Consider the following 72089-nt stretch of genomic DNA (forward strand, 5'->3'; position numbering starts at 1 on the left):
TTCATTCTTAATTTAGTCTCTAATCTTTCAAGGTCATTGGTGGGGACAGGGGCGTAGGAGTGAAGAATGTGATAAAGGACACCTCCACGTTGGCTTGCCATTGTTTGGCAATGACTCTGTAGAGAGACAGTTTTTGAATCATCAGGGAAGAATTAGCTTGCTGGGCTTGTTGTCAGTAAGTACCATGAACTTGGTGGCTACAGCAACAACAGTTACTTCATAGCCATGGGTGGCAAAATACCAAGCATGTGGGCCCGTGTGTCAATCAGATGGCTCCTTTTTGAGGGCCGTGACAGTCCTTTGCCATCCCCTCCACTAGCTTTCAGTGCTTATGAGGCCATCTTTGGCGTTGTTGGGCTGCCAGATGCACCACCCTTGTCTTAGGTTACTATTCCTGTGATGAAACATCATAACCACAAGAATTTGGAGAGGAAAAAAATTTATTTGGCTTACACTTCCACACTGTAGTCTATCAATGAAGGAAGTCAGGGCAGGAACTTGGATGTAAGAACGGATGCAGAGGTCATTGAAGGATGCTGCTTACTGGCTTGCTCCTCGTGGCTTTTTCAGCCTGCTTTAAAAAAATAAAATAAAAGTTAGGACCGCCAGCCCAGAGATGGCACCACCAATAATGGGCTTGGCCCACCCATATCAATCACTAATTTAAAAAATGCCCTACAGGCTAGTATACAGTGCTAGCTTATGGAGTTATTTTCTCGATGGAGGTAGCTTCCTCCCAGATGACTATAGCTTGTGTTGGGTTGATATAGAACCATGCAGCCATCTTTCACATGGTGTTCTTATTGTGCAGATGTGAATTTTTCCTTTCTAAGGTCACTAGACTAAAGCCCATCAGCTGCGAGGAAAGGTTCCTGTACAATTAACAATATTGGCAGTTATGGTTGAATACATGCAGACCCTTTATCTGAGATGCTTTAAATATGAATATTAAGGTAGCAAGAACCCAGCTTACGACTTCAGTGCGTGAGGCCTTCTTCCATTCAAGCTGAATGTTCTAGTCTCACAAGAATAGCCTGTGCAATGTTATGACACTTTCATTAACCTAAGCTTGAGACCCCGCTAAGGTTTATCTGGAATCATCCATAATCTCAGTTACCGAAAAGGATGGGACAGGCTTAACAACCTTTGAGATGTAGCTTGAAAGTTTTCAAAATCATGTCTGCCTACCACTAAGACACTTAAGCAGGACTCTACTGAGAAGCAGCCATCCACATTTGGGTGTGTCTCTTCCTTTTCCTGAGTGCCTTGTTCTTTCCCTTTGATGATTTAACATAAAAACCATGTTTTTTTTTTTTTTGGTGGTTTTCATTTCTTTTGTTTGAATCATATAGACATGTAATTTCTATTTTTAGTTATTTTATTTTTGTGCATATACATTTATATTATTACACAGATATACAATAGATTACTTATGGCATGAAGAACCGTGACACAATCAAGAATTATATAAATGTTACATTCTTAGTGTTCTGGCTATTTGTATTTGACAGCCTTGAAGAAGATATCTTTCCTATCTTTGTGCATCTAAATTTCTGAATGTAAATCAATCTCCATCACATATTGTCATTATCAACTTAGAACACCTACCTAGATCTAAAAACATCTTAACCCCTAAACAATTAAGCTTCATTGTAAAACTAAGCTACCTCATCTTCACCTCCATCAGAGACTTGAGAAGGAGTAAACTTGATTATTTGAGTATGCCGGGAGAGTACGTTAGCAGCTTTCCAAATGAAAAGTTGAAAGAGACAGTTTTCTACCTGAATTGTCACTCAAAACTGTCTATAACATTGGAGCATCTTCTTCAGCCTTCTGGCCCAATATATCTGTCAGACATATTTGTGAGGCAGGAACTATTTAGGACTTGCTTACCCTGTCTTGGCAGAGTTTCGCTGTCAACTCTGGCTACATCCAAGTTTTACCCCCCACCCCCTGTCTTTAGGCAGAATTGTGTTTGTGGTAGAAACGAGGACCTTTTGCCTAGTGGCTTGTTTGCCACATTTGAAGCATAAGGAGATTCTTTGATGCTCATCATCTTCTTTGAGGTAGGCTGGGTTTTGCCAGGAGTTAGCCTGTCTCATTGTTGATGAATCTTTAAAGTAATATAAAAATTTTAAATGCCATATTCTGCATGTCTCTGAGGTTTTTGAAGACCTTGTCTTTCTATAGAGTCATATCTATCGGCTGTACCTAAGATGTATATTCTTGTGACAAAAGTAGACTAGTAATTGATATGACCATGATTTAGTCTACTAACATTTAATTTGTATAACTTGTTTCTCTTAAACAGCTTGATAGCACTTTCAAAGCATTGAAAGTGATATATATATGAAGAGTAGTCTTACATTTTAATTCTATACCACTGTATCTGGAACTTATTTTGCATCTATATACAAAATCCTATATTAGTGAATTAAAAATATCTTGTGAGTGACAGTTGAAGCATTAAGTTGAAGAGTAGATTCACTAGTCTACTTTTTGTTCTATCTTCCATGTCCATTTCTATATCCCCCCCCTTTTCTTTTCAACCACTTTCTCCAAACAGGATGCCAATGTCCAGTATGCTGTGAGGAATGCATCTTGTCAGGTCTGAGCCAATGTCAGTGTCTGGTTCTTTTGTTCTGAAAGCATATAATTTCTCACAAGCATTATACAGTCCTAAAATTATGAGAGTATAAAAGGTGTGATGCATGGAACAATTAAGGCTGGATTTCTGCTTTTTGTATGAGCAGGAAAAGAAGACATCTGTAAATCTTCATTCATGCCATATGAAGAATGGCATCTAATAGTAATTCATAGGGCATTCTTTAAGTAAACAGGAATCATTGTACAAGCTTAGACATTCAACATTTCATCCATTCTCAGAGCTAGTCCCATATGGTAGAATTAGCAATATAAGTTACCTGCTTGTTCTGTAATTTAAATTCTTCACATCCCAATTGTAGCCCCCTCCCTCATTCCCTCCTGATCCTTGCTCCTTCCCAGCATGTGATGTCACCTGAGTTTTTGATTCTAGCCATTAGGATAGGTGTAAGATGGAATCTCAGAGTTGTTTTGAGTTGCATTTCCCTGATAATTAGGGATGTTGAGTATTTCTTTAAGTGTTTCTTGGCCATTTGATATTCCTCTATAGAGAATTCTCTGTTTAGTTCTGTGCCCCATTTTTAAATTGGATTATTTTGTTTGGTGGTGTTTAATTTCTTCAGTTCTTTATATATTTTAGATATTAGTTCTTTGTCTGATGCCGAGTTGGTGAAGATCTTTTCCCAGTCTGTAGGCTGTCATTTTGTTCTGTTGACAGTGTCCTTTGCCTTACAGAAGCTTTTCAGTTTCATAAGGTCCCATTTATTGATGGTTGATCTTAGGACCTGAGCTGTTAGTGCTCTGTTCAGGAAGTTGTATCCTGTGCCAATGAGTCCCAGGTTTCTCCCTACCTTTTCTTCTAACAGATTTGGTGTCTCTGTTTTTATGTTGAGGTCTTTAATCCTTTTGGACTTCAGGGTAATAGATATGGATCTATTTTAATTTTTCTACATGTAGCCATTCAGTTAGACCAGCACCATTTGTTGAAGATACTATCATTTTTCCATTATATGGATTTTGCTTCTTTGTCAAAAATCAAGTGTCCATAGGTATGTGGATTTATTTCTGGGTCTTTGATTCAATTCCATTGATCAACCAGCCTATTTTTATGGCAGTATCATGCTGTTTTTTTAAAAATTACTATTGCTCTATAGTATAGCTTGAGATTCGGCATGGAGATTCCTCCAGAAGATCTTTTATTGTACAGGACCATTTTGAGCTATTCTGGGTTTTCTGTTTTTCCATATGAAGTTGAAAACTGATCTTTCAGGATCGGTAAAGAATTGTGTGGGTATTTTGATGAGAATTGCATTGAATCTGTAGGTTGCTTTTGGTAAGATGTCCATTTTTACCATGTTGATTCTCCTGATCCATGAGCATGGAATATCTTTCCATCTTCTGAAATCTTCAAATTCTTTCTTCAGAGATTTGAAGTTTTTTTTTTAAAATAAAAATCTTTCACTTTCTTGTTTAGAATTATACCAAGATACTTTATATTATTTGTGGCTATTGTGAAGGGTGTTGTTTCCCTAACTTCTTTCTCAGCCTCTTTGTCACTTGTATACAGGATGGCTATTGATTTTTTAAAATTGATTTTGTATCTAGCCACTTTGCTGAAGATGTTTCTCAGCTGTAGGAGTTCCTTGATAGAATTTTTGGGGTCACTTATGTAAACTATCATATCATCTGCAAATAGTGATAGTTTAACTCCTTCTTTTTTGATTTATCTCCTTTACTTGTCTTATTGCTCTAGCTAGGACTTCAAGTATTATATTGAAGAGATACAAGGAGAGAGTAGACAGCCATGTCTTGTCCATGATTTCAGTGGAATTGATTTAAGTTTCTCTCCGTTTAGCTTGATGTTGGCTATTGATTTGTTGTATGTTGCCTTTATTATGTTTAGGTATGTACCTTGTATCCCTGCTCGCTCCAGGACTTTTAACATGAATGGGTGTTGGATTTTGTCCAATGCTTTTTCAGCATCTAAGGAGATGATCATGTGGTTTTTTCCTTTCATTTTGTTGATATGATGAGTTCCATTGATGGATTTCCATATATTAAACCACCCTTGCATGTCTGGGAAGAAGCCTACTTGGTCATGGTGAATGTTAGTTTTGATGTGTTCTTGAATTTGGTTTGCGAGTATTTTATTGAGGATTTTTGAATCAATGTTCATAAGAGAAATTGGTCTGAAATTCTCTTTCTTTGTTGAGTCCTTCTGTGGTTTAGGTATCAAGTTGACTGTGGCTTCATAGGATGAATTTGGTAATGTCCCTTCTGTTTCTATTTTACCGAATAGTTTGAAGAGAATTGGTGTTAGCTTTCTCTGAAGGTTTGGTAGAATTCAGTGCTGAATCCATCTAGTCCTGGGCATTTTTGTGTTGGGAGACTTTTGATGACTGCCTCTATTTCCTCAGGTGTGATAGGACTATCCAATTTGTTTACTTGATCTTGATTAAATTTTTGTAGTTGGTAGCTATCAAGAAAAATTTCCATTTGTTTTAGGTTTTTGAATTTTGTGGCATATAGGGTTTTGAAGTAAGACTTGGTGATTCTTTGGATTTCCTAAGTGTCTGTTGTTATCTCACCCTTTTCATTTCTTATTTTTTTATTTGAATACCCTCCCTCTGCCTTTTAGTTAGTTTGGCTAAAAGTTTGTCAATCTTGTTGATTTTCTTAAAGAACCAGCTCTTGGTTTCATTGATTCTTTGAATTGTTTTCTTTGTTTCCAATTTATTGATTTTAACCCTGAGTTTGATGATTTTCAGCCATCTATTTCTCTTGGGTGTATCTGCTTTCTTTTGTTCTAGAAATTTCAGGTGTGCTGTTAAGTTGCTAGTATGGGATCTCTCCAGTTTCTTTATAAAGGCACTTAGTGCTATGAACTTTCCTCTTATCACTGCTTTCATTGTATCTCATAGGTTTGGGTATGTTATGCCTTCTGTTTCATTGAATTCTAGCAAGTTTTTAATTTTTCTTTTTATTTAGTCCTTTACCCAGATGTCATTGAGTAGGGAGTTGTTCAGTTTCCATGAGTTTGTAGGCTTTTGGTTGTTTCTTTGGTTGTTGAGCTCCATCTTAATCCATGGTGGTCTGAAAAGATGCAAGAGATTATTTTGATTTTCTTGTATTTGTTGAGGTTTGCTTTGTGGCCAAGTATGTGGTCAATTTTGGAGAAGGTTCTATGAGGTGCTAAAAAGAAGGTGTAATCTTTTGTGTTTGTGTGAAATGTTCTGAAGATATCAATTAAGTCCATTTGTTTCATGATGTCTATTAGTTTCCTTGTCTCTCCATTTAGTTTCTGTCTTGATGACCTGTCTATTGGTGAGAGTGGGGTATTGAAGTTTCCCACTATTAATGTGTAGTGTTCAATGTGTGGCTTAAGTTTTAGTAATGTTTCTTTTTCAAATATGAGTGCTCCTGCATTTGGGATATAGATACTCAGAATTTAGAAATCATCTTGGTGTGTTTTTCCTTTGATGAGGATGTAGTGACCTTCTCCATCTCTTTTGATTAGTTTTGGTTGAAAGTCTATTTTGTCAGATACTAGAATGTCTACTCCAGCTTGTTTCTTAGGTCTGTTTACTTGGAATACAGTTTTCCAACCTTTTACTCTGAGGTAATGTTTATCGTTATTGTCGAGGTGTGTTTCTTGTGTGCAGCAGAATGATGGAGCCTGTTTTCATCCATTATGTCAGCCTGTGTCTTTTTACTGGGAAGTTGAGGCCATTGATGTTAAGAGATATTAATCACCAGTGTTTGTTAGTTCCTTTTGTTTTGATGTTGGTGGTGGTAGACTGTGTGTGTTTCTGTGTTTTGGATTTGTGGATGTGGAATTATTTACCTTCTTTTGTCTTCCTGGGTGCAGTTAGCCTTCTTGGATTGGTGTTTTCCTTCTAGTACCTTCTGTAAGGCTAGATTTGTGGTTATGTACTGATTAAACTTGGATTTGTCATGGAATATCTTATTTTCTCCAATCTATGGTGATTGAAAGTTTTGTTGGGTATAGTGTCTGGGTCCAGGCCAGCTTTCATAGTTTCTGCTGAGAAGTCAGGTGTAATTCTGATGAGTTTCCCTTTATATGCGACTTGACCTTTTTCTCTTGCAGCTTTTAATATTATTTCTTTGTTCTGTACATTTAATGTTTTGATTATTATATGGCAGGAGGATTTTCTTTTCTAGTCGAATCTATTTGGAGTTCTGTAGGCTTCTTGTATGCTAATGGGCATTTCTTTCTTTAGGTTGGGGAAGTTTTCTTCTATGATTTTGTTGAAAAATTTTTCTGGGCCCTGGAGCTTGGAGTCTTCATCTTCTTCTACTCCTATTATTCTTAGATTTGGCCTTTTTATAATGTCCCAGATTTCTTGGGTGTTTTGTGTCAGGAACGTTTTAGTTTTAACATTTTCTTTAACTGATGTATTGATAACTTCAACCGTATCGTCCACACTTGAGATTCTCACTTCCATTTCTTGTATTCAGTTGGTGTGGCTTGTGTCCATAGCTCCTGTTCTCTTCCCTATGTTTTCCAACTCTAAGATTGCCTCAGCTTGTGCTTTCTTTGTTGCTTCTAATTCCCTCTTTAGGTCTTGAATAATCTTATTTTCTTTCTTTCTCCCTTTGATTAAATTTTTCTGTAATTCTTTATAGGATTTATTCAATTCCTTCATCTCTTTGATCTCTTTGGATGTATTTTCCTGTAGTTTTTTTTTCTAGGACTTATTCAGTTCCTGCATCTGATTGAGTATATTTTCCTGTGTTTCTTTGAGTGATTTATTTTCCTATTTCAAAGCTTCTATCACTTTCATCACCTCAGATTTAAAGTCTTCTTTTTGCATTTTGTGGGTGTTCATATCTCCAGGGCTTGCTGTGTTAGGATTATTAGTTTCTTGTGTTGTTATATGGTTTTCAGTTTTGTTGCTTGTCTTCTTGCACTGTCCTCTAGTCATCTGGTTGTCTCTGGTATTATCAGGCATGGGGTTCCTCCAATGAGGTCGCTATCTGTGTCCCAGGTTGGCCAGGAAGATTGAGAGCAAGTAAAGAGAACTCCAAGCCAAAGGTTGTTTGCTGGGGCTCCCCAGAGGCCTCCTTAGGATGTTGGACAGTGGGTATTAGAGCCTGTACCCAGCTCAGCTCAGCTCAGCTCAGCTGGGTTTCCTGACTGTATTCCAGTTGGGTTGGGCAGGGGAGGATTGAGCTGATATACTTCTAAGCCCAAAGTTGCTGAGGAACCCTATAGTCCTTTTCAAGATGGCAGAGCTCTGTCTATCTGCTATGTTACAGATGGTTCTCTGTGCCCTGTTTGAGTAAGGCCAACAGAGAGAGATTAGAGCTACAAGCTTCTCAGGAAACAGCAGAGAATGTGGGCTGCAGCCTGCACAAATCTCTGGTCTGTGAACCAGGTGAATCTGGCCAATAGGCTGTAGGTGGCGGGGTGAGATCAGGGCCCAGACATTGCTAGCAGGATTGCAGTTATTGAATACTGTGGCCCAAGCTGGTTTCTGTTCAGTGGGCTTGCCTTGTGTCTTAGCTATATCTCAGTGGCATACTTCAGGTGGGTCTGCGTATACAGACTGAGACTTGAGGTTGCTCGTATGATGGCGGTTAATGCGGACTGTGGCTGGAGCCTGGATTCAGCTCTGCCAGCCACAAGGTTTGTTCCCAGCTAGTAGGCAGTTGGGAGTATTGCAAGAGATCAGGTCTCCAAGCTGCTCATAAGTTCCACAGGCCCTCTTGGGATGGCAGGGGTGTATTTGTCTGTTCTGAGACCTAGCTAGTCTAGGCTAGCAAGCAGCTGGGAGTCTGAGATAGCTCAGGGCTCAGAGGTATTTGGGTGCCCCGTCCTCTTTCCTAGGAGGCAGCTAATGTGGAGCTAATGTGGATTGTGTCCTGTGCCAGGACTAAGCTCTGCCTGTTCGCTCCCTATCCTGGATCCAGAAACAGAGGGCGGGAGCTGGATGGGGGGGGGCGGTGGAGGAGGACTGGGGTTGGGGGCCTGGGGACCTGGGGGGTGGGAGTGAGAGTCTGGAGCTGCAACTATATCCCACGGTTTTCCTGTCCGGGGCCCCACAAACAGTAGCTTGTGCTGCAGGGATTTCCCACAGTTCTTCCCAAGATGGCTGCTAATGTGGGCTGTCCCCAGGGATTTTTCCGTGGGTTAGCTGAGTGGCCAGGGGTCGGACCCACCCGTGCCCCACACAATTTGGATCCCTCTCACCTGAGAATCAGAAGTGTTTTGTAGTTCTCAGTTTGGTCTTTAGGTTACTGTGCAGTCCTGTATTTCCTGCTAATCAGTGTGCAATCGGTGCCGCCATCTTGGATAATCATAAAATCATGTTTTAAAAAGTCCCTTAATAATCCAACCCTGTGGGGCTGAAGAGATGGCTCAGCGGTTAAGAGCACTGGCTGTTCTTCCAGAGGAGCTGAATTCAATTCCCAGCACCCACGTGGCAGCTCACATCTGTCTGTAGCTCCAATTCTAGGGGATCTGGCATCGTCAGACATACATGCAGGCAAAACACAAAACTAAAATAAAAAAAAATAATCCAACTCTGTTTCATACTAAATGATCCTGAACTTCCTGTCTGAAGCAAAGTAGAAAATCTTTGCTTTACTGAGTCTTAGAATAGAGTTCCTTAGACTGCTGCAGGAAACAGCATGGGTCTCAGTCCTCGGGCTACAGCTTATTGCTCCTGACAATATGGGTGCCTTCAGACATGTAGACCCAGATACCAAAGAAAAATGAGTTTATGGGCAATCAAGCAGAAGTACAATAGGAGGAAAAGGATATAATCTAACGATAGCCAACAGGGTGCAACGGTGGTGTTTGACAATGCCTGTTTGTTTAGATTCCCCTCGGTCTGTCTGAGTGGCATTTAAGGAAGGGAAATGGTCACAAGAAGACAGTCAAAGGAAGAAGCAAGAGCTGGGATAAGCCTCTGAGATTTTATGGTTTGCTTCAAGGATAGACAGATGTAGTTCCTGCCTCCAGTTCTTGCCCTGTATTCCCATGATGATGAATTGTGATGTGGAGGTGTGAGCCAGATAAGCACTTTCTTTCTCAAGTTGATTTTGGCCAGTGTTTATCACAGCAAAAGAAAGAAAATAACTAGAACAGTATCAGTATGACATTCTCAAAGGTAGAATAGCAACATTATTACAAATGGATTATTTCATATTTTGTTACCCTTAAATTAAATAGGTAAACAAACAAACAAACAAACAACTGCGTACTAAATATTGAATTCCCACAAAACTCCAGAACAAATGCTTGGAATACTCCACTTAGTGCTTTTAGATTTCAAAAGAATGTTTGAAACAAAAATCCTTCCACTGTGCAGTGTGTGCCCAGCTATTCACTGTCTATGTTGGCAAGGCTGTCAACTAAAAACCCTGAATTTATGTTTGTTGTTTGGATTCTCTATATATTCTGATTTGCAAAAAAGGACATTCAGAATTTTTGCCCCTGTTCCAAGTGAGTGTCTTGGGACTTAGCAGCTGTGTAAACACACACAGTCCAAGGAACTGACACCAGGGATTAATGACAAATACTGAACACACATTTCTAATCTTATTAAAGAAAGGCATGTGAGCCCACAGAGAGGGTTAGGATGACAGGATACCTGCTGGGAACACTGGGACTCTACTTGACAAAACGAGGAGCATGAGCTCCACTGCATAAGCACATGTCTTCAGGTCAGTATGTGGTTGGGAAAAAGCCCACATTACCAGTCCACAGGAAGGAAAGAAAAATTATGGCTCCAATGTTGCCTTATGTAGAAATGGACAATTCATAGCCCATTTAGCCAGTCCCACTGCCAGATGTCTTTCAGTATTGCCAAGAAATACTGAAGAGCTACAGTAGCCAAGGGCATTCATTTGAATACATTCAATCCAGCTGCTGTCCTGGGAAAACTTTCTCACCACACATTTTACACTCTTTGGAACAGCTTGTGAAGATGTTTGGACAGAGGAGTATACTGTGAGACACACTACAGCTTTCATGATGATATGTTTTCTATACGTTGTTCTGTTTTGTTAATTTTTTTGTTTGTATATATATTTTTTTTGTTTTTTGGGGGGAGGGAGGTTGCAAGGGTGGAGGGCAGATACGAGGAAACTGAACGATGAGTGGGACTGGTGTACATAGTGTAAAGCTCACAAAAAAAATCAATAAAAAGTAACAAGTAAACAAATCACCACCACCCCACTCCCCCTACCCCCCACCAACACCAACAACACCAACAAAACACTTTTGCTTAAGCCCCCACTTTACCCTTAGAAGCTTATTGCTTTTAGCTGTCATCTCTCAGTGTAAATGTCTTGATGCAGAGCTGTATCCTACCCTCCTTTCTGTGCAATCTGTAAAAACCTTGCAACAATCTTGTTGCACTATTGGTGCTTCTTCTGAGAAATGACCACCCTCTACATGCTCCATTTAACAGGAGGACCTGTCATATAATAATACTCTTTGCCGATCATCCATCCGCAAATTGCCAAGAACTGAACAAAATGATAATGAGCCACATTGGCATGATGGGAAGAAGTGATAAACCTGTTTTGGAGAAAGACAGTTATATAGGAAATTCAGAATTTCATGGTGCTGGAATTTTACTTAGCATTGCCTGTCTGTAAGATAGGCAGAAATGATGGTAAATTAGGCTTGGGAGATAGCTCAGTGCTTAAGAGCAGTTACCATTGTGTACAGGACCCAGGCTTGGTTCCTAGCACTGACATAGCCTCTGAAAGAACAGTCAGTATTCTTGACTGCTCAATCATTTAGTGTGTGTCTTCTACCTGCGCCCCTATCCCTCAGCCCTACCCCCATGATGGGATATGCCTATTAATCCTGAAATTTGCTGGAAAAAACCCTTTCCAGCATTTGTGGCTAAATTTAAAGCAAGCTTTTTTAAATACGAAATACTGACCAGGAATTTCCCAGCTAAGAATGGCCTTAAGCCACATGCTACAGGGGTTTATAAGGATAAACCTATAGGCCACTGTATCTTCCATGAGGTGTTGCTGTTTTCCAAGAACTACAATTCCTAGCATTCCAGGAAGTTACCTGATCCCCTTTCAGGTGGGGGCTTACAGGCTAATTTTGGGCATTACAAAGCCAATTCCTAAATTCGCTTTGATCACAACCATGGCATCAATCTCAGTGCTAGTGAGCCTGACAGGGAAGAATTCACACTATGGCATGGGCAGTGTGCAAGCAATCAATGTTTTATTAGCAAGTGAGGAGAGAAAGCAGAAAGTATGCCTTCCAGAGTAGACAGAGGACCCACATGCCTACCTCTATCACCTGGTCATACAAGGCTTGGTCTATCATTTTTTCTGTCTCTTCCCAACCCAATGTAGATCCACGAGCAGGCCAGAACCTGCTGACAACAGTGATTTTTGTTGTCTTCCTTCTTTTCTTCTGAATTTTTTCCCCACATCAAGCTGCAAACTCTGTTTTGTTTTCCCCAGTGTTCCTGGCCTTGTGCAACACTGGTTGGAGGGTTCTCAAATCTTCTTACTGTTGGATTTCACTCTTCATTTATGCCATCTCCATTCTTACAGTATTAAGCATTATGATACAGTTAACTGGCCATTGTCCAATTATTTCATAGATATTTCAGTCCACCACAGGGGAGATGATGTCTCCTCTTCTCTACAATTTCTTACACATGAGAAGGGCATTTTATTTTGGCCATGTGGTTGGTTTTTGGAGGACTTGCATGGATAGTACACAGCTACTTAGTGTCTAGACGCTAGCACTGGTTCAGACAAACATTTATGTGTCCAAAGCTGTCCAGGTAGAGGCTATCTTCTCCCACTCTTCACATGTCACAGCAGCAAGAGTCCCTAAACCTATGTTTCAAATCACTAAACATGAGAAAACAACAACAACAACAGCAAAAACAAAACAGGTCCTCGAACACAACTGATACCAGAACCTAAGCAAGGTCAGGCCTGGTTAGCACTTGAATGGGAGAAAACAGATGGTTTAGGAAGACTGGAACTCATTGCATCAAGTTCCCACAGTAGTGTACTTAAGTGGAAGTCTATTTATATCAAGGTTTGTTTTGTTTTTGTAGTTTACAACAACTATACAACAATTGCATTGAAGTGTGCCTTTGTGTTTGTCTGCAGGGAGATTATCTCACTCAAGCCTTTTGAAGTTACTAAACAGCCCAAGAGGATAGAGCCATTTTACAAAGTTAAAAAAGCCTTCTTTTTCATACCTGAAGATGCCAACTGGACTGATGATACTCTAAGGAGACACTGTGCCCTTCCTTTACCTATTAGGCTATCGAAGCAATGGTCCCCAACATGATGGGATTTCTCCAGGAACATTGTGCTGGGAGAGGGAAAAGCCTGAAGCCTAGAGCTGGCTACAGGGGGAACCTGGTTCTCAGGAAGCAGTTTCACACGTTTGTTAGATCATTCTGTGGGATAGACTGGAGCCAAGACAGAGATGGGTCAATAATGAGCCAGACCACAGCTCAGCCAGAACTACTGATTGACACTACCTCTCTCTATGTAGACCTAAACCTCACGTGTACAAGCTGACTTAGGGGGAGGAGGAGTCACTAATCTCTTGTTCCTCTTTGCAATTGTGGCCACACAGACATAAACTTTTCTCTGATTTTTCACTATTATTTTTCTCTTTGATTGGCCTATTGAGAACAAATGCCTGGGCTCTAGCTTATTAGAACTTCCAAAGCCTGACTTCTAACCCCAACAACTCTGATTACAGTTTTGACTACTTCATGATCCAGGAGCAAATTCGAGATCAAAGGAGGTGAGAACTACAAATCTATTCTGCTTTCAGGCTCTCCATTATATTATATTAATCTCTAGTTGTACTTGGTGGCACAACTGCTGCAAAATACTCAGGCATAAGTTACTAACACACATTAAGATAGATGTAATATAGATAGAAAATGATATAAATGTGTATTTATATAAAAATGGAGAGTACAGAAAGCCAATATTCCCTGTTAATGGATAGCTTGTGTTGTATACAGAAATACAGCATGAAGGATATTTTTTATTCAAGTAACTATTGTAATTATAACATATTTGTGAGCATTACTTTTTTTCAGCTCCAAGAGTAGTATAAAATCTCATAATAGAAATGAAAAAAAAATACATATGGCTAACTGTGCATTTCTTGTTGAATCATAAGGAAGTCAATGATAGAATGTGAGATTTTAAAATAGGTCATAAATATTTCAGATGAAGCCAAGATGAAATTGAAATCTTTTTAACTGCTTCTTTTACTGGACCCCTTTCCTGGTTCTTTTAGTGAAAACTGATATTTTTTGGGCAAAGTATTGAATCATTTTACTCCCTGTATATCTAAAAGCATTTTACTGTTTTGGTTTTGCCCCAAGTTTCATTATAAGCAAAAAGTTTAACATACAACTGCTTTGTTGAGTTGCCGTTGTTGTCAATTTTAGTTTTTTCAGTCTTAAGTTTTTTTCAGGCTAAAAATTAGACACTAAAGAAAGTGAAGTATATTCACATATGCAGTCTAGCTGGTGTTGGTATTAAAACACTGGGAAGGGTGGACTGGAGAGATGACCTGGGTCAATACTTAGAGAGTACTTGCTGCTCTCACAGAAGAAAGGGTGCCATTTCCAGCACTTAGACGTAATCTTTCATAGTTGCCTTTAACTCCTGCTCCATAGGTTCCAATGCTCTCCCACACCCTCTGTAGGTACTGTATACACACACACACACATACACACACATACACACACACTATATACATATATATATATATATATATATATATATATATATATATATATATATATACACTCTTATATAAAAGCAAACTAAAAAGAAACAAACAAAACCATATGGAAGGACATCACTTTAAGTCTAAAGTTCTATAATCCAGTCTTGACTTTACCAAGGGCTGGGACTGTGATTCTCACCAAGGCTCATAGCTTTCTGATTCCCTAGGTGCTTATCTATGAAATGAGAAGATAGTGAGAAAAGATTTTGTGTAATTCAAATGCTGGTTTCTGGACATCCTCTCCCCAATTGTCTCCTGATATGCCAACAAGGCAGCTTACAGCCAATTGGTGAGCAGGGGAGAGAATGGGACTGGACTTTCAGCCATGTATTGTTGGGGAGTTAGAAGAGGAAGTAGGGGACTGAGGAAGGGCAGATGCCCAGGGTGGACCAGGAAAGTGAGAGAGAGAGAGAGAGAGAGAGAGAGAGAGAGAGAGAGAGAGAGAGAGAGAGATATGGAGTGCTCAGCAAGAAAAACCACAAAGTATAAGTATCTCTGGGATGCATGCCTGGAGGAAACCAAATTAGCTTAGAGGGTTAAAAATAGAGTGATAACTGAATAGCTATTGTGTTGTGAAGCTTATTATTAAACAAATATAATAGAGTATCAATTATTTGTGTGATATCCAGGTTAAGAGAAACTGAGAAAGAAAAACAATATAAAAATAACCTTAACAATGAAGTCTAACACTCTTTTCAGATTTAAAAGCCTTTGAAGTAAAACTAGATAAAGTGCTGTTGATAATAACTAAACATCATTTTGCAAAGATATGGTATGGATTAAGGCAAATCACTTGCAGTGACACACTTGCCCCCTCTGCACTTCTGAGATATAGAGTTAGGATCTATACAGTTTCCCTTCAGCTTCTGTGGTGACACAAGTGGTTAAATGCACCAGGCAAAGAAAAACCCATAAAGCAAAACATGATCCTGCAGTGGGCATTTCCCACAAATCACAATCTATCAACCTTCCTCTGTGGAGTGGTGGGTTTTCTCCCAACAGTCATTCCCCACTGCCTCCTTTCAGCCTGTTCTAAATTCCCAAAGTCCTCACTGATTCAGGAGAAAACAGACATTCTCTTCCAACAGCTCAGATCCATGATGCAATTCTCAGGTGAAAAATTCACAGAAATTACCCAGTAAATCTGGGCTTGACAAACATTTTTTACTTTTCTTTGATCATGCATTAGACATTCTCTACAACATTTGGTTTTTCAAGATGGTAGTGAAGAGGTCACTTTGAACTCAGGTAGCTTGGATGATGATAGTGAAGAGGTATAGAAGATTGTTGATTCAGAACTTGGCTGTTCTGGCCAGATATCACATCCAAATATTTTTCTAGGTATGTGTGATCTGGTTGGAATACAGATATGCTTTTAATGCAGGAGACAGAGGCAAACAGATCTGAGTTCAAGGCTAGCCTGGTATAGAGCAAGTATCAAGTAAAGAAAAGCTTAGGTTAAGGCATGGTGGTACACACCTTTAATTCTAAACAAAGGTAAAGTTAGTTTGTAGAAGGAAGCACCATGTTTGAAAGTGATGTCTAGTTGAGTGGCAGAAAAGGTGATGAATCAGAGAAGATTTGACAGAATAGGACATGCCCAACTCTCAGGAGAAGAGAGAGGAAAGGGAAGCAACTTAAGAGGCAGTTTTACAGAGAGGGGAGGCGATTTTACCAGGAAAGTAATAGAGAGATGGGTTGCAGAGAGAGAACTCAGGTGAAGATGGAATGACCCTGAAAATGATAAGAAACCAGAAGATTAGAGTATATTGCTGAGTTAGTTTGAGGCCAAGCAGAGTAATTCTGGGCCAAGAGGGAAGCCAGATTAAATTAGTCAGTTGTGAGAAGAGTTTGAGCCAGAACAGTTGAGTTGAACCAGCCGCCTAGAGTTCAGAAAGAACAAGTGAGGGTGAGTTCATTAAGCAGTAAGTCTCAGAGGCTGAAAAGATTCTAGGCCTATGTTAGATTATACAGAAGCTAGAAACTTCAAGGACTAGCCTTGGTTAGCAGAAGGAGGCAGTAAGCTTCCCAGAGGACAACTGAGCCAGGAGAATTCATTACCTTTACAAAGAGGTCACTTTGAATTCATGTAGGTTGGATTTGTTGCCTTTATGTGATGTGATGGTTTGCATGAGAAATGTCCTCCATTGGCTCAGGAATTTGAACACTTGGTAACTGGTTGGTAGCACTTTTTGGGCAAGTGGTGCAGGCTTGTTGGAGAAAGGATGTCACTGGGGATGAGCGCTGAGAGTTCATGGCCTAGTCCCACTTCCAGTTTGCTCTCAGACTCATGTTTGTGCTTAAGGATATGATGTTTCAGTTTCTATGCCTGCTGATTGTCGCTATGTGTCTCTACCATGGTGGACTCTGATTATTTTGGAATTATAAGTCAAAATAATCCCTTTTCCCATAAGTTGCTTTGATTATAGTGTTTCTTTATAGCAACACAAAGGGGATTGATACACATGGATGAGGATGATATGAAGCCAGTGCTTATAGAGTATGGGCATAAATAAGTATGTTTGGGAAAATTCCATTCTCCTTAAATCTCTCTCTCTCTCTCTGTCTCTTTCTCTCATCTATCTATCTATCTATCTGTCATATGAGTGTTTTCCTGAATGTATAGATGTGTGCCAAACATATGTCTGCATGTATGTATATGTACAGGGTGTGAAATACCCCAGGAGGACAGAAGAGGGCATATAAGTACTTGGAACTGGAGTTAGGTAGTTGTAAGCTACCATGTATGTTTTGGGAACCCATCCAGATCTTCTGTAAGAGCAGCAAGCCAACCTGGGCTCTTTTTAGCCACAATCTCCTGCCTTCCCTACGCACATTTCAGTAGTTGCCAAAGTACTGTTAAGTTACAAGGTACAAAGTTTGTTGTAACCCCTCCATTGAGACCTACTTTTACTTTGACTCTCTCTTGAAGTGATCTTTTATAGGCTCACTCTCATTTTTCTGAATTCCCATATGTAATAAACATGTCAGGGCTTGTTTCAAAGCCCAGTGTAGAAAGCAGCTGACAGTCCAAAAAGCTGACGTGTGACCAGATGTGTGAGTGATAGATAAAGCCTTAGTAGCAAATTCTGACCTAGGAGCAGCCACGACTGCAAGTTGGTGATAAGAGTGACGCAGAAAGCTAGATGTGTGAATTAGAGAGGATAAAGTTAAGTATAAAAACCCTGAGAAGAAGCAGCCAGTTCTCTCGCTGTCACCATGACTACCTGAAATGCTGCCAGCCCAGGACGGAGCAGACAGACATGCTGTCAGATAACAACCCGAGAACTGATTCAAGTCGCAGCGGCGAACCTGTTCGGCAGAACTTCGCGATATCAGGTCGTATACCCTAATGGCATAAGCTCCCAGAACATTGATATTATAAGATGCTAAATGCTACTCCTATTAGAATTAAGATAGTTTTAAGAGTATAATGGAATGGTATTGGTGGTTTGGCCTTGGAGCCTTAGCTGCTGCCCTTTGCTATAGTTGCCTTTGTATTGCTAATAAACCTCTCTTGCTAATGGGCTGCTAATGGTATTGGTGGCTTGGCCTTGGAGCCTTAGCTGCTGCCCTTTGCTGTAGTTGCCTTTGTATTGCTAATAAACCTCTCTTGTTAATCTTACCACTTGCTCTTGGCCTGCCTCCTTTGTTCCGGATTCTGAGTGTAAACTCTCTGCTAGCGACAGATAACTTAAATGGCAATAATTATATGAACTCTAACTAACAAGGTTAACACAAACCTCACAAGATTATAGAAATCCATGAGCATGTTTAACACATAGAGCACTGGCAGAGGTCTATAGAGCTTTTCTGAAGAAGAGATGTCCAAGCAGAGACTGAAGGATGACTATGATATTGGTGAGATTTTAAAGTAAGAAGGAAAATGAAATGAGAATACAGTGCAAGAGCTGGGTGGGATGTAGGGAACAGTAAGCTGAAACAAGAGGGGTTCAGAAAGAGAATGAGGAGAGAGTGTTAAAAGGCTATCATAATTGAGGCCAAAATGTCTGGTTTAGACTAAGATGGTGGCAGAAGAAATAAAGACAGGTAGTTGTCCATGTCTAGGGAAGTCAAGCCAGATGCTTCTGACTTCAACACTTGGTTAGAGCTTTCACTGAGCTGGTGGTCATTTGGAGAAACTGGGCTGTTGGCTCTGTTTCTTAACAATTACACTTTATTATACAACTCAGCTACCTTACACCAGAGGGAAAAAAGGTTAAAGGGAAAAAAGAGTGAACCTTCCAATATCCGTTCCACGGGACGGGTCCCTAGATGTCTCTGGTCTGTGCACTGGTCTGGGCTATTCACTGATCTTTTCCCAATCCATGTGCGCTCAAGCCAGGTCTGCACTTGCTGCTCCTCTCTCCTCTCCGCCTGTCTGTCTCTCACATGCAAAGGGCGGTCTCCACCTCCCATTGAGGGTCATTAGAAACACAATAGTCCAAGTGGAGTCCCTCAGTCCCCTTCCTGAATTCCAGGTCCAGGATGGCTCCACCCAGTCTATCTCAAGGTTAATCTCAGGGAGTATCTGTGGTGTGTCCAAGGGCAAAGCCCGCCAAGACTGCTTTCACTTGTGACAAAGCTTACAATCCTTCCCACATTGGGCTGTACTGGGGTGGGATAAGGGACATGCTTTAGGCTGACTAAGAGTGAGGTAATGTGGACCTGGGGAGATGGTCCTGCAGGTGAGATCATATGCTATGCTGCTCTTGCAGAGAGCCTGACTTCAGTTTCAAATCCAGTTTCCTAGCATCTGTGTCAAGCAGCTCATATTAGCCTATAACTCCAGATCCAGTAAGATCTGATGCATCTGGCTTCCACGGGTACATGCGCTCACGTGCACATACCCAAACACAGACAGAGACACATGGTTGGAAATAATGAAAGTAAATATTTTCCAAAAATACTCTCAAGAATCCAACATTAAGTGCACAACTGACCTTGGCCTCCATAAAAATTTCTGGACTTTGTAAAATTGATGTTGTTGACTTAACAGCTGTGAATGTCATTGAGGTAGATGAGGTTCCTAAAGTAAGCATATAGAAAAAAATTAAATTTTTCCAAATGAAGAGGAGAGTAGAAGAAGGCAGATAGAATGAAGAGAATGGGGAAGAAAGGTTTGACCAAGCCGCAAGAGGCTCCATTATTTTAAAGTTAGGTAAAGATCACACAAAGCATACTGGATTTAAGTAGGAGGCTGCTGTGTCTTAGAAGTCAAGGAGATAGAAACTATGACAAGAAAGGACATCACACTTTCAACAACAACTAGAAATGTATGTGTGATTGACATGTGCCAATCACCATATCATCATCATCATCACCATTATTATAATGCATCAGAACCAAGGAAGCTAAAAATGTTGCCAACTCATTTCGATTAGTATGATCTGGTGACAGTCTGTCCTGTGGTCTTAGATAAGTCTTTCACTAATAAGCCTTCTTTCAGTCTTAAATGTGTCCTTGTATGAAGACTAATTTGTGTATCACCCTGTGTCGATGGTCAGGGGAAGGTAGCATGGACCCTTTTTTGGCTCTCTTTTCAATAGGGTGGGAGCATGGAGCTTCCAACAAAGTACATTTGAAGACAGACTTCCCAGGGCACAATTTTCAGTTTTACTGTTTGTTGGCTATAGAACTTAAGACGCATTTATTTCTTTTATGTTAGATTTGAAGAACTAACAGGGCTTCAGTTTCAAAACAGGGTGAAGGGACTGTGCAAAGTGCTAACACAGAGTGTTGATCTTGTTCCTTATAATTTTTTCTCTTTACAGTGATGGGCACTGCACTCAGAACTTCTCTGTTGCTGAGCTGATAAGAACCAATCTGGGGAAAGAAAGGGTTTCTTCCAACTTCTACTTACTTCCCCCACACATTCTGTAGTAGAGGGATACCAAGGCAGGCACCTAGAGGCAGCAGCTGAAGCAGAGGCCACAGAAAAACACTATTTACAGGCTTGCTTCCAGACTCACATTCACCTCCCTTCCTTATACCTCCCAGGACCATCTGCCTAGGGGTGGCAACACCCAGACTGGGCTGGACCCTCCTACATTAATCAACAACCAAGCAAATACCCTATACAGTCATGCCTACAGGCCAATATAATGAAGGCATTTTTTTTCAACTGAGTCCTTGCTCCCAAGTGTATCAAGTTGGCAAACTCTCAGGGGGTTGGGGGTGCACAACATGCACTAGACAAATTCCATCAAGATCAGTCTTTTGCAGAATGACAACACACTGTGTAAAATATTGTTCTCCTGCCACCTACCATTGATACGGTTATGTTCTGCTGGCTGCTGTTAACTAGGCACCTTACATACAGTGGGTGAGGGAGATAGCACACATTTATTGCTTAAAGCTCTTAGCTTGTACAGGCAGTTACTGAGATGAGAGATTTTCTAAAATGGCAAAATTGACTCTTCTGTATCAAAATAAATGTCACACTATGAATGCATAATTATAAAGCAGGCAATAATATCCAGCAAAGCTAGAGGCACCTACTACCCATCCCAAAGGCCCTGGGGAGGACACAAGAAAGAAGTCTGGGAGGGCCAGAAGGACTGGCTTGTGTGTTATGCAGAGATAGGCAAATGCATCCTACAACTTGCCATGTTGCAAGTGTTTCTCAGGCCATTAGACTGACGGATCTCTCCACAGCCTTGCCTTTTAAAAGCTCAGTTCCCCTCAAATGCCCTTGAAGTCAAATTGGACCAATCATCAACATTACCTCCAATATCTCCAATGGCTCCTAGGTCACCAACACCAACTCAGTTTTGTGAGTAGAAGTGGGTGCAGGGGTTCAAATTGGTGGAGTCCCCCAACATTTACCAAGATAGCACACTATTTGTTTCAGTCCCTGCCTCTCACACTGAGAAGGCACAGTCTTTAGCATGACTGAAAGTGTCTAGTCACACACCAGCTGATGATGCTTGACTTTCATCAGAGAGGGCACTTCAAGCACAGCCCCGCCACAGAGTCCCCCTCTTCAAATCAAGGTGGATTGATAACAAGATCACCTTGGCCCAGCAGCATGCCTTTCATCTGAACAAGGCTGAAGGTGCATCAGTAAAGGAGCCAGCTTTCTCTTGTGGCAGTGGTGAACTGTGCCAGAAAAGCCCAGGCCAGAAGGACGAGGCTAGCAGCATTTGGGGGTGGACTAGACAGAGAGAAGCCAGGAAGTCAGTTAGTTAGATTCTTCATGCTTGGGGCCAAGAACTGACATCAAGGGCAGAGTCTATCTCTCGAACCTTCTTTGTCCCGCCAAGCAGGCAAGGCCTCTTGGAAATTATTGACACCATCATACTTTCTTTTGAGAACAATACGTCCACTCTTCCACATAAGGATATTTGATCTGTGGTCTAGGAAGAGTTGACATGGACCCATGGCTAATTTGAAATGTGCACTTTAGGCTTTAGAAATTTGTATAAGAGATTCATTTTTACACTATAATACACACTGAGAGAAGGATACTCTGTCATTGTTTTCTCCCAACTTCCCTTTAGGTGGGTCTTGAGGCACTGTTACATAAGGGTACCCCAGGAGTGGACTGTAAATTAAAAGCTATGAGAAGATTGTGCTATACTTGACAAATGGTGGAGTCTCCTCTGTGGAAGTACCTACGTCTCTTTTTATTTTCATTGCTCTTATTATATTTAGAGGTTTTCAATTTTTCAGATGATTTCTTCCCACGTTCACCCAACCTCCCCATAATCAGGAACTGAGTTCCCAGGTTTCACTGCAGTAGCCCAGAAGTTAAAGTCTCCCTGGAGCATGGTCTGAGGGTGTGTTACAGGTCTGTATGCCAACCCCACTCATAGTCACCTCCAGCTGAGGCATTACAACTTGATATAGGTTGTGACAAATACATAGAACTAAACTGTTTTGATCTTTCAAGAACATTAATTCTTTTTTAAGTATTTTGACAAGAGATTTTTAAGGGTTTGTCATTTGTTGTTTTTTTGTTTTGTTTTGTTTTTGCTAGCACACTCAATAGACTTACTTATCTTTTTATTTTAAGCTTTTTTTTTTCTGAGACAGGGTTTTTCTCTGTAGCCCTGGATGTTCTGTAACTCATTCTGTAGACCAGTCTGGCCTTGAACTTAGAGATCTGCTGTCTCTGCCTCCCAGGTGCTGTGATTAAAGGCATGTGCCGCCACACATGCCCAGCTTAAATTTTTTATGTAATATATTTTGAACATATCCATTCCCCTCTTTCAATGTCTCCCAGATCCTCCCCACCTCCCTACCTACTAACAGGCCCTGGGGTGTGGTTGATATCTCCAGTGTCACCCCATTAGAGAAACTGATTTTCCCTTTTCCAGAAGTCATCTATTGCAAATGACTTCTTGGTTAGGGCTAGGAATCTGTGTCCATTTACTTCTCCTCATTGCTGGGATTTTGTCTAGTTTGAACCTGTGCTGATCTTGTGGATGCTACCACAGTCTCTGTGGGTTCAAATGTGCCTAGAGATCTTGATGAGATCTGGCATCTCACAGAATATTTTAATCAAACCATTAATAAAACTGGGAAGATGACCACCACCACGTCATCTTTGCTTTGCATTGATTCACTTTCAGAATCCCAGCCCCTAAGGGAATCTGATACCTATACAATAACTAATAAAGTCACATTGTCTGTGTAGAGTAGAAGATATGTTCTTCACCAAAATCAAATGTCAACAAGATTATGTTAATTATTTAGCACAACACACACTTTAACTTCTGTATAGAAGCCTCTTACAGTTGGAGGTTCCAGGCAAAGGAAAACACATTTTTACTAGAAAACCTAGTAAGAAAAAAGCTGCTGTTTGGGCTGGAGATCTGGCTCAGTCAATAAGAGCATTTACTACTCCAGAGGACCAGAGTTCAGTTCCCAGAACCCACATGAAGTGTCTCACAGCTGCCTATAACTCCAGCCCAGGGCATGTGGCCTTCTCACTTACACACACCTATGCCCTACACTCATACAGACACAAATAAATAACTTAAAAATGTTAAAAATGAAAAAGAAACTGTTTTCAACCCACGTTGTCTATGATATTTCCTTATGGCAACCCACGAAGATCATGGTCATCTCTTGCCCCATAAAAAGAAAGTGGTACAGATGGAATCCATACAGACTGCCATTGTAGAATTAAGAGATCCAAAATTTCAGATTGTGATCTATGCCAAAGTTATGTTTTGGATAAGAACTGATAGTTAATGGTCATGATGGAGACCAAACAGGCATGCAACTCAAGGAAGACTCTGTGAGAGACGCCTCCCTTTCACTATGGAATGCAGTGTAGAAGCTTTAAAGCTAGAGTTCCTTGCTTGTCTCCTATGCTTTACTTGAACTGATCCACATGTTGCCATCAGTCAGAGCCTGGCTTCTGCAGGCAATTGACACGATGGGAGAACTCATTTGCCAAGACTGAGGGCTAAGGGTTCTTGGACTTGATGAGGGTTATAAAGGGTTCTCCGCTAAGTGAAGAAGGCATTTTTAGTGATATGGAAATCCAAGGGAGTGTCTAACAAAAAGCAGAAGGATGTTATTGGCCATGGTGTTGCCAGCTGGCTCTGTCTGAGGGTACAGAGTTGGGAGTCTAGTGGGGCTGTCTGCTCTTGTGCGGATGGTTAAGGGCCAGAACCTCAACAATGATCAGGAAAAGAACTCAAGTGAGTCTCAGACAGGTGAACATCCCTTGGAAGTCTTTCATATTGCCTTTCTTTAGAGGGCAGAGTAGCATTTTCTTCACACTGATATGAAATGGCACATTTGTCATCAGACATTTCTGGCTGCCCACCAAGTTTGTGACTGGCACTTGAGTAGTATATACCCTTCATAACTTAAACTCCGCATTTTTAAGCAATCATGTGACAACATAACTGGAATAAAAAATGGTTTTTAAAAAGTTGTTCTGAAAATGTGCCCAGTCAAAGCATGTTGCTGAAATGGCCATTTCTCCTGAAAGACCATGAATAATTCAGGATGATTTCTCTTCATCTTTATAGTCTATCTTAGCACTATGGGCATGCACTATAAGGTCTGCATGAAAGCTGAAATAATGGAACAAACCCTTTTATTACAACCTGAAGTCAAAATACATCTAAGCACACAGCTTACCTAGGGCTTTCCACAGCATCACTCCCAGTAGAACCCAGATGCTCAAGATTTGCTACTTGTTATCCCTATAAGCTTTTCTGGAACTCAGAAGCATTTTTTTCCAGTTGATTGTTGAGACAGAGAACCACTAATTTGTTATCTTGATCTTGACAACCCAAATCATCACTGAGAACAATGTTTAATGAACAATGTGCTTGGTGGTACATTATCCCCAAAATAAAGCACAAGGTTGTTGTATTTATGCTAAAGTAGCCACCACTTGGCCACCTAGGCCATCTGCAGATTTGATGTGAAAGTGTTAAACCTGTACCAAAGATGCCATGGCATGGGTTTGTATATGTCAGTGTTTATAATCCCATCATCCTTCCAATAGGAAAGGCTAAGCTGAAGAAAGGAGAAAAAAACACCTCCTCCTTATGTGAAATGTTGTCGGAAAGCCATGCTGAAGAATATCAGCATAAGAATGTGCTAGAGGAAGGAACAAGCCAGTAGGAAGACCATTTCCTTATCTGCAGAGCTGATTCAGTGGTCAAGTTAGTTAGCAGCTAAACTCTTCTCTGGGGTAATGGACTGACATGTCTGGGGAGTAGCTGGGGACACAGATGCTCCGCTAGTTGCCCAGAGGACAGAGGACTGGAGAGAACTGCAGCAGCCATGTGCACTGAGGAAGGCAGGGGACAGAAATCACTGTAAGGAACTAACTGAGAGTCTCCTCATCTCCCTGCCCAGTGCAAAGCCATATCTGGCTTCCCCAGCTGGGAAGCAAGAAGGTGGGCTCCCTTAAAACTACATACCACAGCACCTCACCCAGAGGCATGCTCACTCAGAAAATGGAGGTATGGAAATGAATTATACATTTATAAGCAGGCAGTTGTGTCCAAGGCTTAAGGACCACTACATAGATATCACTAGATTAAAATCCAGCAGCTGTAGAAGTTCCAACACAAAAGCCCAGGGAAAAATGAGAATAAATTATGCCAGATGCAGAAGAATTTCTTCTGGGTTATGGGTCATTTTTCTGTACCCAAGGGTTCCATTTCTGCAGATGCAGGCAACAGCAGATTGAAAATACTTGAAAAACAAAAACTATGTGTCTGTCCCAAGCATGCCCAGACTAGCCCCTCATCCTTATTCGCTAAACAATACATTGTACTTATATTTTACTCCTTGGGAGCTGGGAGGTGGTTTGGGTAAGAGCACTTGCTTTACTAGCATGAAAACTGGAGCTCAGATTCTCAACAGCCACGTAAACACTGGGCAAGATGACATGCTCTGCAACCCCTTTCCTGGGAGAACAGAGACAGGAGGATTCCAGTACTTACTAGTCAGCCAGACTAGCCAAAATAACAAAGTCCAGATTCACTGAGAGACCTTGACTTAAAACAAAAGAAAGATAAGAATGGTAGAGGAAGACATCCGCTGTTGAGTTATGGTCTCCACAAGCACGTGCATGGGCAATCACATGCATCCCTAGACACACACACACACACACACACACACACACACACACACACACACACCTGCACTTGCACAAACACACATATACCTCTATACACATATCCACACATCCACACACACATACACCTACACACCTACACACCTACACACCTATACACATAATACACTCTACACACACACACCTCTACACTCACACCACACAAAACACACCCTTATATACATCACACACAACACACCCTACACGTGCACACACATGCATATAACACGCATGTGCTTGCACACATACAAGCAATCTGGAAGTAAGTTAAAGTGTTTGGCAAGGTGTGTATAGAGCCTACGCAAATATACTTTATACAGGAGACTTGGACATCATATAACTTCACAGGTGCAAAGGTAGAAGCAATCCCTCAGGAGTACTGAAGGAGGATTGTATCCTCAATCTTCTGAAAAAACATTGGTTCTGGGTATTTACAGTCAAACTCTTTCTAAAATTTTCAAAAACCATCAAGTTGGGAAGTCTCAAGCCATCACTGCTGCAAACAGCAAAACCTTTCTAAGAACAGTAAAAAATATTCATCCTGATTCAATGTGGTGTGGACTCCACAGCAATACTGTGCCCAAACAGGCATAAAGATAGACAGTCAGACAGATAGACTGAAAGATGATAGGTAGAAAAAAACTATTTTATGTGGCAATATTTGTCTTTCACATCAGACAAAGTAGAATTCAGTAACAATGCAATAACGTAATTCAGGTCATTTAAGCCCCGGAAGTTTCATCTGAAGGAAGCAGATAATGGAAGCAGCATTTGTTTATTCTAGTTTATGTGATCAAGTTAATTAATTCTACTTTCCATTTCCTGTTGCTAATGTAATGTGACCTCAATGCTAAGTAAATTGGTTTGGAGATTTGGTTGCATATGTAGTTCTTGTAAATACAACCTGAAACATGTCACACACACACACACACACACACACACACACACACACACACACACACACATAGCAAGCTAGTGTCACTATTTGGAGGTCTAATCAATTTATTCTCCAACATGGTAAACATTAATGCTTCCTACTAATGGATTGAATACATGGAATAATGCATGCACCAAAATTAGTATTTGGTTAAATATTAAAATAAGTCCATGTTTTAGTTTGCTTTCAGTTCCTGTAATGACAGGAGAATGCTGCTCACTGGCTTGTTCTTCATGGCTTGCTCAGTCTGCTTTCTTATACCTGCCAGGACCACCTGTATAGCAATCACTATCTGAGGGGGTTGCTACACCTCAACTTTGCTCCTAAATATCGACTTAGGTTTTCTTCCCCACTTCAGACCATTTAGTTCCCAAATAAAAGAGACCTTTTAGATTTATAATCAGCCTTAAAGCACTAGAGCTGGGCAGATATCAACCCTCTGCTGTTTTGCAACTACACACCTCAAGTTATTGCCACCATGGCTCCTGCCTGGGCTGCCTCCGCTCCATCAGGCCAGCCCTCGTGGCCACCCACATGCTCAGGGTCCTTACTGCACCATGGCCACTTCCTTCTCACCCAGCCTCTTCTCCTGCCTCTTTCCTGCCTCGAGGCCTCCATATGATCCCAGGTCAGGAGCCTAAGCTCCACCTACTTCTCCTTTGCCCAGCTATTTGATGTCTTGCCTTTTAATTAACCAACTAACTTTATATTGGGTACAGCAAAGTTTACATAACCAAAACTGGTACACATGAGGATGTACTTGTCTCAACTGCAACCGGATCTTTGGAGCCAGTATTTAGCCTTTGAAATCCCCATACACCTGTCCTGGGGTGGCAGTGCTCAGGAGACTGGGCCTTTCTAATCAATCACCAAGCAAGAAAATGGCTCACACCACCTACATGATGGAGGCCGATCATCAGTTGAGGTTCCCTCTTTTCAGGTCGGCCATTGGCAGTGTCAGAACATTGCCACCACCCTCAAATCTCTCCATGAGATCTTTTAAACCACCTTTCCAAATGAGGCCCAGCCACACATGCTTAGTAATTATGTTTCCTCTTTTTTTTTCCTACTCAAGTATGCCGGACAAAAACTACCTCTAATATTCTGTTTTGCAATCCTTAGTGGATTATGTCTGTACTCCCTGGTTCCCTGTGGACATATGCTTTCTTTGCATAATTGTCTAAGAATGCATCTGTTCCCTCCATAAGGAGACTATTTCTCAAGTCTTTTCCTAGTGCTGCTCTGAAGACTTGATAATTACCATGAGCCTGGGTCTTCTGGAACCTCTGAGCAGAATGAGAAGGAACATCTTTTGCAGAACTATGTCCTTGGGAAGGAAGTAGAAACACTGCAACTATTTGTGACCTCAAAATATGCTCAGAAAAAGCACAACTTTTCCTTTAAAAATAATTTTTCACTTATTTTTACTGTATACAAGTGTTTTTGCCTGCCAGTATGTATAGGCACCATGTACATGCAGTGCCTGAGGATGCCAGCAGAGGGCATCAGATTCCCCTGTGACTGAAGTTACAGGTGGTTGTAACCCTCCACGTGGGTGCTGGGAATTGAACCCAGGTCCTCTGCAGGAACAGCCAGTGTTCTTAACCACTGAGCCATCTCTCCTGTCCCTAATACAGCTGTTCTTTATTGTGCATCTTGACTTCTAACTACAATAGTTTTAGGCACTGGGCTGGGTCTTGGTCTTATAAGCTTTCAATAGGTTGACATCCTCGATATCTCTGTGGTAAGGATAAAATTAGTCAGTGTTTTGAACCAGTCTGGTTTGAAACTTGCTGTGTAGACCAGACTGGCCTTGAACTCACAGAAATTCACCTCTGCCTCCTGAGTGCTGGGAATAAAAGCACATGCCACCTGTCCAGCTATGGAGAGGACCCCAGAGGGCTCCCTCACTCTTCTTCTAAGATGGTATCCCAGAATCAGTTGTGGCATCTTGACCTTGGACTTCCAGGTTCTAAAACTGTTAAAAAGAAAAGTTTGTCGAAGTCACTGCATCTGCGGCACATTTGCAGTAGCGCTCCAAATGGACTTTCTGAAAAGCAGTCTGGAAATTCTGTACGTCTGTCTAGATGTAAGAATTCATGACATGGTGGTTGTCTAAATCAGTGGCTTCCAACTAGGACCCAGCTCAAGGGTTGGGAAAGCAACATATTGAAACCTGAAAAAAAAAGAGTGCTAAGATTTCCATATAATTATATATAAGGATCCTAGTTTGCAGTCTGTTGTGGTGATAAAACTCTGGCCAAAAGCAACCTGGGCAGGAAAGGGGGTTACTTTTATCTTACAGGTAACAGTGTGCTGTTGAGGGAAAGAAAGGCAGGAACTCAGGGCAAAAGCCTGGAGGTAGGAACTGAAGGAAAGACCACTGAGGAACTCTGCTTACTGACTTGCTCCCCTTGGTTGCTCAGGCACCTTTCTAATGAAAGCCCAGACCCACCTAAGAAGGGTGCTTCCTACAGTGAGATGCGCCCTCCTATGTCAACTAGCAATTTAAAGGAAAAAAAAAGTCTCCCACAACAGACTCTCTGAGCCCCATCTGATTCGGATAATTCTCAACTGACTTTCTTTTTTTCCAAGTAGCTGTACTGTGTGTCAAGTAGACAAAAATTAGGCCAGTGCAGAGGCCAGACCCAGAAACAGTTTGACTTGGTGATGATGCTCAATACATACAATAAAGCTGTTGCCTTTTTGCGGTCTGCCTGGGACACAGGGCTGGAGTCTGTGCAGAAGTGGTGACAGTGGCAACCTCATACATCAGCACACATCCTAAAGATCATAAGACAGTGCATCTTATAAAATGAGAGCCCATCCAAACTCCCCATCCCAATATCTTAAAAACTATAAATATGTCCACCTTTAACTAACAAGACAAAGGGCGCAAGTGTGATTAAATAGAAGCTCTTGAGATTGGGAAATTATTGGAAAACAATTGGAACCCTGCAGTCCCTGGTGAGCACTTGTGTACATATATGTAAGTACAAAGGTGTGTGTACATAGTTACCTGTGTGCGGCTCTGTCACATATGTGGGATCATTCAGCTGCCAATGCAGGCAGGTGACAAGAATAATTTCCTCTGCACAAGGAATCATTATGCTGCCCTCTCTCCCTCCCACCCCCATCCTCCAGCAACCATTATTAATCTGTGTTCTGTCCGTATGATTCTGCCATTTAAGAACATAAAATAAATGGACTCATTCAGTATATAACCTTTTAAGGCGGGTTCTTCCTCCTTGGCGCACTTCTCTTGGGATCCATCCCAGTTGCTGCGTGCATTATTTTCCTGCCAAAGGAAATAAACGAGTTATGCTGGGTAGAGAGTGGCTCAACTGGCCTGTCCTCTTAGGCTCTCTCCAAGCCTGCACCAACCTTCCAGAGGCTTCACTGATAAAACTGCTTCCAGCTTGCTGGAGCCCTTGGTGAGAGTCAGCATCTCGCATCAGGGGATACGTGTCCCTGTTCTTGGCAGTGGTCACCAGGAAGCTAGCCTTTGCATTCTCCTCACACTCAGGGTGGCCCACCTCCAGCAGCAGATACAGCCCCTTCACACTTAGGAGCCTTCTAGAATTTCATGTCCCAAATGTGTGCAACTCCAGCGAAAGAAAATGACCTCACTGGATTCCTCTCTCTCATAAGGGATCATCTTCCCATTTTAGATCCATTTCCTTTACTGGTGTTGGAAAGAACCTTTAGCTGTATAGTGCAATGTGTTCATGGAGCCAATGAATTGCAGAGCTTATATATTTTATGAGGACATTCATCTGCCTACCGCATTGTGTATATCAATGCCATTGCCTGTAGTCTCCTTTTTATTGCCCAGTAATATTCCATGGTGTGGGTCTTATGTGATTTATGTAACACTTCACTTCTTGAAAGCTATTTGAAAATTTTCCAGTTTGGGGGATGCTATGAATAAAGATGCCATCAATATTCTCATCTATGAGTTGATGTGAACACTGTGGGATTTTTTTTTCTATCTCCAGGGTAAATGTGTAGGAGTGGTACTGCTGAGTGGATTTGGCATGTCACACTTGATTTTATGAGACAGGTACAAGCAATTTTCTACATTGGCTGTGCCATTTCTACGGCCTCCAGTGGTGTCTGAGTAATTGTTTCTCTCCCTACAGAGCTGTGGCCGCTACACTATTTTAGCCATTTTGTTCCTTGAATTGAGGTATCCCATTGTGGACTTAATTTACAAGTGTTTAATGCCTATCAGTGACAGCACAGCGATTTTTACATCTGCTGTTCAGTCATTCTCTTTGATGGAAGTCCTGTTTTCATCTTTTGTCACTTTTTAAAAAGATTTCTTCATTATTAATATAATATTATATATTAATATAATATAATATATACATACACACACACACACACACATATAGAGGGAGACAGAGACAGAGAGAGACAGAGACAGAGAGACACACACAGAGAGAAAGATTATTTGTCTGCATTTTTACAATTTTTATTTTATTAATTTATTCTTATTACATCTCAATGGTTATCCCATCCCTTGTATCCTCCCATTCATCCCTCTCTCCCACTTTCCCCTTACTCCCATTCCCTATGACTGTGACTGAGGGGGACCTCTTCCCCCTTTATATGCTCATAGGGTATCAAGTCTCTTCTTGGTAGCCTGCTATCCTTCCTCGGAGTGCCACCAGACCTCCCCATCCAGGGGACATGGTCAAATATGGGACACCAGAGTTCGTGTGAAAGTCAGACCCCACTCTCCACTTGTCTGCATTTTTATATGTGTGCCATATGCATGCTTGGTGCTTTCGGGGACAGAAGAGGGTCTTACTAGAAAGGTCATTCTTTGACAGTCTGAAATATCCTATTTCAAAGTCATTTTTTTTCTGGAAGAATAGTATACAAACTTTAAAATAAAGAACAAGAGATGAGATGTCAGCTTTGTGACATGAGCCTGGTTTGTTTGAAGCTTTTAGTGCAGGACCTCCCTGCAACTCAAGTCAATTCAGTCCCCTTCACCGGTTGTTAAACTGTGGGTTTCAAGGCTCTTTGTCTTTGTCCATCAGCTGGGGCTCCAGGGTGGCAAGCTTGGCTTCTGCCCAGGCAGTTGCTTGTCCCTCTTTTACATCTGTTTGCATTTCCTTTTCAGTGTTTCCAGGGGGGCGCATGCTTACCTCTCAGCAAGTGTTGTCTACAATTGGCTGAAGAATTATTTTCTCATGTATCTCTGACCATTTTCACTATGGACTTCTGGAAAAATCCATTGTCCCAGGAAGGACACAGAAAGGGAGACACCATCATATCTATCTGTTAGACCTAGGATGTGATGAAAACAGACTAGTAATTAACATGACCATGTTTAATCAACTAATAATTAACTTATATTAATTATCCTAAGAAGTCTGCAATAGCACTTTCAAAGTATTAGGAGTAAGCCTTGTGTTATAGCTGAATTGTATAGGCACAATACTTCATATTAGAGTAGAAATATATATAATGTATGTCAAGAATAATCTTAAATTTGAATTCTAGAGCAATGTATCAAAATTAAACTTATTTTGCCTCAATATACAAAATTTCTTACCGGTGAATTGAAAATAACCTTGTGAGCAACAATTAAGGCATTAAGTTGAGGAGTAGATTCAATAATCTACTTTTTGTCCTATCATCCCTATATATTTCTGTATTCCCCCATCTCTCTTTTCAATCCCTATCTCCAAACCTAAGAAACAAAGATAAAGGAAGAGAGAGACATCTTTGAGTTTAAGCTTGTTTTGTCTCTGAACAAGACCAATAACAACTTATGACTGACTCCAAATGAAAATAAACATCTATACTCGATAAAAGCAACCAAAAACCTACCCAACTCCCTTTAAGGTTAATGGGGCATCATTCTCTTAAGGTTTCTTCTGGATGATTTGGGACAAATAATACCTTTGTAGGGACCCAAATAAAATTGGGGAAAATGGTTAAACAAGCAGGAATAGCATTTGTGGGCCAGTTTCTAAATGTTGAGGAATTCCAGGCTTAATTAAAGTCCTGTGTGAGACAGTCTGAAATGCTGTACCAGTTGGGATTGAAAGCTTCTTCGCAGCTGTCCTAGGAGCTGTCCTGTTCTGCTGAAGAATAGCAACTGAAGCACTTGGTTCTAGAACATGAAGGATGCAGGATGTCAGTGTCCAGCATGCTGAGAGGAATGAATCCTGTCAGCTCTGATCCAGGATCAGTGTCTGGTTCTTTTGTCCTGAAAACATATACTTTCTCACAAGCATTATAGAGTCCTAAAATTATAAATGTTTGAGGTGTGCCTCAGAGACCTACAGCAAATGGCACTTAAAGATGGTGTTATTATTTTAAAGCTTCTTTGACAATAAGACAGGTTAACTCCTGGCAACATCCAGCCTACCTCAAAGAAGATGATGAGCATCAACAACCTCCTTATGGAGATGGCTTCAAATGTGACAAACCAGCCACTGGGCAAAATGTCCTCATTTCAGCCACAAACAAAATTCTGCCTAAAAATGGGCAAGCTTGGATACAGGCAGAGTCAACGACCAAACTTTGCCAAAACAAGGTAAGCAAGTCCTCAATAGTTCCTGCCTCACAAATATGTCTGTGAGATATATTGAGCCAGAAGGCTGAAGATGATGTTCCAACGTTATAAAGAGTTTTGGGTGTCTGATCAGGCAACAAACTGTCTCTGTCATTTTCTCATTTTTGGAAGCTAATCTGCACTTCCTGTCTATTCAGGTAATTAATTTTATTCCTTCTCAAGTTTCTGATGGGATTGAAGACCAGATAGTTTAATTTTACAATTAAGCTTAGTTCTTTAGGGGTTGAGATGCTTTTATGTCGGATAGATGTTTTAAGTTGATAAAGATGAGATGTGATAGATATTGATTTACATTCAGAATTTTAGACACACCAAGATAGGAAAGATGTTTTCTTCAAAGTTGTCAAATACAAATAGACAAAACACTATGAATGTAACATATAATTCCTGATTGTTTCATGGTTCTTCTTACTGTAGGTAGTTTATTGTATATATGTGTAATAATATAAGTGTATATGTAAAAAATAAAAAGAGAAAATCTTGTTTACTTTATGAATCATTTATAAAGATAATACCTAAGTATTTATCTATTTATGATTTTTGTTTGTTTAGTTTTTTGAGATGGGGTCTTGTGCAGCCCAGGCTGATTTCCAACTCAATATGTTGACAAAAGAAGATTACTATGAATTCTCTGCAGTTTTTGAAACTTTTATCCCTGTGCCTTAGTAACAGTCATTACCCATTCCTCCCTCCTTCTACCTCCTGTCTGTCTGTCTGTCTGTCTGTCTGTCTGTCTCTCTCTCTCTCTCTCTCTCTCTCTCTCTCTCTCTCTCTCTCTGTCTGTCTCCCTCATGTCCTTCTTCTATTTTGTATAACCTACTAAGTCCCATTAATGCTGATCATATGCACATGTGTGTAGCAAGATGTGCCCACTGGTGCAATAGTGGCAAAACTGTTGGTAGGGAAACCAACCACACTCCTGATTGTATTTGAGGCCTATTTCATAGGAGAGAATTCATGCCTAGTATTGTAAACATAATAAAATCCATGTCTAGGAAGACTATAGGTCCTAAAGGAGAACCTACCAAAGTTATTTTGTTAAATAATTATGTTATCAAACTTTTAAATATTTATGTTTATATCCATCAATCTGCGCTGCTCCCAACCTTGATATTTACTGTTACTGAAAAGACATAACAGTACAAAATGATGAAAATAAACAACTGTCAGTGGTCAGTCATGTTGGGACATCTATACCACCCCACCAAACCTCACACCCCTGCCCAGGGCTCAGGAAACATTGTGAAAGATGAGGTGAAAAGAATCCAAGAGTTGAAGAATGGGAGGAGAGGTGTGAATGGCTGGTGCTGGTATCTGCACAGGACAGAGCTTCTGCACTCATAAACCAGGAGCAACTGTGGTCACCCCACATCTTCAAATGCATTTTTGCCTGGCATCCTTCTCTTAAGGGACCTGAGTTAAACATAAAGCCAGGTTTATGCAGCATGTTGCAGCTTAGAAACATTGAGAGGTATGGAGCCTTTGCTGGTGATACTGGTTTCAAGGTCATTCGAGTTCTTAGGCAGACAGTGTCTGAATAGGGAACCTCTCCAGGACAGCATGAATGACAGTCACCTCTTTGCTCTGTAAGGCCAAGGGAACATTCCCATATGGCACTGACTTAGATGGCATATGGCTAAATGTGTGTCTGGTGGGCTAAGTGGGTGATTGCTTCACCATTTTTATCTGCTTTTCTGCTTAGGAAAGGAAAAGTTAACTAATTTTTGTACAAAGTACCAGAAATTGTACAAAGTCCAATGTACATCACTCTTTCTTAGCAAATGTCTAGAAGCTTCTGTCATCAATACTTCAACAAAAAGGATCAATGCTAGCTTGAAAAAATAATTGGTACACTCTGAAATGTTAACTTACCTACTTCAAGAATTTGAAATCAAGCATAGAGAAGCAAGGGCATTTTTTATCAGCATGATGAAATCCTGAAGCTCTCCTCTCTTACAGCTCTCTTTAGCAATTTTTCTGGTGCTGGCTCAAATTTATCATTGAGCTGACTTTTACCCCAAATGGCACTTCATGAATAATTCATATTTACAAATATATGAAGTTGATGAAAAATTATTACTGCTGTAACTGACTTGAACAGCTGAGACATTTATCATCTTATCATTAATTTTTGATGGTTTGTTCCTTGGATAACAGAAAGTGAAGACTGTGAGGCCTGAAAGGGAAGCAAGCCCTACCCTTCTGTGCTTGGGGACCTCATTCCAACATTCTCAGACAGAAAAACAAGCAGCTGAGAGAAGAAACAGTGGCACTCAAGAGTGATGGACTTCCTCCAAATAGAGGTAAAGCCAAATGAAAGAGGCATTCTGGCATTAAACAACATAAATGCTACATAAATATTGGCTAAACCAAAGGAACTAGGTGTTTTCAAACAGAGAAAATGTGAACTTAAATACTAGTAAGTTCTCAGCAGTTAGAAACAAAACAAAGTCTAAATCACCATGACTCCTAGTAGGAGCTGTGCTTTTCAAAGCAGGTTCACTCACCTAGCCCCATGTGGGACATTCATATCTCACCTGCCCTTCCAAGGATCACTGACCATCACAGAAGGAAGCAGGGTCTGAAAGATCATAAGAGCCAGAGACAGTGGGTGACTACAGGGAAGTAGTGTTTTCCACACACAGTAGGGCAGTTGCACATATGAACTCACAACGATTGTGACAGAATGCACAAGACCTGTGCAAGTGCAAGCCAGACCAAATCGCAGGATGGATGGACCAGGAAAGCTGGAAGTCCTACTGCATCTGAGGTGCTATTGGCTGCTGTGGGAGAAAGTGTTGATTTTTTTGTTTTTTGGGTTTTTTTTTTAATCAGGAATGTAGAACAGAAGAGGCTGCCCATGCTATGAGAGATGGTTCTACAGCCTTATACATACAGATCTCTCGTTTTTAAGGTTGAGGAAATATACACTAGTCCTCTCTGTTTTCAGCAAAAGATTTTGCATGGTGCAATCTTGGGGACCCTGGAAAAACTTATTTATTGAAATGCTTTTCATCTGTTGCTCCTTTGACCACCCCGTGTCAGGACAGACAGTGGAGTTTGCATTAGTTTACCCACTGACTGAAGATTTTGAAAGACTTCAAAGCTTAATGTACATAGCCCAGGAAGTTTTCTAGTATGTGATGACAGGTCACAGAATTCTCAGAGTGTACTTCCTGTTGTATACCTCCTAGGTTTGCTTTCTTTTTAAGTAACATTTTATTAACTCTCTGAGAATTTCATATGTCTTTGATCATACTCACCACTCTTCCCTCAACTCCTGCTGGTTCTGCCTCTGCTGAACTTCATCTTCTCTCTCCCTCCCTCTTAAATCCACAAAGTCCAATCTGTGTTGCTCAACTGCTCTTGAGTATGGACCGGCCTGGAGGTGTTTTTAAGCACTACAGTAAAAAGCCTCAAATTAGGGATGAGACTGAGGGAGAAGAAGAGAACCTCACAGAGAAGAAACCATTTAGAGATGGTCCCAATTGCTTTGTCCCTGACTGTCCTCACAAGTGAGGTGGAAACTCTTGAGCACCCCTTCTCTGGGTCTCAAAGTTATGGAGTTTTTATTTTTTTTATGTTTGTTATTATTTTCTGTGCTTAAAACGCTAATGTTCTAGTTAATCAGACCATGTATGTCACATCACTGGCATGCTGGGTCCTTCACAGTCCCCCTTCCTAGCTCAGTTTTCCATTTCCTACACAGAGTCAGCCTGTTGAGATTGCGAAGTCCTCATTGTCAATAGGAAAGCAGCACAGGGAGAGAGCAGCTCAGTGGAGAGACCACTGTATGCTGAAGCAAAGGATGCATGGAAAGGAAAGCAGAGGCAAATTTCCAGCTAACTGGTCCAAAACAAAGTCATGTCTTGAAGATACAGATGTTTCCATGGGTGATATTCTTGTCTTTATCTTTGTTTTACAGACACAGAAAAATACCAGATGGATGCCAATGGAGACACAGGATGTCAGCCAACAAATGTGTCTGACCATCCCAGCTGGACAACTGTAACTCAGACAAGGAGAGCTGTGAAGACAATGGGGGTGGTTTTGCCTTTGATGTTAATCAATGGATTGATTAAAGTGAATATGGAACCAATAATTGAATAAAAGTTGGAACTGAAAACGTGTAATCTTTAAAAGAAAAGTTGTGCCAGGCAATGATTTCCTAGCTGTGATACTAAAATTGACAAAAGTTTAAAAAATATTACACTTAGAATTTAGCTGATTAATGAATAAGGTATTAATATTTCAAAGGAAATCATCAAGGATATGAAAGATAACAGGAAAAATAAGCAAATTGTTTATCTACATAAACATATATATAAAATATAGCTATTTAAAGAACTTCTAAATTCAACAACAAAAGCACAAATAATCTAGCTTATGAACTGACAGGGGGTTGTGATGGGAATTTCTTCACTGAACATATACAAATGCCTGAAAACACAAAGTATGTGAGTGAAGGCCAGGAGCTGGGTTGGGGTATGAATGGGGCTAACAAGTAAAGTGCAAGGGATTTCCTTTCTGATTGAGAAAAATGTAAATTAATGAGAATGGAGAAATAACACTGTTAATGTGCTGAAAGCCATAGATAGATGAGAGAGAGAGAGAGAGAGAGAGAGAGAGAGAGAGAGAGAGAGAGAGAGAGATGATGTTAAAGTATATTTCTAAAAATATAAATAAAGAATTGGGTTTGATTTGAAGAGAGTAGGACTGGTCAGACAGCAAACTATATGAAGAAAAAAAAACCCTACCACTCTTCTAATTTCTCGCTGAAGAATATTTTTTTAGGAAGACCATTGTGTGCATTATTCTGAACCTAATGGTTCCTCTGGCGCAGGGGTTCTCAACATGTGGGTCATGACACCTTTGGGGACTGAATGACCTTCTCACAACAGGAGAAACCTAAGACCATCAGACTGTAAGACACGTTACTACTCCTAACAGTAGCAAAATTACAGCTATAATGTAGCAATGAAAATAATTTTATGGTGGGGGGGCCCCACAACAAGAGTAACTGTGTTAAAGGGTCGCAGCACTAGAGTGGCTGTTCTCACTCACTCTACTCTGCTGAGATGTGAATGGGTCTGTAGAGAAGCTTCTGGAGCCTCTTGTGGAGAGCTGGCTGAGAGCAGGGCTGTTCTTTCTTAACAACAGCAAAGATTCCCAGTTAGAAAACACTGGACAGCAGTGACAGTCGCTCATTTGCCATTGCCCTGACTGGCCCATGGACTCCACACAAGTCTCTCAGCCTGAAGGGTGGAAAGGAAATCATTGCCAGAGTATATTCCAGGCCTGGGCTCAACTTGATTTTACATTCTTCCTGGCTTCATATGTGGTGGAAGTATATGGAATGCTCCAAAATAAAACGTAAAATGCAAGAAAAAAGTCAATTTGCCCCACCAATAGCAACCAAAGAACATGCATCATTTGAGTATTGCTGACAATGTTTTAATTGCTAAGGCACTTTCTCATGACAGAAAACTGTGATTGGCATTCTTCTGAGCTCTAAACAGTACTATTTTTGGATTTAGAGATAGACATTCCTAATTTACAAGGTGTAAAACATAAGGACATTATTTTAACATCCTAGCAAGAGGAATCAGCCTTTCCCCGGGGCAGCAGGCTGTGATTTGAAGAAGGATCTATCTGTAGTATTTGTGATGCCCATGGTTGATACAGATGTTATAACCAAATAGATAGGAATCTTCTTTCTTTCCACACTATCATGTAGGCACTGCCTAACAATAGAAACCAAAAGCCTATTTCATGCCTGATCAGCCAAAATGCAACCGCGTCAGCCCTGTCATACTAGCAAGACTGAAATCCCTATCCTACGACATTAGAGAACCATATCCCCTCCTCAGTGGCATCTCTTGATACTTGATAACTCCTGGTGTATTAACTAGGTATATTAACATGTGTCGTGTGCACAGGAACTGAGCTTTGCTGAAAGCATCATTCAAAATGGTGTTCTACACAAGGATTCTTGGACAAAGAGAATGTTTCTACCTCACGCAAAGAGGTCTGGTCCTCAGACATGGACAGAAAAGAAACATCACTGTTTTCTGTTCCACAAAGTGGGTATGGAAGAAAATTAACTTGAACTAGTAAGCGTGTGTGTGTCTGTGTGTATGTGTGTGTGTGAGTGCATGTGCATGCGTATGTGCATGCATGTGTGTCTGTATTATATCTGTGTTCATATATATATATATATATATATATATATATATATATATTCCTAATTCCTAATATATATTCCTAATATATGGCTAATTTCCATAAGTGTTAGTGCTCAACAAATGGTGTTAATTCTATTTTTATTGCTAATAAAACAGTATAGCAACAACCTCTTATTATTGGAAAGGTCATCTGAATAAATAAGCAAATTGTATGATGTCTTTGACTTCATCTTTGGCATTTTGTTGATATCAGAATCGAAGCCAACACAACTAGGTCCCTGAGTTACAAAATTCATTACCTACTATGTAGGTACTATGTATGGAGACCATGGGTGTCATAGACTCTGATCTACCTTCTAGTTCACACTTTCAGAAGTAGGATTAAAAAGTGTATATAAGAGAAAGGCAGTGAGGGGTCATGTAAATGTGAGATGGGGGCACTGGAATGAGCACATCAAATATTATTCATACAGTGATGGTATGGCTAGAATTGTGTGCACCACTTTTTAGAGCAGTCATTTGTTTAGTTTCATAGTAAGGTGGCTTCAGGCTTATTGGGGACAAAGCACAACCCCAGAGAAGCAGGCATGTCTTAGCTCAATATTTACAGGACCAGCATGGCAGATGGGTTGGGACTCACAGTTTGTGACACTGGGAGCAAGTTGGAGGCCACTGGTGAGCACTGAGTGAATCATGGGAGTTACAGAAGAGACAAAGCGAGACTCACACTCTACTCTGGCTTTTATGTGATGCTCTGACTGCCCCAAGCCTAGAGCTGGATGTTGCAAGTGGTTTTTCTCTCTGTCCCTTAGTTTCCAGAATAACAATTCCTGAGATCCATTAAATATTATATAAATTTTACATATTATATTTATATTATATTATATATTATATAAAAATTATATAATAACATATAAATATTATATAAACCTATGCCTAGTTAGGCTCTTCTCTGACCAGCTCATAAATGAAAATAATCCACTAATCTACATTCTGTCACATGACTGGTTACCTGAGCTCAGGCACCATGCATACATCTTCATCACATTTTTGGCAGCTGAATCTTCCTGAGCCTGGCTCTATCACAGAATCCCTTTTACCTGCCAGAAGTCCCACTATTCCCTGCCTCAACCACATGCCATAGGTCTTTCCATCGACAGGTGTCACTTTCATACAATACACAAGAGATTCCTTCTACATCTGGATGATGGTATTATTTGACCAATGCGGAACTTGATTGGTTTATAGTCTCTCCTCATTTTCAGTAAGAAGCAAAGGTGGAAATAAGCTTAAAAATCAGCATGACTTTAGGTGCCTGGTATTCTATTCAGAGTTCATATTTGAATTGGGGTCACATCAGAGAGTGTCATCATGTTCATGGTGGAGGAATATACCACAAGAAACCTGCATGGGTGACACTTTACAGGGAAAATAAAGATGTCTCTTTTGAGATGTCACATTAAAAATGGGCTTTGGGGTGTGAGTTCTTGGCTAGAGATCACCAGTCCAAGGTGAAGACCTTGGATCTTATACACCGATCCCTGCTGGTCCTACTTATGACATCCACTGCTTACAGGCTACACCATGGATGTCTCGGACCAATCTGCATTCTAGTGATGGATAGGCCGATCCAAGACTTCATGATCATGGGAAATGAGAGAATTATAAGCTGTGATTTCCACAGTCTCGCACATGAACATACTCTCTCCTAGAACGCCCACAGTAGGTGGCCATGATGACTCATATCATTGTAAACTTCCTTTTGGTGAATGTACCCACAATGTTGCATATTTTACAATATCATTTACAACCTCCACAACAACACTAGGGCTTAGGCAGAACTTTTACATATAGTTTATAAACAAATAAACCAAGGCTCCTGGCATTTAAACAAATTATCCCTAGAACATAGAATTCAAAGGAAACTGCTTTGGTCTGAGGCATCACATGGTGGCCTTTCTCACCACCGTTCATGTATGTTTGCCTTGAGGCATGACACCTTGCTTGGGCAGGTCCTGTTATGTGCCAACTGGTCCTTTAATAAGGTTCCATCCTTCAATCTCTGAGGTCTCTAACAAAAGAAAAACAAAAATTAATCAGAGAAGAATCATTTGGGTGTGATAGTGTAAACATACAGCACCAGCACTCCAGAGACTGAAGCAGGAGAATTGCTGTGACTTCAAGGCCAGCCTGTGTTGTATAAAGGATACCAGGCCAAAGACAGGGCTACAATAGTAGGACCTCATCTCAAAAGCCAAATACATTACAACCCTCTGTCTGTTATATATGCATGTAGAATAATCATGATTCTTATGGGCTATAAAAAATATAAGGCTTAAGAATTGTATAACACACTGTAAAAAAAATTATAAATCTCAAAATTGCTAGGTCAAAAGACATAAAGTTCTCATCAAATTCTGCAGCTCGCTGAATGCAAAACAAATGCACTTTTCTAGGAGAAGAGTCTCAGGAGTGATTTTTAAGCTCAGGAGAGATTCCTTGCCTCCCTTGATCTTTTGGTGCAGATGAGCAGACTGTGGGGCCAGTGCTGAAGGAACACAGCCACAGCTTTTTGAATACCTCACTTCAAGAGGGATCCTAGATAGTCTTCGTCCTGCTGTGACTTAAGATGCCAGGGTGGATTGGTACCCTTTGGGGGCCTCCCCTTCTCTGAGAAGAAGGGGGGATTTCATGAGTGGACCATGAAGGTAAGACTGGGAGGAGAGAAAGGAGAGCCTTGGGGTCAAGCTGTTAAGTGATTAATTTTTTTTAAGTACACAAAAAAGAGGATACTAAAACATAAAAATTTAGTTTGTGTGCCTTTCATTTTCCAGAGTGAAAGTCCATCTTGGGGCAGTGAGAGTAGTCACTAGTCTCTCCCCTTTTGATTAAAAACGTTTAAAGCCAAGATTTTTCAAAGACTGATTTCTATCTTCTGGGTATGGGTGTTTTGCCTGTACATATGTGTTTATGTGCTCCACATGGATGCAGTGCTCACAGAAGCCAGAAGGGGGCTCCCTTAGAACTGGAGTTGCAGACATCTGTAAGCTGCCATGCTGGTGGTGGAAAAAGAACCTGGGTCCTCTGCAACAGCAGTCAGTGCTCTCAACCACTGAGCCATCACTCCAGGTCATTAAGGAAGGATGCTTAAGGTGCCAGGTACTGAAAGGGTACTTTAAAAAAAACTAATGTAAAGCAGGAAAAAACAGAAATGCAATTTTATGGTTTGGAGAGTTTTTTAAGATCTCTGCTGTGAAAGATTCCTGAATTCTTTCTCTATGAAAAATGATGGGAAAGTCTGAGCTCTAAGTGAGAGACACTCCAAGCTGTTCCTACTCATGCAGCTCATGGCATAATGAAGCATTCAGATTCATACAGGCAGCTGCAGAGGGTTTAACAGTTTCTGTGTAATAGGTGAAGGATTTCAATTTAAGGGAGGACTGTTTGTTTTTTTGTTGCTTTCTATAAGGTTTGCTACAAAGAGTTTGCCATGCTTTTTGATATCTTTGTAGGAAAGTATATTAAGACCCAGAAGTAGAAAAATCAGCCATCTAAAGTGTCTGGGAAATCCTTTTTCCAGTGACAGGGAAGCTAACGTCCTGAAGAGAATTCCTTGGCACCATCTCTACCCTCTGATGCTTATTCATCTAATCAGCTATGTCAGATATATACTGTATTAAGCTGTTTTCTTTTGCTGTAACAAAATTTCTGAGGCTGAGTAATACATAAAGAATAAAGCTTTCTTTGGTTGATGACTTGTGGGGAACACTGGAAAATCTGAGATTGGATGATCTCTATTTGCTTGGCCCTTGATGAGGCAGAAGGCATCAAGAGAGTTGGAAAAGATGGGAGAGAGATCACACAGGGAGCCAGGATGCCAGAGACATTTTGACAATGTGTGTTCATTGGAACTTACTGAGGACAATACCATAATCCCATCCAAGGTCCACCCTTTGATGTGATCTCTCTGGACTACAAGACCTGCAAAGACCACACCAACTAACACCCAAACACAGACAGAGGAAAATTTCACAAGTCTCCACCCTTAGACAAAGAACTGTGCTCAGTCAATGGATGCTGAGGAAGAGAAAAACAATTCTTTCTTTCTTCCTTTTGTTTAATCAAGGATTATCATCCTTGATCCTCAACTCTAAGAACACAACTCTTAACACATGCAAATGAGAGGTACACTAATTGGACTCAGTAGGTTGTGTGTGTGTGTGTCTGTGTGCATGTATGTACACAAAGAAACACACATGAATAATTATAGAAAAGAAGGTTATAAATCTGCCCAGGCTTTACCATATGTAAACTATGCAATCACTTAATTTCTTTCTACCTCAATTTCTCATGCAGAAAATATAGGCAATCATAGCATCTTCTCATGGAACTACTTGGATTACACAGCTTAATTTTGTTGTTGTTGTTGGTGGTGGTGGTGGTGATTGTGGTTCTGGTTGGTTTTCTTTCTTTTTGAATTTTAATTTATTATAATTTATTCAGATTATACCCCAATTGCTATCCTCTGGCTTGTATCTTCCCATTCTCACCCTCCTTTCCTCTTCCGTCCAATTCACCTCCCCTAAACCTCTGACAGAAGGGGACCTCTTCCCCCACCATATGATCACACAGCCTATCAAGTTTCATCCAGATAGTCTGCTTCCCCTTCCTCTGTGTGCTGCCTCCTCACTAAGGGGAAGTGATCAAATCAGGGGCACCAGAGTTCATGTCAGAGGCAGTCCCCACTCTCCCCACAATCACGGAGAATTAGCTGTCCTTGGCTAGATCTGAACAGGACCTCTAGGTTTACTGAATGCATTGTCCTTGGTTGGTGTAACAGTTTGTGCAGGCCTTGCTGGGTCCAGATCCACTGGCATTAATGGTCTCTTTGTGGGGCTCCTGAACCTTCTGGGTCTTTCCATCACCTATTCCTCCATACCTCTCTCACCTGGAGTCCACCAGCAAGTTCCAGCATCTATCCAGATTCCCCACTGAGTGGAATATCTCAGAGGACATCTATGTTGGGCTAATATCCACTTATAAGTGAGTTTATACTATGCATGTCTTCCTGGGTCTAGGCTACCTCACTCAGGATGATCATTTCTAGCTCCATCCATTTGCTGCAAATTTTAAGAATTCCTTGTTTTTAATAGCTGAGTAGTATTCCATTGTGTAAATGTACCAGTTTCTTTATCCATTCTTCAGTTGAGAGATATCTAGGTTGTTTCCAGATTCTGGCTATTATGAATGAAGCTGCTATTAACATAGTTGAGCAAATGTTCTTTTTGCATGGTGGAGCATCTTTTGAGTAAATTCTCAAGAGTGGTATACCTAGGTCATGAGGTATACTACAATAGTATACTTGAGGTATACTATTACCAATTTTCTGAAAAATTGCCAGATTGACTTCCAAAGTGGTTGTACAGGTTTGCACTCCCACCAGCAAAGATGGAGTGCTCCCCTTTATCCACATCCTCACCAGCATGTGCTGTCACTTGAGTTTTTGATCTAAGCCATTCTGACAGGTGTAAGATGGACTCTCAGAGTTGTTTTGGTTTGCATTTCCCTGATGATTAAGGGCATTGAGCATTTCTTTACGTGTTTCTCAACCATTTGATATTGCTCTGTGGAGAATTCTCTAGCTCTGTACCCCACTTTTTAATTGGGTTATTGGTTTGGTGGTGTTTAATTTCTTGAGTTCTTTATATATTTTGGATATTAGCCCTTTGTCAGATGTAGGTTGGTAAAGATCTTTTCCCAATCTGTAGGCTGTCACTTTGTTCAAACAGCTTAACATTTATAAAGCACTTGGGACCCTGCCCAGTGTTCAGTGATGGTTACTTTTTTTCTTTTTCAGGAGACAAATGAAATTCTGAGTTCTGTCCCAGGCACTTCCATGTTGTAGTTGTATGTAAGAACAAGATCTCAATGCCCACCCTTTATGCTTTTGTCTATTAAATGCAATTACACTGTGTAGAATCAGATTTTTTTAAAAGTAGGTTTCTGAGAAAGTGAGGAATGCATGCAAAATTAAAACAAAAAGGCCTTGAACAGGGGACAGAGGCATTCCTATTTTTGAGGTTAGCTATATTTGTGACTAATAAATTTAAATTAAGTAGAACTCACCCAGAGGGAAAACTCAATACAGCACATAGATAAGAGCAACAGGTTTCTGACTGGCTTAACCACAATGCTGAGTGTGAGAACGAGTCCTCATATCCTAACACAGGATTTCAGAGCTGGGGATGTGGGGCTATGACCATCCCAGTGGAAGAATCCATCCTGCCCTTAACTGTAGGGCCAGTCCTTGGGTTTCCAAACATGTGTTTTTAATCACCACTCCCAATGGTTGAAAGAAAACCTAATATTTCATAGGATAGATAAGAGTTAATTGGTTAAAAATGTACAAAAGGTTTCCATTGTTCTATGCATCTGTAAGCTGATATCTTCTCACCTGGGATGCTGTTGGGTCTGGGAAAGCATCAGACAAGGGGGAAATATGCTGAGAATATGCCATTTGATTTCTTTGTGTTAGGGATTGGTCATGTGAGGCAAAAGCATTACAGACCACATGAGGTCCCAGGGCCATATGAGGTTTCCATGGTGATCATGGGTAAGTCCTGGAGGTGAAACCAGGGAAAAAGGCTTCCAAATTGACTTGCTGTCCTGGTAGTCAGGCAGGGCTCATTAGGATTGTCTTGGCAGCTGAAGGGTTGTATAACATGGAAGATGAACAAAGTAGCAGCTTGATTCAGGGCAAGAGCCTGGGACACAATAGTGTACAAAATGTCTCTTCATCCTCAGGGCAAAGTCTAGAGGAGGTCACAGAGGGGAGATCAAGAACAGGGCTAGGCAAGGCTCCCCTGTAGCATCAACTTACAGACTCAGCCTGTTTCAAGGAGCCAATGAGACATTTGTCCTTTGATGTCAGGAAAAAAGGTAAAAGAAAGGAAAAGCAAAGAGAGAGGAGAGAGAGTCACAGCATGTGATAGTTTAGGACTTGTTCTAATTTGTTTTGTAATCTCTACTTGCCAAGCTACACTAGACCTCACTCCATATTGCTCTGCTTAGTGCCCACGACATCCCTGAGCTGTAGATATAATTATTTGGCAGGCTGACAACACAAGGATGACATTCACATCTGCCCATCTCTGTAACCTCTCTCTACCTTAACCCCAGAGCCAGGCTTGTGGAAGACCTCAGAGAGGCTGCCCACAGGTCACCTAGTGTAAGTAACTATAGCAAAATCCATCCACACGAGTTTTTATCTATTTCCTGAGAAGTATGACCTGAGCATTTATTTCCTTTTCTTTGGCTGCTCACAAACAAAACCAATCTGCTTGTGGCAGCTTCTGAGCTACTCTGGGAGACAAATAAAGCCTGGGAGGTGGGAAATGAAGGAAGATTCTATAGTTAAAGGGCTGAGACCACTACCTTCCAGGTGATTGACTGAAAAGCGTGCTTCACCCAAATCACAATTCTGGAAGCCTGGTGGGATTTTCAAAGAAAACCCAACCACAGTGGGAAAACTAACTGAGTTTCCGTGCCAAAGAGGTTTTCTATTTTCAAGCCTTACACAGCCCACACTTCAGCGATGGTACAGCCAAGGCTCCCAAAGCTCTTTCATATGTGTGTTGAACTACCCACTCCTCTCTCTTCACACCGGGCCAGTGGTCCCCTGCAGAATGTCACCTCCATTTTCCATTTATTGCTATTTTTGTCCATTCTCTCTCTTCTACAGTTGGAAAAATCCACCTGCAGACAAAATTCTTTAATAATATGGCCACCCTTCAGTATCCATGAGATGTTGGCAGATATCCAAATCTACAATTTGTACCATAAAAATCCCCAACTCTTTATACACAGCCATATAGGGCTTGCATAAAGCCTATATACACCCTCCTGTGTACCATAAACCATCTCCGGGTGGCACCTAACATGTAGCACCATATAGAATGCATGTTAATAGCTGTACAGATACACAGTTTGGGCAGTAGCGTGGAAAGAAAGTATTCTCTGTGTGCGCAGTACAAATGCAATCTTCTGAATATTTCTAACCTGTGGTTGGGAGAATCCCTAGGAATAGAGTCTGAAGCCACGGAAAGCTGACTACATACCATTGCTCTATGCACAATGGAATAACCGAGTTCACAGTCAACTGGCTAACAGAGTGCTAGGGTCTTTTGTGGAATCCATTCTAATGAAGGAATTTCTGTGTCTCTCACTTTAACAGGGAGCATGAAGTTTCCTGAAACAATTAGATCTCTCGCTTCCAGTAGACTTGAATGGTCTCCTGAGAGAAAGGCCTTTATGAGAAGAAATGCTAACTGATCTGTCTGAAGATACATTGTGCTCCAGATGTGGGTATGGTTGTAATCTTCTCTGCTACAATGTCTGTACGGAAACCCCCTGGGAGAGAAACATGAATTTGCTCTGTCTGTGAATATTAGGCATGTAGGATAAGGTCAGATATGTTTCCTCCTTCTTTTCAGTATGTGTGAATTCTCTATACAACTCTTCCTCTCCTCTGCTGGTCATGTATCCTAGCCCCATGTGTGACTCTCTCATAGCTATGGGGTTTAGTGACTGTAGGGTATAGAAGCCTGTAGTCAGAGCCTCAGGGTTCAATGACCTATTGACCTATAGGACTTGTACTACTGCCTAGTGATTGACCCTTGCTATGGATCTGCAGCCCTCAGTGAGGTAACGGTGATAGTGATGGTTTGTTGTTTCCTCCGAGAACCATTTGAGTTAAATATGTCTAGCACTCTGAAAGGACTGAGCACATCAAACACCCTTGGATATGTCAGCGGCTATGGCTGCTGTTCCTACCGGTATTCCCATCATTGCAACTTGACATATCTACCAACATAAATCTTGGAACCAATATTTACTGATGATCAAGCAGAGTGGGTAGGAATACAATCTGTGTGATTTAATCTTTGAAATCATTTTTCAAAGCAGTAGTGGAGTTATCTGTTTATCTATTGCTTCATGACAAACTATCCAAAATATATCACTATGCTATAATAAAGGGTGTCATTCGACAATGACCATTTTTTATGCATATGAATGGTGCAAGGAAGGAATTGGAACCAGCACAGAAGCTGGTTCTCCACTGTGTCTGAGGCCATGGTTGGGAAGGACAATGAAGTGCTTGGGTGTTGAAATCAAACAGAAGTTCTTTTGCCCATCTGTCAGGCACTGACACTGGGTTCCTTGAAGGATGCTGTTGGCCACCACTGTTGACTCATAACCTGTCATAAGCCCATTAAATCTCATTCATCTGCTAATTATTTTATTCTCAGGAATGTACTGAGTCTTCTTTTGCCTTGATTCAGGTCAGAGATCTTTAATACTCTGTCACAGGAATTTCTAACTGGCTGTTTATCATATGCATCTCATTTTCTTTCAATTATCTTTTGTTGCTCTTATTTGAGAAACATCTCATAACCCAAGGTCATCTGGGACTCTATGTATCCCAGGCTGGGATTATGGAGTGTGCCACCAAAGCCTGAGAAAAGTTAACTCTGCTTAAAAAGTTCTTGACATTTTTCTAATGAATTTATTCTCTCATCTCTTTCAGGAGCCAACACCATACTTGCAAGCATATCATCCAGAAATTCATGTCAAAACTATTTTCAGGGACTGGGGAGGGGGTGCAGCTTGGTAGAAGAGTACTTGCCTGGCAAGGACAAGGCCTAGAGATTTTCCTCAAGAACTGAACAAAAAAATGCACCTTCATTTCTTTCCTTCTGCTCATTCCCCTGAAACACCAAATCAACCATGTGAAGCTGGAATGTAGACATGTTTGTCTTTAATGCTCCTTAGATGACAGTGGCCAGATGGAAAGTCTGGTTCCTATGACAGATGACATGGAAAGAGAGAGGGCCCTAGGATGATATGCAGAGAAGGAGAGTTCCCGCTAAGGCTCTTAGGTGTATTTTTCAGGCATTCCTGCCAAGGCACAAGCATATCAATGAATCTCGTTGACTCCTCCAGGCCTCCATCTGGCAGATGGCCATGGCTTTGGATAATACCGCACAAAGTCTGGATGTAAATGAAACAGACCGTTTTAGGCTGGCAAGATGGTTCAGCCGGTAAAGGCTGCCAGATTCCAAGCCTGACTACCTGAGTTTGGTACCCAGGACCCACAGGATGGAATGAGAGAACCAACTACCTCACCTCATGCTCAGGTATTTTAAGCTACCAAGTTTGTGGGTAGTTTGCTGTGAAACAATGAATATATTTATCATGTTCTCAAGTAGTTACAGAGGCTTGTGATTAAAATAACCTTAATATGGTTAAAATCTTGTGTGCTCTCTGTTTTTAATTTTATGGTGGTGGCTCTCTTTAGTTATCTCCAAAGCTTTATGGAAACAATTATTTCTACCCACCCTACTCTTTTTTCCCTCCACCTTTGTGACAGAGCATACAACTTCTGCCCCATGCCCATTACCACAAAATCAAGTGAATTATCTTTTTGAAAAAGATGTATTTAGATCTACTTTTTCAAAGGTTCACCTCATTGCCATAATGACTTAACTTTATAGTAACATAAATACTACAAAAGTCTGTTGGCTATTAGCCTTTTGTTGATTATTTATTCAACTAATATTTACTGAACTACTTATATATATCAAGTATATATTGTGTTTGTTGGTTGAGAAAGAGAGAGAAAGGAGAGCACACACACACACACACACACACACACACACAAACACACAGAGAGAGAGAGAGAGAGAGAGAGAGAGAGAGAGAGAGAGAAAGAGAGAGAGAGAGAGACAGACAGACAGACAGACAGACAGACTGACGGACAGACGGACAGACGGACAGACGGATGGACAGATGGATGGACGGACAGAAGAGACAGAGACTCCCAGCCAATTTACTCTTGTATGAGATAGACATACAGGCTAACAAAGAATCTAAATGCAGTTTGAAAAAGGAGAAAGGAAGGAAAGTCATGAGGAATGTTAAGGAAAATATCCTCAAATGAAATGGTTCAGACTGGAGTCAAGCTGCGGTAGACTGAAGGCATCACCTTCCTGTCTTGCAAAAATTCTTCCCAGAGCTAGGACTTAAGCAATGTCTACTCTTTCTCCTAAGGCTACAGTCACAAAAGGAGGCACCCACTGTACCTGGAAAGCCTTACCCAGCAGGGATGACAGTCTCCCCATTGCTGCCTTAGATGGGGGCCCCTTTTAGTCTTCTCTGGCCTCTATTTATTCTAGCGTTTTCCCCAGGCCATGTACAGAGCTGCCAGATGTAGGTAGATGGTGTACTCTGTCCCTTTATGAGGGGTTGGGGTGGAATGCAAACCAGCAAGACCAACTGCGATTGGTCTTTTGCTAGGGGTAGGCTGAACTCTTCAAGATCACAGTTGATTGGTTGGGAGGACAATCACTCATGACCCTGTCTCAGATTTGGGTCCACATTCTCTGCCAGTGTTGACTGGCCAAGACAAATGTTTAAGGAACATTATGTGTTTGGCAGGGGGGTGGTGGGGCATGGGGGTGGGGAGCTTAGTGGACCAGATCTTCCTGCAGGTCAGCGTTCTTTCTGCTCACTGAAAACAAACCTTCCCCCTCACAAAATAATTGGGTGGAGAGTGGAGAGTGGGGTATGACTTTCACACAAACTCTGGTGCCCCATATTTGACCACGTCCCCTGGATGGGGAAGCCTGGTGGCACTCAGAGGAAGGATAGCAGGCTACCAAGAAGAGATTTGACACCCTATGAGCATATAAAGGGGGAGGAGGTCTCCCTCAGTCACAGTCATAGGGGAGGGAAGTAAGGGGAAAATGGGAGGGAGGGAGGAATGGGAGGATACAAGGGATAGGATAACAGTTGAGATGTAATATGAATAAATTAATAAAATATATATATTTTTAAAAAGGTTCACAGTCACTAGATGGTCCAGACCCTGACAATGTTTTTCCTGACTCAAGTGCATTTCAATAGAGAAGAGGTTAATTTTTCTCTTCTCTTCGGCCATGTGTGTGTCTTTTCTCGCTCAAAAGATTCTTAGAATGCTAAGGACATCACGTGTCTCACACCACTCCTTTGAAGGAAGGTCAGCCACATGAGAAAGTTCTGAGAAGCTGAGGCCCACAAGTCTCCTTTTGACGTCTTAGCATCTTGAAGATCATTTATTTTGAAATCACCTCAGCTCTTTATTTTCCAGAAAGCTGAGAAACTACCCAGTGGGGTCCACAGGACAAACTCAACCTGCAGATGTAGGTTATTTGGCATTTGTGGTGTTTTTAAGTATTTTGAGTAAGTTGCTCACATATAAAATTTAGGAAATTTTTGCACGAAAACTTAAATCCTTCTCTCCTTTTAAAATATGTGATCTGTCGAGATGTAACCAATGTTCTAACTGGGGAAGCTATTATAAGTCACATGACCTCCACTTCTCCTGAGCACCGCCTAGCAAGCCCCACTCCTGTATTCTTAGAAATAACAGAGAAATAGACCTGAAGAGACTGTAAAGACATCTCTAGACTTAACATTGATTGTTTGTGCAACCAGAGCTGACTCTCGAATCCAGGTCTCAACTACTTATTCAGGTTTTGCCTGTCTCTCTTTCTTCCAACCCCACCTAGCTGCTCACCAGGATGATATATTTCAGTCTGGTTTCCCAGAAATGAGAAGTCTTTCTTTCCACACAAAGAATTAGTATAGCTTGAGTCTTAACATGTTGATTTAAGGGTTTTTTTCACTCTTATGGAACATTGTGGCAGATGATATATTGATAAGAAAGCTAAAGCCTCTGTGTTTTTCCTGGTCACTGTACGTCTATGTCAGGAGAGAAGGCACAGCGACTTTTGGCTACCTTGGTGGAATGAAGCAGCTTGACACACTGTTAATTTCACCCAATGATTATATATATATCACACATACATTCAGTTATCATTGTGCCCTTGGAACAGGTAGGTGGGAAACACTCAGCAAACAACATTACATACTCAAAATCATGAACTTCTTTCCAGTGAAGTATTCTGGTGACTTTTATGTTGTGGACATTATTCTAAATTGTGAGACGAGCCAGGACTTTAACTTAAAACACTCCTACTAGTCAGAAACAGTAGACCATTCCAGAAGATAAGCCCTCTTTCTTATCTCCACATATGGCTGGAATCTCGATAATCTGACTGGTTCCCTGGGAAGCTGTTGCCAGAAGATGTTTCCTCTTAATTTTCAACGAATGAAAGGCACAGCCAAGGAAAGCAAGAAAACTTCAGATTGACAAATTTCTTAGAAGCCCTTTTCCTCCTCCCCCCGCCCCCAGAGATGCTCAGTACATCACAATGGGAAGCTTTGTGTGGCACTGGCCAAGTTCACTGGGCACCTCTGTCCCAGAGACTATGTGCAGTCTATGACTAGCATCCAGGGAAACCTCTGCCCACAAGTGCTATGTGGCTTCCTCATTGGCTTTTGGCAAGGGGGGGGCTGTTCCTCCTGAGAAGCTGGATGCTTTGACAGATGAAACTTGAATGCAAGAAAAATCAACCTTGTCATCCTGCTTTGACTCTCAAGGGATCTCTCTGGAGCTGAAGCCGTAAGGTAAGCGGAGTTCAGTCACAACTCTTGAACTCCAAAACAAACAACATGAAGCAACTTTTTTTTCTCCCTGTGGAACTTGAGCTAGCTGTTCAGCCTCCTGCCTTTAAGAATAACAGCTCATTGTCAAGTGTGGGCACATAACTCTGATTTAAAACAGAAGGATTTTTTTAATGTGCTGCTTTCGAAATAGAAGGTCTTCTGTGACAGAATGGGTGGACAGAGCTGTTGTAGTTTAGGCATGTGTGGAAGCAAGCGAAGAATGCTGGCTTTTCCCTCTGCTCTCAGCCAGTGGAATCATTTGCTTTAAAAGGGATCAAGTTATCTCTGCCACTTGAGATTGGGTCCAGGACAAGTGGGAAACCCTGAAGAATTGTACGTAACCAAATGTCATCTAAGGTCTGTAGGTCTTTTTACTGAAGTCACTTATTTGCTTAAGCACGGCAAAGGGAGTGAAACCCTGATGCCTCAATGGGTACTGCACTGCAAAGCGTGGAAGATGTGCTGGGGTGAGTGCCAGCTCATGCAGATTAAACCAGGAGGCTGGGAGTTGTCAGAGTGCAGACTGAAAGCCAGGGATTTGCCCAACATGGAATATCTATAGAACAAGCCCAAATGTATATATAAGGTAATTACTTGTCTAATGTTATAAACCCAATTTTGGAGGAATTTCCAGAACTCTTAATGGTTTGGTTAATGTTTGATCTGACTCAATGCTTGTCACTAACTGGTCTCCAGAGGGTGTCTCTGTGTGGAGTATTTTTCTCTATGTTACACATTGAATCTTCTTTCTCTTCTCCAGATGTCTTAAGAGAAAAGATAGACTGTAATCAAGCTAACTGTGTTAATTCTGTGTCTACATATTCCTTCTCTCCTACCTGGCCTTTTGGATATGAGGCAAATAAGTGAATTGTGGTCACAACAAACTCTCCCTGAGATCCCCACCTGCTGACCCTGACTCCTCGATTCCTGTATGCAACACACACCTGTCTTCATCCTAATCTCCCTCCACACAAATTACAGTCCTGCTCAATGTTGCATTTCTCTCTAGTACCCGAGGTTTATAGTCACACAAATAAGTCCCTAGTACATATTCCTGTGAGAGGGGTTCCCTCCTGTGTGCAAACTAAGAGCAGGCCTTGGAGGCAGCTGCCATGTCCAGAATCTGAAGATGTCATTATGGAGAGAATTTAGTCTGTTTCTCATCTTTGATCACCTCAGGCTTTTTTTTCCCAGTACCACACACCTATCCAGGGTGTGCCTGGCAGGGCTTGGGGTAGAGGGGGGAAGTCTCCTGATCTTGTTACTGTATTTTTTACATAGATAAATGTAATTCGTGTTTGCTACTTTGTGGGTTCTTTTCTCTTTCACCCTTCTCCACCCCTTTTCTTCTTCCCTTCCAAGCCCCTAACACTAGATAGCAGAAAAAGAGGATAAAGAGAAAGAAGGGCATCATCATTAGACTACTTGCTGGTGATTAGGGACGTTGAGCTCCTTCGGGCAAGTCTGAGCTTCTCCTCAAGATATCTAATAGCTTCTTCTCCTTTCTTTCCACAAGAACACTTAACAAACCTCAACCAACAGCATTCAATCACCAACAAGCAACTCACCTATCGATGCTCTAGCATTTACATATCCTCTGAAAAGTTCCCAGAATTCCAAATGTCACACACTTGGAGAAAATATCTACAGGTGGCAAAACCACTCCCCTGCTAGAGCTCAAGGCAAATCATAGTCATCTGCTGTGACGCAGCCCCATATTCCACACCTGGGATTACAATGAAATCATATTCTTATATTTCTGTGTTTCTTACAGAAACCAAAAATTATTACTACAGATAAAGATAAAATAATCTCTGTACCACACACTCAAGTCTAGGGAGGGTGGTACTCTGCAGCTTTTTCTTTTTTCTCACTCTGCATTTTGCTAGCTATGGATACACTTCTTAAAAGATGTCTAAAGAGGGCAAGCTCCTGGATTCTTTCTAGGCAGACACAAAGGATGGAGACTATGAAGGCCAGCAGTGGGATTGACCTAACATTCCAACATACCACCATTATATTTAACTTGACAATGCTCCCACACATCTGCAAGCCAAACACCAATATGTTAGAATAAATATTTAAGAGATATGTTCACTTCATTTGTCAGGGCCTCCGTCAGTAACGTCTTGTCATAATCTACTAAAATGAAAAGAAGGAAAAAGGAGAGGACAAAAACATGTCTATATAAGTTCAGGGGAAAAAACTGCCTGATTAAGGACCAGGTTTTAAGAAGCCAACATTTCTCTATTTTATCAAAAATGACCTCACCTCTATGGAAGAACACAAGTCCTTCATGTTTGGCTGTCCCTGGACAGAGGCCAATTTCTCTGCATGGAAATGTTTGAGCAACAGTCTCCAAGATGTAGACCATGACACTGGATAAGCACAAGGCACAGGATTTCTTGGCATAGGGCTGGACAGATGTCTTAGCGGTAAGAGCATCGCGTGCTCTCACAGAGGACCCAGGTTCAGTTCCCAGCACCCACAGGGTGGGACACAATCATCCTTAGCTCTAATTCCAGAGGATCTAATACTCTGTTCTGGCTCTGTGGGCACCGAAAGTGCACAGACATATGTGCAGACAAAACATAAACATACATAAAATGCAAATAAACAAATTATTCTTTGTTCTGACAAAATCATCACTGTTCTAGAGTCACTCTTAAAGATGTTACCATTTGCCTCTTCCTTAATTTTTTAGTCAAATGAAAAAAGGGGGGCTGAAAAAAATAGCAAACTTTAACTACTAGGATGCCATGCCCCATCTGACAGATTCTTCAACAATTCTGTAGGTTTTCATGGATGACACAGGCATATGAGTCTGTGAGAACTACCACTGAGAAATATGGTTTCATTTAAAACACACTCTAGGCATATGAGTGAATTTTTTATAGACAAAATGGGAAGTTGGTGAAATGCCCCCTCCTGTTTAATATATGTTAGACAGACCCATGCAGGAATGAGACCTACCACCGTAAGCCAGGAGGACTCTAGCAAAGGGGGCTCACACAGATCTTCTGGGCACTTCCTGTGAATCTCACACACAATCCTCAGATGGCCACCAGCAGCACTCACCCTGCAATCAACTGCTCTTTACAATGACAGAAACACCAGAAAAATGGGTCAAGCCAAAAGAATCGCACTGAGAATCCTATAAGAAGGGAGAATGGCAGAAGTATGTAGCATTGTTGATTCTATGGCAATGCCAGACACTGTAGAAACTGAGCAATTTCCTCCAAATTCAGTCAATGTGAAGTACTTGGAGTCAGATGCGTGAACAGCATGCTAACTTAGATTGTCAGTATTTGTTTTTAATTAGGGGACTGTTCCCTGTTGGTGTCATTACACAGCCTTAAAAAACTGAGTGCACATGTAATTTTCCTCAAATTCACAGTGCCCCGAGCAAAAGAGATGCCAGAGGGACAGTAAAATCCAGCATAGATTCACTAAGAACAAAGGCACCACAATGCTCTCTCTTTGATTTTAGTTTGTTTGTTTATTCGCTTGTTTGCTTGCTTGCTTGCTTTGGTTTTTTTTGTTATTAGTGTGCTACTAGCCTGATAGATACATTGCATAACCTAAATGTCAATGCTCAACATAAAACATTAGTTGAAGATAAGTATCTTCTACCAGGTCAAAGTATATGGGATAAAACATGGCCGGCCAGCTTCACAACAGCAACCTCAAACATTGATAATTCTGAGAACTTTTCATTGTTTACTCTTATATGCACCTCTCAATTCATCTCTAGCCTGTATTGTGAAAAGTTTGGGTGCTTCAGAGCTTCCTTAGGGACTAATTACTGGAGGACTTTGGAGATTCAGCTATCTACCCTATGACTTACATGCCAATAGGCTTAAGCAATTTGTGATACTAATGAGGAAATAATATCTATAAATGAAAACTAGAAATTCCACACCAAGTCCCACCCAAGTGAAGCACTTGGTGTATGAGGCTTCCCATGTGTTTCTCTGAGGACTTCATGCCATTTCTTTCCTACTTCCTGTCACTTGAGTGCTCATGTGTTTTTAAATAATCTCTTGGTGGTTGGATATTTATATTCTTCTCATTTAATTAATGAACTTCAGATTGGTTTGATTATTTTGTATTATAAACAATATCCAACAAAGAGTATCTGGCTAAAAATGAATTAGATATAACAAAAGCAAGACCTGGAGAGATGGCTCAGTAGTTAAGAGCACTGGCTGCTCTTGCAGAGGACTCTGGTTTGGTTGCCAGCACTACATGGTGGCTTACACCTGTATATAACTCCAGTTCCAAAGGGTTGTGATATACTCTCCTGGCTTCTGTTGGCACCAGGTATGTACGTAGTATACAAACATGCATGCAGGCAAAACATTCATGAATATAAAATAAACTAAATAAATCTTTTACAAATTTTAAATAAAAACAAAATCAATAATTCTCTAGTATTACATCAAAAATTGACAAACTTTAAGATACTAAATGGGGCCATCCTTTTTAACCAGATAATCATGTTCTTAATTTGTTTTTGTTATTGTTTTTATCACTTACTAAAATTGCTTTTATCTAAATTAAGTCTTCACAAATTAGTGGGATAAATAGAAGTTTAAGGAAATGCAATAGACGTAACACACTTGAACTTTAGTGGCACATTAGCTCCATCGTGGTATTAATGTGGAGCTGTTCAGGACGTGAGGGTTGAGCAGAGAACACAAATAGCAACATGGGAGAGGTGAGGTGACTTGTAACAAAATTATGTTTTTAATTCTTCTTTAAGACGCATATCTACCAGTGTCTTGGGTACATCTGTTTAATAAATGACAAGAGAGAGATATAAATAAATTTAAAAATATGTTCATCTGTGACCAGGATGAAAATCCAGACAGATGTTGACAAGCTGCCATGACAAACTATAACAGTGAGGATTGTTTACTGTGGCCCGTAAGTAAAAACGCAGCTGTAACAGAATGCCTCGATGAAGTTCAGCATGATCTTTGGTGACAGAGGGAAAGAGTATTGAGTGGAATATGCTGCGTGCCAGAACCCACGCCAAGGATAGCCAGTGCCATGGGCCCAGGCCCCAGGTGGCTTTCATTGATTCAAAGTACGCACAGGCAAACTTCAGTGTCCCTCAGAACCCTGAAACCCAGATGAGTTCTCACTCCAGAAGTTCTTTTGACTAAGTATTGCTGTGTGCAAATTCGAGCATGCCGTGAGTTAGCCTGCTGGGACAGGGGTAATCTTTGAATCTCTACACATGCAAAGAACAGTGATTAGATTTTGTAACAAGGTATGATTAGCAAGTCACGACTATTCAGGGAGAGGACTATAAGAAAAATACCTTTCATGCCATGGCAAAGAGCATGGGCGAGGTTCCAGGTGGGGTAAAAGCTGTGGGCTGTGCCAGTCAGGGGCCTATCTGCTCTCCCAGAGATGTCCTGCTTCGCAGAAGCTGAGGCCAGACAGCAGCAGAAGCTAAAGAAATCGTGAGCCCAGTCTGATGTGCGTTAAAGATCCTGGAGGGAACAGAGCCACTCTCTGTAGCTTGCCCTGCTGTTGGCTGGCGTTGTTCACTCTCTGAGCAGAGGTGTCTGCTCCTCCATTGTGGTTTGTTTCTAAAGGGTTTGCTCACTTCTGGCTTCTGTGCACCTTTTCACGCACCTTCATCATTGGTTGCCGGCCGCTGCTCTCTAACTCTGATTCTTGGAGACGTGGAATTTCCACTACTGCTTATGTGGAGTAACTAGAGAAAAGTGATGCCTAATTGTGACTTACCAGCACAGGCTCAGATGGATATCCATCCCCTAACACCACTTACCTGTCAGACAAAATGCTTTTAACTTCTCTCAGGCCGTTTCTACCTGGGAACACATAAGGATGTGGAGGTTCTTATGAGAATTAGACTGGATCATCCAATGGAAACGTCAGATGCTAGCGTAACTGGTTTTATCCTCTCTTCCAACATCCCTTGTGCTTACTGTGCTGAATAAATATTGATTTGAAAGAGAAAATGACCTTTAGGGCTAGGTGCAATTACAAAAAAACAAAAACAAAAAATAAATAAATAAAAATAAACCCTACCACTCAGAAGAAAGCCAGTGTATCATCTTTCATCCACAGTCCCAGAAAGCACGTCCATCAGTGTCCCTCTGGATCCTTCTACTGTGGGCATGGTGAGACCTTCTACCACACAGAGCCCAGTCTTGTCCTGTAAAGCACTGTCACTAGTACATGGGTACACCCTGTCCCTTGAGCTTTCATGAGAGTGGTACAAGGAGCACATGTCCAAATGCAACCCAGCCTGAACACTTTCCAGCTCATACCACCCCCACCCATGTTCTCCCAATATAATGTAATGTGTGTATATATTTATGTGTGTATAACATACTATATATAATAACATATATATATATATATATATATATATATATATATATATATATATATGGATAGTTGAAGTAATTCAGGCCAACAATACTTAGCATCCTTTAAGTGGAATAATTTTATAGTGGAGCATAAGAAAAATGTTTTTTCCTTACTCAGAGTTTTCAGGCTCTTCTCTCATTTTCACAACTGAAATTAAGGTGACTCTTACAATGAGCCAATGATGTTTAATTGGTTTTATTTCCAGTCTTGGTACACCGCACCTCACAAAGGGCAGTTCTTAGGAGTGGAGAAATGTAACATTCAGACAATAAGTCACCATGTATCTAAAACTGCTTGCCTAAATGGTTATTTGCACATTTTTCTTGTACATATTCTTACACACAGCAAAATGAAACATGTTCAAAGTAAACAGTGTAAAAGTCTTAAGAAAGCAAAGTAAATATTTTCTCAGCATCTACAGCACAACCAGGGAACCTGGCAAAGGGGTCAAAACTGCACAGAATTGTTATCTCTCAAGGTTCAGAGAGTGTCCACTGTGGAGTGTAAAGTCTGAGTTGTCATGATAAATCTCTCTCTCTCTCTCTCTCTCTCTCTCTCTCTCTCTCTCTCTCTCTCTCTGTGTGTGTGTGTGTGTGTGTGTCTTTCTTTGTCCTCTTTTATCCTCATAGCTTGCTAAAGTGGACTTACCACGGGTGCCAAGGTGTTGTGACTGTCACCAGAAAAGGCAGGGAAAAGGCACATGGCCCCAGGGTTCTGGGACACACATGATTTAGTGAGACAGAAACAGCTGAAGACTTGCTGTGACCACACTGCTTCTGTGTTAGCTAATTTGACAGGCAAGCACAGCCATGGATGTTTTTAGAACAGCTTGGTAAGGAAGAAAATTAAAAGCCTGGTGTGACAGGGGACCTGAGACTAATGTGGTTTATGAATGGTCTCCCAAGAGTCCAAAGAGAACCAGCTAATGAGCTCACTGAGTCTTTGTCAGACAGAGCAGGGTTTCGGGTCTTCTTACTACCTTCTCCAGAACTGGTCAGTACTCAGAAGACACCAAATGCATAGATGAGTTCTTGCTCTCAACCAGAGACTGATGCTGACGGGGGAACCATTTGTTCCCACAAAGATCAAATGACCTATGAATGTTCACTAAATGCTACAGCAACCAATGAGCCACTTTTCAAACAGCACATTTGAAAACCATGTCATTAATATTATGTAGCACATGCGAAAGTCTATGACAACGACAGCAAACACTGTAAGTTCTTTGGGTCAAGACTCTTGAATAATTGACTGGCTTAATCTTTACAACTACATCAGCTATAGATGCTTTAAGTGTTTTATTTTATGTAAACACCAAATCAGGTAAAGAAAGATGCAGAGACAGCACACCATTCACACCTAAACATCTAGCAACAGACTGCTTTGAACCCCTAAGCTGTGTAATATTCGGGTAGTGACACCTAAGTTAAAATTACACCTGAGGCCACTCCCCACCTCTAAATGCATTGACTCTATATAATGCATTCTGTTCAATTTATTGATAATATTTAGATAGTGGTTCAAGGGGATCCATTTGCCATTCTGCTGGAATCTGTGGAAACCTATAAATCTCCCTCCTTCCATTTACAGGTTCAGAAACCAAGGAGTGCAGTCCCCAGGAATTTTACCTGAAGTCCTAAGCCATGAGTGTCCCTACCTTACCACACAGCCTGGGTCCATTTCAGCTGCAGCCCCTCTTCCTTCTGAGGCAGGTCAAAGGTCATGTTCTGTCTTGGTTGATTGCAGGTCCCTGTGGTCAATTGCACAGAACACTTTAACCCAGTAGTTTGGGCTGAACCAGCCAAGGGACATTGATTTATGGCCTTCCCTCTTGGGACTCTCATTAAGCAACATCGGGACACCCAGGAGAGCCCTGAGGAGAGCTGGTGCTTAGAATTCTTTTTTTTTTTTTAAGTTTGATGGTTCCCTTTCCTCCCATTTCAGATCAGCCCATTCTCAATAAAGGCCTCCAAAAGCCATGGAGCTTTTAGTTGGCTAAAGACCATTAGTTAGCCTTGTTATGGGAAGAAAAGTAGAATCCAAACAAAGAAGCATTTCATTCTGCAAGAGAAAATGTATCCTAGGTAGTAATTACTCCACTCTCTGAAATAATCCCATTGTTTCAGGAAATGCCTTTCCATTTGCAATTCACCAAAGGAATTGGCAGCAGATGGGGCTGGTGGGAGAAAATATTACATCTGCTTAGCTGCTGGTCAAAGGGGATAACTTAAATGGCCAGACAGAAATTCTGCACCAAGGAAGTGCAGGATTTATGTATTAGCAGGGGGGTTTCCTCTCAGTTTTATTGTTCCCTGTGTATTTTGTGGTGAAGCATTCCATATTTTTAAGGTCATGCTATAGGTGATGTTCCTGGAGTCGGGTTTAAGGTTATTAAAGTAGCAATGTGTCTCTTTCCGCCCTGTACAAAGGCAAGAACTAAAGACCAAGATCATAAATTTTGATATTGAAACATAATAATAAACTTTTCTATTCTGAATTTTAAAAGATGAATCTGTGTGGTGTGTGTGTGTGTGTGTGTGTGTGTGTGTGTGTGTGTGTGTGTGTGTGTGTGTGTGTGTGTTCAGGTGTGATTTCAATCTCACATGTCATTCTTTCTGAGAGACATCCATTTTTTTTCAACTCAGGATTTCTGCTAGCTTGAGGCTCACCCAGTAGACCAGTCTGATTGGTTTATTGCACTCTGCTTCTCTACATCCTTTTGGTCAGGATGAGTTGGGTGAGAAAGAACTAATAACTTATTTTAAAATTTGGTAATTGCCTTGGTTTGCATCTTTGCTTCTGTCCTAAAACACTGATCAAAAATAACTTGTCTGGCTTATATGTTCCAGTTAGTCCACCATCAAGGCAGGAGTTGAAAGCAGAAATCTTCCTTACTGGCCTCTCTCTTCTGTCTTTCTTACATAGCCAGGCCACCTGTCTAAGGGTGGTGCTGCCCACAGTGGGCTGAGCCCTCCTACCTCAATTAGAAATCAAGAAAATGCCCCTACAGACATGCCCACCAGGTAATCTGATAGAGGCAATTCCCTCAGTTTCCTTCTTCCAGATGTGTCAAGTTGGCCACCAACATTAACCATCACAGTAGCTGAAGCCCAAAGCAAACAACTGACTTGTCCCAAGCTGAGGCCAGGACATGACGTGAGCTAAGTGTGAAACCTAGATCAGTAAGAGGACTTCAAGGCATTGAAAAACATTGCTCACTTCAGCACATTGAGCCTCCAGAGAGAGTTCCAGGCATTTTCGGAGGTAGCCTTGGATGCAGATGACCATCCATGCAGAAGCCATGGTGTTGATTTTTTCAGGGACTCATACCACACTGTATGCTAGGAAACATCTATTGGTGTGGTGTCCAACATAATAATAGACCACAGAAGGAAGTAGAGTGAGAAGAGCCTCTAGGGGCACTTTCATTGACAGGAAAGAGTAGAAGGGCAATGTGATGCTGAGAGATTACTACTGGGTTCAGCCTCTGGAAGTTTCTTCTTTGAGTGCCAAGTGGAAAGGAGTTGTGGGGACATGGCTCATAAAATCTCTCTGCTCTATCTGAGGAAAGACCGCTACCTCTTTGTACAAAGGCGATATTTTCCCCTCTCCCTCCCTTTTGCTCCTTGTCCCTCCTGCCTCCTTCTCTGTCTTGCACACGATAATAAAGAATTGCTTTAAATTATTAATTATAAGAAACAATGACCTTTGTTTTACAATAAAAGACTCAAGGTAGTGAAATGAAGGCAATTTATGGGTGTCAGCCTAGCATGGCAGGTGAACTGACTGGATGCAGAGAAGAGTTCATAAAACCTGGTGGGTGCCCTTCTTCCAAGTTTTGAATAATCAGGAGGATAACTTACCTATCATCTTGATCTCATCTCTCTCTCTCTCTGTCCTTTACAAAGGCCATGGCTGTAATGGCTGCCTAGGACAGAGCCTAAGGATATTTTAATTTGAGAGTGTGTCTGTTGAGCCTAAAGTCATAAGTACTATGGGCTTATGCATCGTTAAATTCTGACTGACATACCTTGGACTCTGAGATGATAGATTAGAACTTGTGCCCAAAAATAATAGTAGCAATTCTTACCAATATGTATGTCTCTTCTCTGGTCAAAGTATCAAATTATTCATTCTTTTTAAATGTATGTATATATTTGTGTATGTGTTAATGAGAGAGAGAGAGAGAGAGAGAGAGAGAGAGAGAGAGAGAGAGAGAGAGAGAGAGAGAGAGCGCTCAGGCCACAGCATGCCTGATTGTCAGAGATAGCTTTAGAGATCTCCTTCCACCATAAGAGCTCTGGGGATCAAGTTCAGTCAATGAGGCTTGCCAGTGTGTACCTTTACTTGAACCATCTCAGCAGAACAAAACTATCTGTCCTTTCAACTTGGATTTCAGTTGCATAATATTTAGTTTTGGTTTTGGCTAATAGATTTCTAAAGTGCATTTTTAACTAACTATTGCTGTTTAGACCCATCTACTAGAGAATAGCACTTAAATTTGTGCTCTCATTCATAATTACACACTGAATTTAGAGAAACATTAGGAATTAGATTGGTTCCTCTCCTTAAAGTCAATTAGAAAGGGGAAAAGGGGTCCTTTTGATTGTGTTGGATTCCTAAAGCATTCAGAATGGGAAAGTGTCACACAGTCACTCATGTGCCTGGTTCTCTGCATTGCCCTGAGGTGAGGAAAAGGACAAGGTCGAATCAGTAGGGAGTGTAGCTTATCAAGGACCCCAGACAAAGAGTGGCAAGGTATGAGGCCCAAGGCCTGCTCTTAAGATCAAAGCCTCTCTCCCCTCAGTCAGCTACGAACACTTACCAAAAGGCAAAAATCATGTTGACTGCATTTTTAAAATGTCCTACGTCTTACTCTCCAAGAAAAAGAAAACAATAGCCCAGAGTGCTGAAACCATGCCTTGAATTATTCACAAAACTTTACTTGTTTTAATTTTCAATAAATTAATTTATCATTAAAGACATTACTATATTGGGTTTTGGAGACTTGAGTCGCAGTGCATAAAATTCATCTTTTTGATATACATAACTTAGTGGTCCTATCTTGTTGAATCTTCAGTGTTTGGGTATTTCTAGTAGTCTTTTTTCTCCATCTTAAAAAGAAATGCCAGTATAACTTCTAACTGTATTCTAAATACTTATCCTTACATCCATGGGTAAATGTAGCTACTACACCTCATCAAAGTTGCTTCTTTTTGCAGCAGAGAAGGGCTGTTACAGAGATAGATCCACAGCCGATCTGACTAACTATGGAGTGCTCAGCCCCAGGTGGTGCACTGCAATGTAACCCCTACACCTAAGGCTTAGAGCCCATGGCAGAGGAAAGGAACAGAAAGAAAGAGCCAGGGTTCATGACACTAGGCGCTGTCTCCTAGATATAACCAGGACGATCAAGCCTCGCGGCTGCCTAAACAAGACCTGCATAGTGCCGATATTAGTGCTCATGCCAGTGCAAATAGAGGGGAGTTATGCACAGCCCAGCCCTTAGATAAAGAGTTAAAGGCAGTCGGTGGCTACTGGAGGGGGCGAGGGGAGAGAATCAGTCTTCTACAGTCCTAAACGCATGCACATACAAGCAGCACTAAGATGGAGTTGCAGGATGTGTGTGTAACAGTGACTGTTGTAGAAGAGGTTATAATATGGGAGACACTTGGCAGGGAGGGGGAGGGATGGAGGTGATGCAAGTATGTTACTCATGTCAGAAATCCTCTTTTAAATTAAAAAAAAAAACAATGCCACAGCGACTTTCAGTCACTCTCCCATTCTCTTGTGCTCTTCCTCCTGTCTACAGCTAGGTATCCTACCCACCATCTCTGTGGGTGTGTCTACTCTACATAGTTCAAACTAATAGAGTGACATAATATGCAACCTTTGTGTCTGGTGGCTTTTATAATGCATAATTGTATTTAGGTTTCATCACATAGCATGAAATCACAACTTGGTTCCTTCTTTCGAGTAACGACTGTTTTCTAAAAAGATATGTACATGCACACATAAAAAATAGGTGCAAACACACACACACCACAGATATAGTATTAGTTATTTTTCTGTTGCTACAATAAACACCATGACTGAAAATAGTTTGGGGAGGAAAGGTTTTGTTTGGCTTACAGGTTACAGTCCCTGCTTGAACGAAGCCAAAGCACAGACTCAAGGTAGGAGCTTGAAGCAGAGACCTTAGAGGGATGCTGCTTACTGGCTAGCTCCCTTTTGCTTACTCGTCCACCTTTCTTATAACAATCCAGGTCCACCCTGCCTAGGAACAGTACTGCTCACAGTGGGCTGGCCCTTCTAAATCAATTAACAATAAAGAAAATGCCCCCACCACCACAGACGTGCTCACAAGTTAATCTGATGGAGGCAACCCCTCAGCTGAAGTTCCCTTCTCCCAGATGTGTCAAGTTGACAACCAAGATTAGAAATCACAATTGTTTTTGCAAAATTATGTCTTTTGAATATGACTTAGAAACAAAATGACTGAGTCATATGATAATCTCATATCTAACTTTCTGAGAAATCTGGGCTCCTTTCTCAGCACAGGTTTCCCCCCTAGCTATTCCACCAGCCATGTGTCATGACTTCAGTCTCTCCATACCCTCGTGAACACTTGGCACTGTAACTCCGATGAAGCTCATCCAAGTGACTAGGGTGTGTCAGTGGGGGTTTGATTTGTCCCTCGGTGCTGACTAACACCATTGGACCTGTTTTCACTGGTATCTGACCATCTGTGTGTTTTTGATAGGGAAATGCTTTACAAATCTGTTGCCTAAATTTAAGTCGGGTTGCTTGTCTATTCATCCCGGAACTCTAAGAAGAGTCTCTCATCTTCTCAAAGGCTAGCCCTCTATCAAATTTGTGACTTGCAGATATTTTCCCAGTGTCACAGTTTATCTTTTTCACTTTGTTAACCACAAAGGACTTATGGATGTGCTCTGCATTCTGTGACAGTGTGCCCCATCAAAGCACTGGCCCGGTCCATTGTATAGCTTTGATAATATTCTCTGACAGTGCCTCCCATAAAAGCGCTGGCCCGGCCCGTTGTACAGCTTTGATAATATTCTCTGAGATGGCTTAGTGGTTAAGAGCACTGGTTGCTCTTCCAGAGAGGTTGGGTTCCTTCCTAGCAATCAAACTCATAAACATCTGTAACTCCTGTCCCAGGGGGTCTAACACGTTCTCCTGGACTCTATGGACACTTCACATATGTGGTATACAAACAAAAACACTCATACACAGGAAATAAAATTAACTAAGATTACTAAAATTTAATAAGCACTGTTGAAATTCCTAGACACCAGGAATTTGCACAATACATTGTAGAGTGGAATCCATTCTGTATCTCTTGCAAGTTGTTATTTTGTTCCCTAATATGAAGGTACTATAGTCAAGGACCTTGCCCAAAATATTCTCAGGTACTGGCTTTTTACTTGAATTGGAACCTGGTACAACTGACTTCAAATATGCATTATTAGCTTAAATATTTTATGGCTTAGTATATCAGCTTTGAAAGTAAGAATAATTTGGAAATTTATGTTTGTCATCCAATGAAACCATGAAACCAGTAGGGATCTTAGTATGTGAAAAATGAGTAGATTGTACAAAACAGGTAGAGTACAAACAAAGGGCACAATAAACCTTGTTTTGAGCCTGCAATGCCAATGACTGTATAAAAATACAGAGCTCATAGTTTATCCTAATAATATGTAAACGTGACATTATCATACATGGAGTTTTTGTGTTGTGTGTTAAATTACTCCTGGTATTAAGTAAAACTGTAGAAATTCTAGTCTTTCGCTGCTATCATATAAAGGGCCAAAGTAAGTCTCAAAGCTGGCATCACAGCACCACATCTAATGTGTTCACATAAGACACAGTAACCGTGAGGTTGCCAGGATTCATGAAGAAGAGAGCTCAAGACCTCCTCAAGATGACAACAAACAAGGGGGCTTGCATCTGGGTCTAACCTGACCTGGATATTTCATGTCAGACATGATGTTAGTCTTCAGGAAATTTAATTTTTATTTTCTTTAGCCAAGGAGTCAAAGTATTATAGTCTGCAGTTCTACAGATTGAGTAATATAAATTAGTGTTCAAACTAGTTTCTCTTTAAAAAACAAAACAAAACAAAACAACAAAAAAGTGTGAAAGCCTGGTCTACAAAGTGAGTCCAGGACAACCCAGGCTACACATGGAAACCCTATCTTGAAAAAAAAAAGTGAAAGTTACCCTACACAAGGTGATGGAATAAATTCATACTGCCTGCGATAATGATCCTTAGCTGTCCTGGACTCACTTTGAAGACCAGGCTGGCCTTGAACTCACAGAGATCCACCTGCCTCTGCCTCCCGAGTGCTGGGACTGCAGGCATGCCCCCACTGTGCCCAGCCACCAAACTCGGTTTTTAAAACATTAATGTAAAGCTTAACTGTGACAAATATAGCCATATTTAAAGTGTTTGGGAACCAGTGGAGAAGAGAGACCATGTTAGAAAGTTTTCATTGTTGCAATAAACTGAACATTTTACTCTAAAATTTGTTTCTGTTTTTGTCAAGTCCAGTACTTCTCTCTATGTAATTACATTACTTAAGTACAAAAGATATATTTTCAGTTAAAAAGAACAGTAGAAAAATAAATAAATAAGTAAAATTATTAAGTGCAAAATGACAATCTTCATATATGAATATTTTCCTTCTAATTGATTTTCTTACCATTCAACGTTTTATTTGCCACAAAATATTGTTCTTTCAAATGAGGCTCATTTTGACACATTTTAATTTTAAAAGCACTGGCATCTAGTATTTCAGTGTTTTGGATTCTGCAAGGCTATGATCATTTAGCTCTTCCCCTTTGACCAGAATTCTAGGATGGTCACAACTAATCAAAAGAGTTAAAAGAGAACAAAACAAGCCCTCTGAACTCCAGTGTGGTCCCAAGGCTAGAAAATGGCCATCCTGGTCCTGCATCTCACTGTTACTATAAAGACCAAGACCCTTTGTGTGACAACAAAGATTACTTTGTGTCAGTTAGTTTTGCCCCTGAGATAGTTTTCCTGACTTCCTACACTGCTGACACCTTCTGGTATCAAGATGGGAGCTGAGCCCATAATCAAGATGTGGAGAATTTATCAAATTACTCAGGATCCTTGGTTTCCTCTCTATTTAATCCATAAATTGTAGGCTTCACCTTTTCCAAACCTACTTTATTTGGGGGTCTTTAAGGCTTATGCCTCCCTTCTGACCGGCCTACCCTATATAGGAGAGAAAGGAGGTTTATGAGAACAGGAGAAGTAGTAGACTTTGTTGGATTCAGTTACCGGGAATTATCTACCCCTAGTCTAGTACTACCCCTGGCGTAGTCAGAAGGATCTTAGCAGATAGCAATTCCACCAAAGTTGCAGCTGAAGGCCAAAGCCTCGAAGCATTTTTCCGAAGTGGAGCAATACCAAGACCCAAAAAGCCCCCACCTCCTACTGTGGGCATATATATATATATCCTCTCAGAGTCTGTACTAGGATGTTTTTCAGCTGGCAAAAACCAAGCCCCCCATGAAGTGGTTAAACTCCTAAGTGGATAAACATCACCTGTTCTCTCACAAGTCTATTCCCCATACCGCACTTGGGATTAAAACAAAAACGTGTTTTATATCCACTACAGTAATTTAACATGCCCTCTTTCACATAATTGCCTCACCTGGCACAAACTGCTTTCCTTATAGGAAGACCACGGAAGGAAAGACAAACCAAAAAAAAAAAGATGCAAGTAGTATTTTTAAATGTTATTTTCTGTGACTACCATGGAGATGCTTCCCAAGCCAAGGAAAAGAAAGTTGGGGAAACCTAGTTATTTTTCATTCCAGTTATTCAAAAGTTAAAATATAAACACAGCGCTGAGCTGTTAATCAAGAGCATGCACTTGGCACAGGCTCTCTTTGTATTACAGTGTGGTCTCTCAAGGCTGTATTTTTCTCCTTGGACTTCATTGCATTGACCAGTTTTACATTTCCTTTTATAAGCAATCTGTCCATTTAAAAAGTCATTATCATCTCTCTGACAACAGCTGGTGTTTCACATCACCCAGATATATACTCTGTAATGCCCACCATCTGGAAAAGTCACAGAACTATCAATTAGTTGCAGTAGTTGGCAGAGGGGAAAGAAAGGGGGAAATCCCTCCTCTGTTGCTGCTGCCGAATGCAAATGGGATCCACCCTGTGTGAAACTGAGCCCAAGAAGAAATAAAACTCCCACGTGCATTGCTGCGAGCAAGCCTTTGCACATATCAAACCCAGTCCCAAGAGCAAGGACTGCCACCTACTGAAATGCCAATTGCCTCTAGAATTAAGACAAATAGTTACTCACTGTTGCCAAACAATAAAATGTTGCCTCAGATAACTGGTCTCTAACAAGGTAATTCCCGGACCCTGCAGAGTCCCCAATTCTACTACTGATTAGCTTACTAATGGGTGCAAGCTACTCAGTGCCCTCTTGCACTGAGTGTTAGATCAAATGTGCATTCCTCCTGCAGTCACAGAGATACACACTCGTGGTCCCAGTGCTCTGGAGACTTAAACAAGATGATCATGAGATCGAGGCACAGAGAAATGACCGAGTGAAGTGTCTGTCTCTTTATTCACATCCCCAAGGGAGGTGGTCTGACTGATGATCCTGGCTCTACTCTGAGCCTGGGCCACACTATACATGTCTAGGCAGTCCAGGATTGGCTACCAGTGCCAGACACACATCCATAGCCCACTTTGCTGTGGCCCTGACAGATAAGTAGAGCCAGGAACAAGCCTGAGGTGCTCTTTTTGCCAAGAAACTTCTCTTACAGTGATTTATAGTTAAATAGGCAAAAATCAATGTTTTGTAAAGGTCTCACACTGATGTGTGTGTGTGTTTGCGAGTGTGTCTGTGTGTGCACACGTGCATGCATCTGTATGTGTGTATATCTGTGTGTGTTGGGTGTTTGCTGTATGTGCCATGTTGTATGTGTTTATATGCTGTCTCTGCTGTGCTATCTGTGTGTCTGTGTGTGCCGTGTGTCTGTTCTTTTGTGTGCCGTGTCTGTATGATGTGTGTGCTGTCTTTGTATGTGTGTGTGCTATGTACATGTATCTGTGTGTGTTTTCTCTGTGTGTATGCTGACTCTGTGTCTGTCTCATGTATGTTTCTCTGTGTGTTTGTCTGAATGCTGTGTGTATACGTGTGTTGTATATGTACGTGTCTGTGTGCTATCTGACTCTGTGTGTGTGTGTGTGTGTGTGTGATCTCTGCGTATGTGGTTTCTATATTGTGTTGTGTGTTAGCTATATGTGTATGTGTCCATGTATGCTATCTGTTTGTATCTTTGTTACATATATGTGTTTTGTCTTATACTTTTGGTGTGTGTTATCTGTGTGTGCTCTTTAAAATGCAACTTATTATTGGCATCCAAGAGACTCTCACAGTGCAGCATGCCTGTTATGTGAGCATGCATGTGTGTGAGAGCTTCAGGCCTCTTCTTCTCCACCAGCAGAAAGCTGTGCTGCAGATCCTCCCAACCCTCACTATGGCGCAGCTGTTCAGCACTAAACACTTATTGTCTGCCAAACATTTGTTCTTGTATGAATTGACTCTGACCTTTTGCCTCAGTACAGATCAGCTTTCCTTGATCTCAGCCTCATTTATTGAAAAGCAAGTAGCAACCTGTGTTTGTTTATCCCCAGAACTCCCTCATACACCCTGGTGTCCCAACGCCCCCCCCTATCAGGCCTTTGGGACAACCGGAATCAGGCAAATGTTATTGCTACTCACCAATCAGCTACCTTGCTGTGTGACCCAGGGCAGTTTACATGAGATCCCCAATCTTTGGCATCTGAATGGAGTTCATGGTATTTATCCACCACTCCATAGAGTTGTTCAGAAATTCCCCCAGGGTTCCTGGAGCACAGTAAGTTAACAGTTTTCTGTACTCACCTGCCTAGCAGCTGTCTACTAAACCAGGACTCTGTCTCCTAGTGAGGTCTCATGCCACAGGCATTGTTTAAACTCTTCCATCAAGACATCCTCCCCCCCTTTTTTCTTCCTACCCCCCTTCCCTTTCTGCCTTCCACTCATAGACTTGGACATTTTCAAGCTCTAATTTTATTCACAATCCTTAGTTTCCACCCTATAGACTTGCTATCCCTCGCTCCTGCTATAACCATCAAAGAAGTTAGCATTGTCTGGAAAATGGTTGTCTTCATCGGGTTGGTCTGTGGATGTATAAGTAAGGGATTTTCTTGATTATCTTATGTAGAAGGACACAGCCAATTCTGGGTGGTGCCATCTCCCAGCACGTCTTAGGCTATATAAG

The 72089-nt window shown here is 41.1% G+C and overlaps 1 long non-coding RNA gene across 1 annotated transcript; it reads left to right on the forward strand.

Annotated features, from left to right (window-relative positions):
- Window positions 1–17278: 17278 nt before the first annotated feature.
- LOC311590000 lies at window positions 17279–37691 on the forward strand. Its single transcript, XR_014776717.1, has 5 exons — window positions 17279–17734; window positions 30930–30994; window positions 32066–33490; window positions 35687–35832; window positions 37455–37691. It is a non-coding gene; the product is annotated as an uncharacterized lncRNA (long non-coding RNA).
- The last annotated feature ends 34398 nt before the right edge of the window (window positions 37692–72089 follow it).

Source organism: Acomys minous (genome assembly GCF_964271855.1).
Source record: "Acomys minous genome assembly, chromosome: 19".
In the NCBI taxonomy this organism is placed as follows: domain Eukaryota; kingdom Metazoa; phylum Chordata; class Mammalia; order Rodentia; family Muridae; genus Acomys; species Acomys minous.